The sequence below is a fragment of the Apium graveolens genome, chromosome 4 (genome assembly GCF_009905375.1).
Source record: "Apium graveolens cultivar Ventura chromosome 4, ASM990537v1, whole genome shotgun sequence".
Taxonomy (NCBI): domain Eukaryota; kingdom Viridiplantae; phylum Streptophyta; class Magnoliopsida; order Apiales; family Apiaceae; genus Apium; species Apium graveolens.
In genome coordinates this window covers 228,289,079-228,361,167 of record NC_133650.1, presented here as the reverse complement: position 1 = coordinate 228,361,167, position 72,089 = coordinate 228,289,079, and positions in this window count along the sequence as shown.

Below are 72,089 nucleotides of genomic sequence, written 5' to 3'. Positions count from 1 at the left end.
GACTAAAAAAACAAAAAACTGCATGAATGCAATCTACATGAAATGCAGCGATCCCCCTCACAATGACTAAACCAACTCATCAAATGCAATTAGGCAAATAAAGATCAATCAAATCATGCAAACTAACATACAACCAAAAACGTGGTGTGTGCGGATGCTTAACAAATATTCTTCAAAACTAGATCAATTATCATAACTCGACTATCCTCAAGGCAATCACATGATTATACAAAGAATAAATTCTAGGCACAAAATGACTTATAACACTTCAAGATTACTGGAGCTTATTATAGAATCATGCTTTTTATTCAACACAACAAATGCTTATTTGACCGTGCAATGAGTGAGGTCCACAAAAGACTTATGCAATGACATCCATTTAGCGAGCGTTAGGTTAGCGGATCCCAGACTATAAAAGCCTTAGGTCACTAGGCACAAAGTCCCCTAAGAACTTAATAACTCGAATACCAAAGAGCCCACTCATGATCAATTATTCATTAACTCTTTATTTTTTTTTCTTTTCTTTTCTTTCTCTAGTTTTTTCTATTTTTTTCTTTTTTTTTTTCAAATTTCTGTGCAAGTTCGTTTCGCTCCATCTTACTCAACCCTAGACTACTCGCATAAAAATACGAGCTGGCTACTAGCTAATTGAAGCCTAGCCATAATTAGCAATGAATTCCAATTTTTACTCCAATTTTTTCCTTTTCATGCCTTTTATCATTAAAAACCTATTATAAATTCTAAGCATAATTAATAGATTAACCTCAAAAACCATCAAACCATGACAACAACCTAGCCCTTCAGCATACTCTAAGACTTAGTGAAATTACAAGTGTTTCTAGCATGCATGTCAACCTACAAGACCCAACATCACTCTAACGCTATCACTACACTCACATCAATGTCACAAATCAATCGGTAAAGCAACGCAAAAGGGATCATGGTAAATGCATGAGCTAAATGACATGATAAATAAAGCTATAAAATAAAATAAAAAAACTATATGGCAAAAATATGCAATTATATGAACTAAACCATCATGAATATGCAACTACATGACACACACACAAACATATTCTTTAACTACCACCCCCAAACTTAAAATCTTCATTGTCCCCAGTGAAGGTAGTAGAAAGGAACACTTGGTATACCTACTCGGAGAAATCATCATCATCACCCTCAGAGGGTGGAGTATCAGGAGGCGGATAAGCAGAGTCCTCACCAAAAACGGGCCACTGGATGTCAGCTCCAAGGCCTCTGAAATCAGTCCCAAGTGCAAGGGTGAGCTCATGAGCAAACCTACTCTACGACTCACACATCGCATCCATCCTCCTCGACAGCCTCCTATACTGGGCATCAGCCATCCCAGCACCCTCCTGAGCTCTAGAAGAGCCTGCCTTATCATGACCCGGCCTAGCCATGGTAGCACCAGCTACTGGACGTCCTCCTAGAAGATGATAACCCAACCCATGCTCCTCGGGCTCTCCACCCGTCCACTCTTGCATCATATTCAGAGTCGCTGAATCAATAGAAGCGGCGGGCATCTGCAACTACTCGTGAGAAGGCCAATAAACTCCCACTGCTCGGCATAGCTTCGTGACTGTAGATGCATAAGGGATGTTTCTCATTCCAATTCTCCTCCGTGGGCTTCCGCGGTCGCTGTTAAATCACACGACGAATCGTCGCGGCCTGATAATCAACTGTAAGCCCATGAACAACCGTAAACCCATTCTTTTCAGCCTTTGCGTTTACATAAAACTCGCGAACCACGCTCATCGGAACCGCCTCCGGCGACTCACAAAAAGAAATCCACCACTTTTCAGCAATCATCGGCAACAACTCACCATCCCTCCACGATGCTAAGAATCACCTCTCCTTCAAAATCGGCTTAGCCAAAAGCCTAGTATACTCCTCCTCAGCAGCCCTATCAAACAAACGAGGTCTCGCAGCAGTTCCCCTCGAAGAATCAACAGTAGGAACGGTGTTGCTGCTATCAATAGTTCGAGATCTCATGGGTGCCATTGAAAATGAGAAAAAGTATTTAAGAGTTGTGTTTTTGAATATGGGAGAGAGTTTTAAGGTTGAAAGTATATGGGAGAGTATATGGAGGAGTTTTATGTATATATAGGGTAGGAATTAGGGTTAAAAATTGATTAGGAGTGGATTATGTGGGAGATAAAATATGGGTTATAGGAAAAGAAATCGTGGGATTGTGGGTTGTATTTATTATTTAATTTTTCTGATTCTTTTGGATTTTTCGGAAGGCAAAAAAAAATTTCAGACAGTCGGGGGCTGAGCGGTCGCTCAGCAAAGTTGAGCGGGCGCCGAGCAAAGCTGCGCGGGCGCCCAAGGGCTCTCTGGAAAAAAAATTTATTGCCCAAATTTTTCTGATTTTTTTTATGGTTTTGGATAGGTTACTAACTTCTAAGGGTTCCTATAGTCACAATTCTTGGGTTGCCTCCCAAGAAGCGCTTCTTTTATGTCATTAGCTCGACGTAGAGTACCTTGCTCAAGTTGACAATAAAACGGCACTAACCACTTCCCGGTTTGCCGTGTCCCCATAGTAATGCTTCAAACGCTGACCATTAACCTTGAATGCTTGGCCCGGATTATTCTCAAAAATCTCCATCTCTCCATGTGGAAACACAGTTTTGACAATAAAAGGTCCGGACCACCTTGATTTCAACTTTCCAAGAAAAAGTCGGAGACGAGAGTTGAATAAAAGAACTTGTTGCCCTAGCACGAATGACTTAGGAGATAACTTCCTGTCGTGCCACCTTTTCACTTTTTCCTTGTACATTTTGTTGTTCTCGTACGCTTGGAGTCAAAATTTATCAAGTTCATTTAACTAAAGCATTCGCTTCTTCCTAGCTGCATCTAGATCAAGGTTCAACTTCTTCAACGCCAAATAAGCCTTATGCTCAAGCTCCGCAGGTAAATGACATCCCTTACCATAAACAAGTTAAAACGAGGACATCCCAAGTGGAGTCTTGTATGCTGTTCTATAAGCCTAAACAGCTTCATCGAGCTTTAAAGACCAATCCTTCCTTGAAGGACAAATAACTTTCTCTAGAATGCGCTTGATCTCTCTATTAGACACTTCAGCTTGACCATTCGTTTGTGGATTATAGGCAGTAGCAACACGATGATTCACATTGTACCGCTGCATCATAGAAGTGAACTTACGGTTGCAGAAATGCGACCCCTCATCACTTATGATTACTCGTGGCATTCCAAACCTTGTTAAAATCTGCTTATGAAGAAAATTCAACACTACCTTTGCATCATTCGTCGGTAGAGCCTTGACTTCTACCCATTTTGAGACATAATCGACTACCGGCAAGATGTACTGATTATTGCAGGACGAGACAAATGGTCCCATGAAATAAATTCCCCAAACATCAAAGACCTCGACTTCAAGCATCACATTTAACGGCATCTCATCCTTCCTCGTAAGATTCCCCACTATTTGGCAACGATTACACCTTAAAATGAACTGATGTGCATCCTTAAACAAAGTAGGCCAGAAAAAACCTGCTTGCAGAATACGAGATGCTGTCTTTTCACCACCATAATGTCCACCATAAACTGTGGAATGGCAGTCTCGTAATATCCCCTCCGTCTCATAGAATGGGATACATCTCCTGATGATCTGGTCAGCTCCTTGTCTAAAAAAATACGGTTCATCCCATATATACCACTTTACCTCATGTAGAAACTTCTTCTTTTGAGCTGTATTCATATTAGGAGGCATTAAATTGCTGACAAGATAGTTCATAATATCTGCGAACCATGGCTCTTCCTCCTGAACTGCGAACAACTGCTCATCCGGAAAAGATTCGTTGATCAATGTCTTATCATGTGAAGTAGAATCGGGATTCTCCAATCTAGAGAGATGGTCAGCTACTTGATTCTCAGTACCTTTTCGATCCTTGATCTCTAACTCAAATTCCTGTAGCAAGAGCACCCAACGAATAAGTCTAGGCTTCGAATCCTTCTTTGAAACCAAATAGCGAATGACAGCATGATCAGTGAATACTGTCACCTTTGTCCCAAGCAGATAAGATCGAAATTTTTTGAAACCAAAGACTATAGCCAAGAGCTCCTTCTCAGTAGTGGTGTAGTTCATTTGAGCTCCATTTAGAGTCTTACTAGCATAGTAGACCACATGAAAAAGATTATTCTTGCGCTGCCCAAGAACTGCTCCCACCGCATAATCACTCGCATCACACATCATCTCAAAAGGCTCTGTCCAATAAGGTACCGTAATAACTGGTGTAGTTATCAAACTCTTCTTGAGAGTCTCGAATGCTGCCAAGCATTCATCATCAAATTTGAAAAGCACATCCTTCTCGAGCAAGTTGCACAACGACTTAGATATCTTCGAGAAGTCCTTAATGAAACGCCGATAAAAACCCGCATGACCAAGAAAACTACGGATTCCTTTCACAGAAATAGGTGGTGGGAGATTTTCAATGACCCCCACCTTGGCTTTGTCCACCTCAAGACCCTTGCTAGAGACTTTATGCCCAAGAATAATGCCTTCACGCACCATAAAGTGACATTTTTCCCAATTGAGCACCAAATTAGTTTCCACACACCTTTTGAGCACCGCACGAAGATTATTCAAACATTCATCATACGAATGTCCAAAGGCGGAGAAGTCGTCCATGAACACTTCGACATTATTTCCAATTATATCAGAGAATATAGTCATCATACATCTCTGAAAAGTGGCAGGTGCGCCACATAAGCCAAACGAAACTCTGCGGAAAGTAAGCATGCCAAATGGACAAGTGAAGGGAGTCTTTTCTTGATCCTCTGGTGCAATGCAAATCTGATTATACCCCGAATAGCCATCCAGAAGACAATAATACTCATGACCAGCCAACCTGTCAAGCATCTGTTCAATAAATGGAAGAGGGAAGTGATCCTTTCTCATGGCCTTGTTTAACTTTCTGTAATCCATGCATACCCTCCATCCTGTGACTGTTCGAGTAGGGATGAGCTCATTCTTCTCATTTGCTACCACAGTTATACCTTCTTTCTTCGGTACACATTGCACGGGGCTCACCCAAGAACTGTCGGAAATAGGATATATGATTCCTGCATCTAGCCACTTCAGAATTTCTTTCTTCACGACTTCTTTCATGATAGGATTAAGTCGTCGCTGTTGCTCAACAGTCGGCTTACTACCTTCCTCTAGCAGAATTTTATGCATGCAGTACGAAGGGCTGATCCCTTTGATATCTGCTATAGTCCATCCGATAGCCGATTTGAATTCTCTCAAGATCCTCAAGAGCTTGTCCTCCTCACTACCTAAAAGGTCAGATGCAATAATAACAGGTAAAGTAGATGCATCACCTAAAAAGGCATACCTCAAGTGTTCAGGCAATGGTTAAAGCTCCAAAGTAGGTGCTTCCTCAATAGATGGTTTGAGCTTTCCTTCAGCATTCTTGAGATCAGAAGTACCAAGAGATTCAAATGGCATGTCTAGCTTTCGCCTCCAAGGAGAAGCATTTAGATATTGTAGTTGCTCATTGCCATCCTCATCATCACTGTCAAACTCCCCCACTAAGGCTTTCTCTAATGCATCAGACATTAGCATATGATCAAGTTTTGAAGTTATCGCAGTATCAATCAAATCCACTTTTAAGCACTCATCGTCTTTCGAAGGAAATTTCATCGCCTTGAATACATTGAATGTCACATCCTGATCCTGCACCCTCATAGTAAGTTCACCTTTCTATACATCTATCAAGGTATGGCCTGTAGCCAAGAAAGGTCTTCCAAGATTATGGGGATCTTCTTATCTTCCTCAAAATCCAAAATAACAAAGTCTGCAGGGAAGAAGATCTTATCCACCTTTACTAACACGTCCTCCACTATGCCTCGTAGATACGTAATAGAATGACCAGCCAATTGTAGAGACATGTAGGTGGGCTTTGGATCAGGAAAGTTCAACTTTATGAAGATAGATAACGGCATCAGATTGATGCTTGCTCCCAAATCGCATAGGCATTTGTCAAAAGACAACTTGCCAATGTTGCAAGGAATGGTGAAGCTACCTGGATCTTTAAGCTTTGGAGGTAATTTTTGTTGCAGCACAGCACTGCACTCTTCCGTTAGAGCAATGATCTCAAGGTCATCCAGTTTCACCTTCCTTGAAAGAATACTCTTCATGAATTTCGCATAACTAGGCATTTGCTCCAGAGCCTCAGCGAAAGTTATGTTGATGTGAAGTTTCTTGAACACCTCCAGAAACTTACCGAACTGCTTATCCAGCTTTTGTTGCTGCAATCTCTTAGGGAAAGGTGGTGTAGGATAGAGCTGTTTCTCCCCTCTATTACCCTCAGGCAGAGTGTGTTCAACAGTAGTCTTCCTTGGTTCCGCCGCTTTCTCCTTTTGCTTCTCTTCTTCTTCAATAACTTCAGCTTCTCCATCTTTTGCTTTTTCAGCATCAACAACTTTTCCAGACCTTAAGGTAATAGCTTTGACTTGCTCTTTAGCTTCCTGCCTGGCACTTCAGTATCGCTGGGAAGTATGCCAGGTTGACGGTTGAGCACTGCATTGGCTATTTGACCGATTTGATTTTCCAAGGTCTTGATAAAAACAGCCTGACTTTTGCACAACAGCTTGAGTTCCTCGAAATCAGCACTAGAAGATGGAGCAGCACCTCCTTGTTGAGGATATGATTGCCTTTGAGCATAATGTTATGGTTACTGGAATCCAGGTGGACTAAACTGTCTACTCATGCCTTGCTGATATGGTTGTTGAATAGCATTCTGAGTATATATGAATCCTGACTGAGACATGATCTTGACTACTTGTGCCATTGCTAATGCAAGGAAATTTGCAGAGAGAAATATGGTTTTATTTCGAGGAAGAAGAGTGCTAGTTAATTACAATAGAGAAGGATAAAAGCTAAAATAAACTTGAAGTAAGGCTTTTATGTATTCTCAGATAAAATGGGGTAAAAATTAAAGAAAAAATTAAAGACGCAATTAAAATTGCCCAAAATAGTCGTTTAAAAGTAAAATAAACTGTCAAAATTCTATCAATTATCAATCGTGATATACTTACAAACTGTACGTATATCTGATGGATAATGTTCAGAACTTTAACAGCTAAGATGTCGATAATTAGACGAATGAGAATAAAGCAATTATCCGTCAGGTTTAAAATAATCCTGAAAAGTAATTGATTTTTACCAAGCTATTCTATTTCGACGGATGATCAGTTAATTCACCCTTGGAAGTTTTACATTCAATTTTCAATTTTTCAAACTCAATGAATTGAGACTCTAGCACATTATTCCTCTCACTTAAAAATAAATTGTTTTCTTTAATTTTAGCATTTTCCTTAGTGAGAGATTTAAGAGTTACACGCAAGTGACACAGTGTTAGGCGGAAAACACGCGCTAATAATTCACGCAAGTACACGCATTCGCAAGTAATGTAGAATAATTTCTAGTTTGTTCCCACAGAGACTCAGACTAATTATGTTCAATTAACACCTACTCACCAATGTATGATTACTTCTCAATGTCAAGACAATAACACGTAGACTTGATTAACTAATTATTAACTATAATTAACTACGAGAATTAAACACTTAATTGATACTTGAATTAACAATATTAAACACACATGAGATCATAACTTCATTACTACTTCCTTCAATAGTTATTGTTATTACCCTTAGCATGTAACGGTTATGATATTAATCGAACAACACGAAACTGATAAAAGCCAACTTTCGTTGTACTAATACCATTCTACCAAACATCCACAATTAAGATAGAAGTTGAATAGGCATCGATTATGTTGAGACCCTATATGTCTACAGAATTTGACAACATAACGATTTAAGCACAAGTTATTCCTTATGATTACACGGGGTAAGTAAAACGGTTAGAGTTACCTACTAATCATGCATACACATACATGAACCTATGCTAGCATGGCAAGTTCTAAACCTCAAGATCCACTGTCGCTTCACAAGAGATTAACACCCTATCTTATATGTTCGCGATAGACATAAGACGAATAAGCACAACCAATACTAGATATCATACAAGCATCACACACTAAGGTATTAAACAACTAACTAAAGAATTCCATAGTAAATCCGTTATAACCCCATGATCACGATTAGCCCATGATTGAACTCATCGTCACCATGGGTTCATATGAAAACATGATAATAACACACAAGAATAACTAATAAAAATACTTATTAAAACCAGAGTACGTCACAAGAGTAATAAGTTTCAAAGTAAAGAAAACTAGCATACACTGATGAAGGAATTTACGGATGAGCGGAAGCGTGATATAACATTTATTCCGTAAAAACCATATACCGCACATATAGAAAAATGTATAAAAAGGAAAAACTGAGGAATCGTAACGATACCTTGTGAATCGAAGCTTTATAAAATGGAGTGCTAGCAGTTGCTTCTCAGTCTGTGAAGCACTCTACCGGTATCCACCAAGAACGATCCTCTTCGATAAACCTTTTATAAAACCGAGCTTTTATAAAATGGAGTTTTTGGGAGAGAGAGAGAGAGGAAGAAGATGGAGGCTAGGGTTTTCACAAAACCAAAATTGTGTAAATAGAATGAGCCATCTCATTCTATTTATAGGGCTCTCCTAGGGTTATAAAATATTTCTTTATATATATATATATATTAACCCCCACATTTTATCTTTATAAAATGCTTTAATAATAATTAAAACTATTTTAATCATTATTTCTTTTTCTAAACTATTTAGAAAATAATTATCTCTCTCATTATTTCATCAAAGAAAATATTCTTTTATGGTGTGACCCTGTAGGTTCAATATTATTCCGGTAGTAGAAATAAATAATAATAAACTTTTATTAATTATTTATATGAATACTAAAATTCACTAAATATAATTAACTGATTAATTATATTTATTCTACATTGTGAGTGATGTTTCTCAACGTATCACTACTATCCGGATAATATGAATTCACTGCTTAGAATACCAAGAACCTGTCAGTGACTAGTTACCGTACAATAAATTCCTTCTACCCTTGTAATATCCCGATTAAATACAAGGCATGGATCTTGTGTCAGGCCTATCAAATTTAATCATAAGATTTCTTATTCATAATACAAAGTTAATATTAATGCAAATTAGAAACTCCTTTCTAATTTCATACTCTGGCCAGAGATTCCAGAACTCGCATACTAAGAATAACATAGGATATTCTCTTCCTATACTGGAAGGGGTAGATCCTCTATTGACGTTAACTATCTCTGTACACAAATCCCTATGCCCAGAATAGACCTAATGGATGTCCTTGAGACAAAGGACTAAACCAAAGCACAGTTCATTATATACAAGATAACTTTAACGATCTCAAGTCTAAGGACACTTGTACAACTATCACTCAGTGAACCACTATTGACACGTGAGTAATCTCCATTAGTTGTTCAACTTATCGAGTCATGTTCAGTGAACTTATTCCCTAATAAGCACCTACATACTAGCTATAGTGTCACCACACAAATGCCTATGAGAACAGACATCCTCCTGAAAGGAGCAAGCATAGTATTTACCAATCTTTGCGGATCCACTAACATCCGATTAGTTATCCTATGATCAGGATCTGTTTAAGTCTAGAGTTGTCGTCTTCTAGATCTCACTATTATAATCTCATTATAATTCTAGAAGCTTTACTCTAAACTAAGGAACATTTTATTTAATACACTTTAAATAGTTAAAGCCCATAATAAAACAAAATAAGTCTTTTATTAATATCAATGAAATCAAATAGGAATACAAGAAAGTTCTTCCTAACTAATCATACATGATTGGATTTAGGACAAACACTTCCGATCTCCCACTTGAACTAAAGCCAATCACCTTGTTATCTAATACCCATCTTCTCTTTATGACGATCAAAGTGAATCTGAGACAATGACTTTGTGAGTGGGTCTGCTACGTTGTTATGTGTGTCAACTCTCTCAATCTTGACATCTCCTCTTTCAATGATTTCCCTAATCAAATAAAAGCGTCGCAAAACATGTTTGGAATTTTTATGAGACCTAGGTTCCTTGGCTTGTGCTATTGCTGCGTTGTTATCACGATACAACACAATAGGCTCCTCAATGCTAGGAACAACTCCCAACTCAAAAACAAATTTCCTCATCCAAACGGCTTCTTTTGCAGCCTCACTTGCATCTATATATTTTGCTTCCGCTGTGGAGTCAGCCGTTGTAGACTGTTTTGAACTCTTCCAACTAATCGCACCACCATTCAGAGTAAACACGTACCCTGACATGGATTTTCTATCATCACTTTCTGATTGAAAACTAGAGTCAGTATAACCCTCTATTTTCAACTCAGATCCACCACCAAAAACAAGAAAAATATCCTTAGTCCTTCGCAAGTACTTAAGGATGTTCTTCACTGCTTTCCAGTGGTCTTCACCTGGATTGGACTGATATCTGCTCGTCACATTGATTGAATAAGCAACATCAGGCCTAGTACATAACATCGCGTACATGATAGATCATATTGCTGAAGCATAAGGAATCTTACTCATACGTTTTCTTTCCTCAGGTGTCTTAGGAGACATCTTTTCGAAAAGGGACACTCCATGGTTCATCGGTATGAGACCTCTTTTGGAGTTTTCCATGCTAAACCTTTTAAGCACTTTCTGGATGTATGTACCCTGGGTAAGACCTATCATTCTTCTAGATCTATCTCTATAGATCTTCAAACCGAGAATGAAGGATTCTTCTCCCAAGTCCTTCTTAGTGAAGTTCTTCGATTGCCACACTTTAACTGATTGCAGCATCGGTATATCATTTCCTATAAGAAGTATGTCATCCACATACAATACAAGAAATGTTACCGTGCTCCCACTAACCTTCTTGTAGACACATGGTTCATCTATGTTTTGATAAAACCAAACTCTTTGATTGTCTCATCAAAATGGATATTCCATCTACGAGAAGCTTGCTTTAAACCATATATGGTTTACAGCAGCTTACACACTAGGTGTTCATTTCCCTTGGAAAGAAAACCCTCTGGCTGTGTCATATACACTTCCTCTTCAAGTTTCCCATTGAGGAAGGCCGTTTTCACGTCCATTTGCCAGATCTCATAGTCGTAGTAAGCAGCAATCGCAAGTAAAATCCGAATTGATTTTAACATCGCTACAGGCGAAAAAGTTTCATCAAAGTCAATCCCTTGCCTTTGTCTGAATCATTTTGCCACAAGCCTGGCCTTATAGGTCTCCACCTGTCCATCTGCTCCAATCTTTCTCTTGTATACCCATTTGCACTCAATAGGCTTCACACCCTCAGGTGCTTCAACCAAAGTCCATACTTGGTTGGTATACATAGATTCCATTTCGGATTTTATGGCACTTTGCCATTTCTCTGAGTCAACACTACTCATAGCCTCATTATAGGTCATAGGGTCGTCATCATCAATGACTGACAACTCATTGTCATTCTCAATGACAAGGCCATAATACCTCTAAGGTTGGTGAGACACTCTCCCTGACCTACGAATGGGCTGTTCTATATAAGGTTGTTCAGTCTGAACAGGTGTTTCCACTTGAACCGTAGTAGTTTGTGCTTCTTGAACTTCATCAAGTTCAATTTTGCTCCCACTGTTTCCTTCAAGGATAAACTGCTTTTCCAAGAAGGTAGCATGCCTGGAGACAAACACCCTATGATCGGTGTAAAAGTAATACCCTAAAGTCTCTTTAGGATATCCCATAAAACTACATTTTACGGATCGAGATTCCGGCTTATCTGGGTCAACTTTCTTGACATAAGCTGGACATCCCCAAATCTTAACGTGTTTAAGAGTCGGTTTCCTTTCTTTCCATATCTCATATGGAGTTTGAGGAACAGATATGGAAGGCACCTTATTCAGTAAATATGCTGAGGTTTCCGATGCATAACCCCACAGGAATACTAGAAGATTCGCATAGCTCATCATTGACCGAACCATGTCTAACAAAGTTCGATTTCTCCTTCAGATACCCCATTCAACTGTGGAGTATATGGAGGAGTCCACTGGGAGACTATACCATTTTCTTTGAGATAATCTAGAAACTCTCCACTCAAGTATTCACCACCTCGATCTGATCGAAGAGTTATAATACTATGTTTGGTTTGTTTCTCCACTTCATGCTTATATTCTTTGAACTTTTCAAAGGCTTCAGACTTATGATTCATCAAATACATATATCTGAATCTAGATCGATCATCTATGAAAGTAATGAAGTATGAAAATCCACCCATGGCTTGCGTAGACATTGGTCCACATACATCTGTGTGTACCAATCCCAGCAAATCTGTAGCCCTCTCTCCATGTCCACTAAATGGAGATTTGGTCATTTTACCCAATAGACAAGACTCGCATGTAGGATATGATTCAAAATCAAGGGGTCGAGTAACCCTTCCTTATGCAATGTCCGCAGTCTAATTTCACTAATATGACCAAGTCTGCAGTGCCACAAAAAGGTGAGATTTTCATCATCCCTTTTTCTTTTATTAGTATGTTCAATTTATAGTAAATTATGCTCTACGTCAAATACATACAGACCATTATTTAAAATACCACTTCCATAAAGAATGTTATCTCTAAGAATTGAACATTTATTATTCTGAATAACAAACGAAAATCCAGCCAAGTCTAACATGGGAATAGAAATAATATTCCTCACAATCAAGGGAACAAAATAACAATTATTTAAAATAATAGTCTTGCCCGTAGGCATATGTAAATGAAATGATCCTACAGCTTCAGCAGCAACTCTTGCTTCATTTCCCATCCGTAGAATCACCTCCTCTTCTTCAAGAGTCCTACTTCTCCTTAGTCCCTGCAACGAATTGCAAATGTGAGAACCACGGGCGGTATCTAATACCCAAGTAGAAATTTGATTTAATGACATATTCAATTCAATCATGAACATACCTGAAACAGAAGCGGTAGTCTCACTACCCTTCTTCTTCTTCAATTATGCAAGGTAAACCTTTTAGTTCCTCTTCCAGTGCCCCACCTTGTTACAGTGAAAGCAAACAGCTTTGCTCTTGGGGTCCTCAGCTTTTGGTGGAACCGGCTTTTTCTCACCTACTTTCTTCTTCTTGGAAGGGTTCTTCTTCCTTTTCTTAGGATTGGAACCTTCACCAATTAGAAGATCAGAGCTCTTCTTAGGGGGAAAATTTGATTCCGCAGTCTTCAACATGTTGTGGAGTTCAGCCAGGCTGACATCCAGCTTATTCATGTGAAAGTTCATAACATACTGCGAAAACGAACCCGGAAGTGATTGCAAGACCAAGTTTTGGCTCAGCTCCCCATCCATGGAAAAACCAAGTTGTCCAAGACGTTCAATCAAATTGATCATCTTAAGTGCATGGTCATTCACAGATGATCCCTCAGACATCCTACAACCGAACAGCTCCTTCGATATCTCATATCGAGCTGTCCTCCCTGCCACATCATACAACTCTTGTAGATGCATAAGGATAGTGTGACATCCATATGCTCATGCTGCTTCTGTAGCTCAATGTTCATGGAAGCTAGCATGATGCATTGAGCAACATTTGCATCATCTATCCACTTATGATACACAACATGTTCATCATTATGTGCATCGTTAGCAGGTTCAGTAGGCTTAAGTGAGTCAAACACATATTCCAGCTTCTCCACCCTGAGAACAATTCTCAAGTTTCGAAGCCAGTCAGCACAATTAGGACCAGTCAACTTGTGAGCATCTAGTATACTCCGGAGTGATAGTGCAGAAGACATAATGTATATAGTAAATCTGTAAATGATGAACACATAACAACACTTAGCAAATATTTAATTTCATTTCAAAACACTATATGAATCAAGTTTGTATTCTTAAGTGGCTCCCACTAGTTAATCTAATTTATACAACCCCCTAAGTGAAAAATTAAGCTTTCATAATGCTAGTGGGAATAGGGATCCTACATTCCATCACACAACCTCGGCTGTAGCACGAAACGTCATGTGATGTTCAATAGGCAGACAACTCTTGTCATTTACATCTTATGTTATTCCCTAATAAAACTTTAGCCTCTTGAATAATTGAGTCACGGCTGTAGCACGACAGACTCAATATTCTAAGTCAAGTCTAACCCAACATTTCGTACAATTGAATCAGTCTCCAACGGCCCACGGCTGAAGCACGAAATGACCTTTAGATTCTAATTCAATGTACACATCTCTATATAATAGACAAGGATTTCTTATTTCGAAATCAAAGCCCTCGGCTGTAGCACGAAACGATAATGATTTAAAAATAAGAACTACTTTCTACCATGTTGGAAGGCTATGACCGACACAAGCTCGTTGTGTCATTGGCCAATTACTACTTGATATTATTTAATTTTAGAGGGATTATATTATGTTACAATCATAATCATATTATAAATAAATTCTTCCTTTTAAATTAAATTATTCAAATCAATAATCGATAATCAGATGATTCCCAGATCGGGGGGAGCATTGTCAAGAGGCGTCACTTAATACCCCTTTCTTGCAGATCGAGATCTGCTTTTGACAGAATCATCCTTTCTCTCAAAATTGAAAATTCATATTTAATTACGTGTTTCATAAACACAAGAATCTCATGATTGTATTCATAATATTATTGTTAAGGCAAGAAACGATTCTTATTCTAGATTTTCTAGAGCACGCCTTATTTTGTTTTAAGTTCACCTAAATCTATCATCGCATGGTAAACATAGGCATATATCTCATATATAAAAATAAATAAATAAGTAAGCATGCAAGTAATATCATGTCACACATTGATATAATGATGTATGGATTTATTATAGCATTTAAAAGCAATTAAAACAATTAAAACATGGTTTAAAACACTTTCGGGAATATAAAAAGTTCAAAACTTTTATATAAAAAATATTTGACCACTCCATTAGATCCGTCTCGGAAAAATAAATCAAACGATATATTGCACGCCCAAAACGGAGTTACGAAACTCCCAAAAATCAAATTTAAAAAAGACAGATGGGCTGTAACGCATTACAGGAATGCGTTACAAGCCCTGTAACGCATTCCGGTAATGTGTTACAACCCTTTTAATCCATTAAAGGGTGTAACGCATTCCGTGAATGCGCAACTGGGTGTAACGATTCCCGGAATGCGCGACACCCCCCTCCGCGCATGCGCTTCACGCGCCTGCGCCTGGCCGACCGTTGCTTTGCAATTTTTTTTTCTTTCTATCTACCTGCACCTGCCGTTTGTCTGTGTCTGCTTACAGCCGTTTCAAAAAAACGGTAACCCCTTTTCTTTACTCCCTCATTTAATAACCTTTATTAATATTGTCTCATTTTAATTTTATTACTAATAAATTATTAACATTTAATTAATAAATTAATAAAAATCAAAATAATATGATTTCTTAAATCAGGCAGTAGCAGAAAATTATCAGATCAGCCATGGGTCCTTGTGCAAATTTTAATCATAATTATTCACATGCATAATTATTTCATGAATTTTTAATTAAAATAATTTTAAAAAATTCATAACAAATAATCTACACATCACAAAATTATGAAAAAAATACCTAGATGATTTACAACACTTGTAGACTCCAGATCAGTAGTCAAGATATTATGCAAAAATTATTTCGAATTAATTCATAATTAAATCTAAATAAACTAGCAAAAATCATAACAAATCCATACATGCATTAAAAAATCTGAATTTTTTTATATGAATCTTTATATGCAAAACCTAGCTCTGATACCATTGAAGGAATTTACGGATAAGCGGAAGTGTGATATAACTTTTATTCCGTAAAAACCATATACCGCACATATAGAAAAACGTATAAAAAGGAAAAACTGAGGAATCGTAATCATACCTTGTGAATCGAAGCTTTATAAAAATGGAGTGCTAGCAGTTGCTCCTCAGTGTGTGAAACACTCTACCGGTGTCCACCAAGAACGATCCTCTTTGATGAACCTTTTATAAAACCGAGCTTTTATAAAATAGAGTTTTTGGGAGAGAGAGAGAGGAAGAAGATGGAGGCTAGGGTTTTCACAAAACCAAAATTGTGTAAATAGAATGAGTCATCTCATTCTATGTATAGGGCTCTCCTAGGGTTATAAAATATATCTTTATATATATATATTAACCCCCGCATTTTATCTTTATAAAATGCTTTAATAATAATTAAAACTATTTTAATCATTATTTCTTTTTCTAAACTATTTAGAAAATAATTATCTCTCTCATTATTTCATCAAAGAAAATATTCTTTTATGGTGTGACCCTGTAGGTTCAATATTATTTCGGTAGTAGAAATAAATAATAATAAATTTTTATTAATTATTTGTATGAATACTAAAATTCACTAAATATAATTAACTGATTAATTATATTTATTCTACATCGTGAGTGATGCTTCTCAACATATCGCGACTATCCTAATAATATGAATTCACTGCTTAGAGTACCAAGAACCTGTCAGTGACTAGTTACCGTATAATGAATTCCTTCTACCCTTATAATATCCCGATTAAATACAAGGCATGGATCTTGTGTCAGGCCTATCAAATTTAATCATAAGATTTCTTATTCATAATGCAAAGTTCATATTAATGCAAATTAGAAACTCCTTTCTAATTTCATACACTCTGGCCAGAGATTCCAGAACTCGCATACTAAGAATAACATAGGATATTATCTTCCTATACTGGAAGGGGTAGATCCTCTATTGACATTAACTATCTCTATACACAAATCCTTATGCCCAGAATAGACCTAATGGATGTCCTTGAGACAAAGGACTAAACCAAAGCACAGTTCATTATATACAAGATAACTTTAACAATCTCAAGTCTAAAGACACTTGTACAACTATCACTCAGTGAACCACTATTGACACGTGAGTCATCTCCATTAGTTGTTCAACTTATCGAGTCATGTTCAGTGAACTTATTCCCTAATAAGCACCTACATACTAGCTATAGTGTCACCACACAAATGCCTATGAGAACAGACATCCTCCTGAAGGGAGCAAGCATAGTATGTAGCAATCTTTGCGGATCCACTAACATCCGATTAGTTATCCTATGATCAGGAACTGTTTAAGTCTAGAGTTGTCGTCTTTTAGATCTCACTATTATAATCTCATTGTAATTCTAGAATCTTTACTCTAAACTAAGGAACATCTTATTCAATGCACTTTAAATAGATAAAGCCCATAATAAAACAAAATAAGTCTTTTATTAATTTCAATGAAATCAAATAGGAATACAAGAAAGTTCTTCCTAACTCATCATACATGATTGGATTTAGGATAAACACTTTCAACTGATACAATGAATAAAAGAATCACAAGAAACTATATTTCCTCTTCTTCGTTGCGATGTGCTAAAACAGTCTTCTTCCTTCTCTTCTTGCTCCTTGATTGATACCACGATTCTTCACACGTGAAACGTCTCTAAAAACTACTTATATAGAAGCCCCACGAGTCCCAGCTATCTCAGAAGTCGGAAGTCCAACAGAAATAGAACTCTAAAATCAGGATTTTATTTCACGACCCTGAGCGGCCGCCCAGCAATCCTGAGCAGGCGCCCAGCTTCCTGAGCGGCCGCCCAGCCAGGCTGAGCGGGCGCCCAGCACCTCACTGGAAAAATAATTAGTTTGCTCCTATTTTCTGCTGTGTTCTGCTCCTAACTTCCCACTTGCAATGCCAAGCACATACCTAGGCTTATTCCTGACGAAATCTCTCCACAAATACAAGTAATATCCTGAAATACACAAACACTAGAAAAACACATCAAATACACAAAGTACTTGATTTCAAGGCATCAATTCAAGCCATTATAAGACGTTCTAAGTGGTATAAAATGCCACTTATCACACATCTTAGTAGACATATCATTGATGGCATCATTGCACTCAGATTTAGTTAAATGTGCTAGGTTAGTGGTGATTACCTGATTACTGGATGAACTAACTTCTGCTTCATCTGATTTGGCCATTAGAGCTAGGTTGACATAGTTTATTTCTTTATCTTCATCCAATCCATCTGTAACACAGTCATTTTCTTGTGTAATGAAATCCCTTTCCTTTTACTTGAGCAACCCAAATTATTTTTGCTTGTAATCAACAGGCTCAAACTTTTTTTTACCAGAATCAGGATTTTTGCACTCACTAGCAAAATGACTAGCCAAACCACACTTGAATCACTTAAATTTAGTCTTATCAACCATGTTTTCTTTTGACTTAGATGCTCCAAAATTCTTCTTGAATTTGAGCTTGGCAAATCTCCTGGATAGAAAAGCAAGATGCTCATCAATGTCATCCATTTCATCTTGGCTCAACTGTTCTTTATTTTCAGCTATCATCCCTTTACCCTTGCTTTCACAAACTCTTGAGTTTGATACAGATTCCACAGCTTCAACCTTTATCTCTTTTTCCTTTTCTTGCTCAACAACTAGTGCAATGGATTATCCTTTCTTCTCTCCTTTCTCCATCTTTTCATTTTGCTCTATTTCAAGCTCATAGGTTTTTAGAATTCCATACAGTCTTTCCAAGGTGAATTCCTTATAATATTGAGAGTTTCTTAAAGAGACTGCCATGGGCTTCCATTCCTTTGGTAGAGATCTAAGGAATTTAAGGTTTGATTTTTTTTTTGATAGACCCTTCCATGCAACTTGAGAGCTTTCAGTAGCTTTTGAAATTTACTAAATATATCAGTGACTCACTCTTTTCACAGTGAAAATGCTCATATTGCTGAATCAAGAGCTACATTTTGATCTCTCTTACTTGCTCAGTTCCATCACAAATAATTTGAATTGTATCCCAGACTTCTATTGTTGTTTTGCAGTTTATGATGTTGTCAAACATATTACCATCAACACCATTAAATAGAGTGTTTATGGCCTTTTTATCTTTCCTGACTTTTTCAATGTCTGGATCAGACCATTCATGCCTGGGCTTTGGAACTGATGGTCCATTTCCTGTAGCATCTCTCATAGGAACATGATGACCTTTCTCAATATAGTCCACATAAGCTTCATCTTGAGAAAAAAGATGTAGGTGCATCTTTACCTTCCAGTGGTGATAGTTCTCTTTCTCCAGAAATGGAATTTTCACTTCAACATCATTTCTAATCATCTTGCTGATTTTGGTGATCTTTACACTCTTTGTATTTCAAGAGCTTGTTCTGATACCAATTGTTATTCCCAAACAATGCAACAAGAATTACAGAAGGGGGGTTGAATGTAATTTTGGCTTTTTTCTAATTTTAAGAATGTTCTTACTTGATATATAACTATGTTTAATTTTACAAGAAGTGCGGAATGAAAGTAAAAAAGAAATCAGAACATAAAGCAATAAAACACAAGGCGTTAAAACTTTTTGGTGGATTTGAACTTATCCACCAGATATATATATATATAAAGATGAGAACTCTGTGATGCTTGAATAACACACAGCTGCTTACAAGTTGAACAACAAGAACAACTGAGAAATTCTTTACATATTTTGCTTTCTCTATTTCTCTAGTTTTTCTTTCGAACTTGGATACTTTTCAACTTGCTACACTTGGTTTATATATTATCAAGTTACATGATAGCGAGACAAGACAATAAGACAAACTGAATCTAGTATAACTTCATGCTGCTACATTACTCTATCCAATATCTTTGAATATCTTCATAATTGCATGGAAATGGTAATGTTTCTTTGTTCTCTAAGTCCTACAATTAGGCTGCCGCATTCCATTTGCAAACACCCAACGCATGTGACTGTGTTATCACTGTCAAATGCTCTTATAAATTTATGATCATCCATCGGGACTATGTTGGTCATCCGTCGGGAGCCTTGTTGATTATCTGTCGGGAGCCTTTGTAGATCATCCGTCGGGAGTCTTTCTGCCACTTGACTCTATTTCACTTATACAAAATTACAAGACATCTTATATTTACAATTAGCCAACCTATTCTGCATATCAATCTAGTAGTCAACATGACTCAAAGAATCCTACATCATCTACTCAACTAAAACATTGTTGTTTGCAGAAATGTGCTACAATACTTTTTGTTACATAAGCTACACTATCGATGAATGTTCAGAAGTCATACGTCGGGACTATAAAGATCATTCATCAGGACTATTATAGAAAATCCTTCGAGAGCTATAAAAACACTAAGTTAAATCTACTAAGGTGTTTTGTTCAACTTATCATCAAGTTCACAACATATTCCTAACATTACTTCATCTGTAGGTTCCAAAACAGACTTAGTGAACAATGGAGATACAACATCCTTAATAACATATGGTACCTTTTATAAGATAAATATGTTTATCTCAGATGCACCACTATGCTTCTTACTGTTCAGCTTTGAATAGTCAAGTTCTATTGAAGTCTTAGATTTAAATCTTTGATTATCTATTATCTCCTTTTGAGTCAAAGCTGCATTCTTAAACGCCTGTAACTTCTTTTCTAGGTCAGCAATTTGGGTTCTAAGAATGGCTTATATGCCTACGTTGCACTTAACCTTATTCTCTAGATATTCATTCTTTTGTTTAAGGTCTTCTAAGCCAACTACAAGAAATTCTAGTTCTTCATTTCTAGAGGTTAAACTCTCAGTTTTAAGAAATAACTTATCATTTTAAAGTTTATATGCAAGCATGCTTGTATGAACATTATACACTTCTAAAGTAAGTTCATGCTCATTAGATTTGTATTCAGACACAGACATATCTAAAGTGGTAAGTTCAGGAATCTTAGATGATTGTGGTGATTCCTCTGTAGAGTCTGCCATAAGAGCCAGATTTACATACTCTTCCTCTCCATCCGAATCAGTATCATCCCAGCTTTTTCCTTAAGCAATGTACGCCCTTCCCTTTTCCTTAACCACATAAGCATTCAGCTTCTATTTCAGCTTCTCATTCTTCCTCTTTAGATCTTTATAAATTCCCTTCTTTTTATATGAATCATTTCTTTTTGCTACTTTTGGCTTTCTGCACTCAGATGCAAAGTGCCCCAACTCATTGTATTTGTAACATCTTGTTTTGCTCTTGTCTACCCAACTTGACTTGTAGCCTCCTCTAGAGCTTGACCCTGATGAGTAGCTTCATTTCTGAAATCTCCCTGATGAACCCCTTGGTTTATAGTTGGGTTTCCTTCTGAATCTAACATGACTAAATTTTGCAGCCATATATGCCATAGATTTATCCTCCAACTGTTCAAGTTCTTCCTGAGTATAAAATTCACTTTCATCCTCTAGCTCACTATGAGCAATTTCAACTATGATAATTTACTTGATTGTTGAGAGGGTGCAACCTTGACTTCTTGGGTTCCAGGTTCACGAACTACAAGTGCAGTGGTTTTTGCAAGTGTCGTACTCTTACTGTCAATAGAAAAAGGTCCATAAATAATAGCTCTCTGCTCTTGCTCCAGTTCATGGGTTCTTAGTTTTCCATAGATTACATCCAGGGACATGGTAATAAAATCAGCTATTTCCCTGATTGATGTATTCTTTTGTTCCAGGTGAACTGGGAGCGTCAGCATAAACTTTTTGTTAGACTCTCGTATAGGATAAACTTTCCCTTGCAGCTTTAATTCACTTGACAGTCTTGTATATCTCTCAAAGAGTGAAGATAATGTTTCTCTGGGTTGAAGTTTGAATGCCTCATACTGAGTCTTCAGAATATCCATCCTATTTTATTTGACTTCTTCTGTACCTTCCATTAAAAGCTCAATGGTATCCCACATATCCTTTGCACTATTACATCCTAGAAGTTGATGACTCATATCATTATCGGTCGATTCCACAATTATGAGTTGAAGGCTTGTGTCCAGATTTATCAACTCCTTGTCAGTCTCCATATATTTAAACGGATCCCTGGGAATAGATGAGGAAGGAATTCTTGCACCAGTTGCAGTTGTGGATTTAGAAACTACTTCCATCGGTACATAAGGGCCATTCAGAAATATCCCAACGTAAAGTGGATTCGAAGCTTTCATAAACAACATCATCTTTTTCTTCCATAGGTTTTAATTATCTCTATCGAATGGAGAAATCTTGATACTTCCAATTCTTCGGTTGTTCATCATCTTGGCGAAATTAAAATTATTTAAAATTCAAAAATTTCAAGAAATAAGAATTTTTGAAAATTAAAAAATTTCAAGAAATTTTCAAGAACTTGCTTCTTTCTTCGGATCTTGATTTGTATGTCAATCAATAAGCTCCGATACCAATTGTTAGTCCCAAAGTATCGTAGAAGGGGGGAGGTTGAATACAATACCTACAATCTTTTTCGATTCGTTTACAAGTTCTTCGTTATAAGTATGGAATCAAAATAGACACAAAACAATTTGAGAAATATATTATTTTATTAATATTAACTTTGAGGTTGCTACAATCTAATCAATGAATTTATTAGCTACAATAAATTCAGCAATACAACACTATGTTTACAAGCTTAATAAATGAGGTTCTTTAATAGAGCTCCCGTAAACACTTTCTGTTGAACTGAAAAAGATAACCAAATGAATACTGACTCATTTTGCTGCTTTGAAGTCTTCAAATTCATTTGGACAGGTGGCTTAATTTGAACCACTTGTTTCATTTGAATTTGCTGCATTTTAATTCTGAAAACCTCCAAGTACTAACTGGCGACTAAGAATTTGATAACATGCGACTGAGGAATCAACCTGCGACTGAGAACTTAAATTGGCTACGTTCTCAATCTGCGACTAACTCTAACCTGCGACTAACATGGCAACATGCGACTTAACATGCCAACCTGCGACTTAATATGTCAACCTGCGACCAATATGTTAACCTGCGACTAATATGTCAACCTGCGGCTAACATTTGCCTAAGTAAATTTCGTTGTCTCCAATAGTTGTATCAACTCTATTTTTCATGTGTTGCTGAATTAAATCTGTTCTAAATTGTTGATGTTTAGTGCACTGGTCTGGTTCAGAAACACCTAACAAGAGTTGATATAATTCAATTCCTTTTGCACTGCAAAGCTGATACATCTTGGAAGGTTGTTTCTAGCTTCAATCACAGAACCCCTGATCTTCAATAATTCAAATCAAACCATGTAACTGATACTGGAAGTCCTTTGATGTCTTATTCTTCATGGAGGCTTGAACATGTTAATGAACTTCTTCATATGAGCTGAGTGTGGACTTAGAGAGTTATTTGCATCTTCTGATTCTTTGTATGTATCATGTCTTCATCTAGGGTTCCTGTGCTTCACATTTTAATGTTGTTTATCTGTTTCTATTTCATGTTGAGTTATAATTCCTCGATTACATGTTACATTACATTATGCTTTACAACTTCACCTTGATGACCATCCAAGGATTGTTATACTCTTCCCTTAATAGTATGAGTGCCTCCTCCATATCTATAGAAAATATTCTGGAGAGCCAGGCATCCACATTGCTATCTCTATCAGCATCATCCACAATCTTTTCTTGTTTTTTTCCACCTCCTCCATATAGGTGAGAAGAATTACTTAGTAGTATTGATTTGACATGTCTTAGGTAAGCACTTACTAAGCAATATTTGCAAAACCTTCAATTGATCTACCAACATCTCATCCACTGTTTGGGTTGGTGTTTGAGTATCTTGGAGCCATTGTGAAATCGGGTGTGGTGATTGTGTAGAAGTTGAGGGTTGGTTGGGGTTGGTTGAGGTTGATGGTATAGAGGGTGAAACTGTACATGTGACATGAGTCATAGTTGAACTCACAGTGGGAGCTGTGGTTATGACAGTGTGTTGTTCACTAGATGAGTGAACCTTCATTTGAATTTGAGGGGATTTGACCAGGTTACTGTCATGTACCATGGCCTCAAACCCTTTTTCCTCTTGGAGGGAACTAGCACTTGAATGTGCTTGTGTACTTTCTTCCCCAGTAGCTGGATCATTGGTAATTGAACTCCTAGCTTCAATTGTCAAATCAAATTTAGATAGAATTTTGAGGGGAGTTGTTGCTTCATGAGAAACCTCCAATTGAATTGGAGAGGTTTTGAGTAGCCTCCCCTTAAGAGTACAACCCTCAAACCTATTAGCCTGTGAAGACTGTTGTGCATATGAAGGTGCATTGGAAACTTACACGGGGTCTTTAGTAAAAACTGATGAAACCCCTGTATTTTTTAAGGTGTCATCAAGGTCTACCTCAACATGTAGCCTCTCACCATCTAAAGGTTGTGCCTGAGTGGTGATCACAGTTTCATGAATTATGTCACTTGATTTTGGCAGGGCTTGAGAAGATGATTCAAGCCCTTCATTAAACTTTGAAATTTTTTTAGAAATGTGATTTTTGAGTTCAGGCATGAGTGTTGGAAACTCCCCCTGAATAGATGAGGGAGTTTCAATAGATGTGCCCTCTAAGTGTGTGCAAGTGACTATGCAGTTGGGGCAGTTCTTGGGCAGAGGAAGAACGACATATTTCATGTGGTCTACTATGCTAGTAAGAACCTAAATGGTGCTCAACTGAACTATACTACTACTGAGAAGGAACTCTTAGCCATTGTCTCGGTTTTGAGAAGTTTCGATCTTATTTGCTTGGGACGAAGGTGATAGTTTTCACTGATCACGCTATGATTCGCTATCTTGTCTCAAAGAAGGACTTGAAGCCTAGATTGATTCGATGGTTTCTTTTGTTTCAGGAGTTTGAGTTGGAGATCAAGGATAGAAAAGGTACTGAGAATCAAGTCGCTGATCATCTCTCTCGTTTAGAAGATCCAAGTACGACTCCACAGGATAAGACATTGATTAATGAGTCTTTTCCCAATGAGCAGTTGTTTGGGGTGCAAGAGGAAGAACCATGGTTCGCAGAAATTGTGAACTACCTTGTGAGAAATATTATGCCTCCAGACTTGTCTTCTGCTCAAAGGAAGAAGTTCCTTCACGAGGTGAAGTGGTACATGTGGGATGAGCCATTTTTGTTTAGGCAAAGAGCTGACCAAATCATCAGAATATGTATTCCGTAGAGATGTGACTTATCGACAAGTAATGAAGAATGAAAGGTTGATATTTTCTTGTAGAGAAGTCACGTGACCTATAGAGAACTCATGTCGAGATGTCACTTTTCTGACTCTTATCGAGAACTAGATAGTGGCTTATCGAGATGTTGCACAAATACCTAGTTTTCTCTTTTGGACTAAATTATTCCAATTTATATTGAAGAACTCAACATAAAATTAGAATTGGTTTTGTATCAACAGTATTTTATTGAAATAATTTATTGAAATAAATTGTTTCAGTTCTGAGTTATACAGAAGTCTAAAATTTGAGTTGTAGAGAACTCCATATTGATAAGTATGTCGAGATCTCTACAATACTTGTCGAGTAATCATAAAAAGACTTATCGAGAAGTCATTGAAAAGACTTATTGAGAACTCTACCGAGAAGTCATAAAATGACTTGTCGACAAGTCATTTAGATTTATCGAGAACTCAGTTATCTACATACTTTTGATCTTTCTTAATTTTGTCATTAATTAATTTCACATATTAATGATGTGAACTAACATTTAGACAGTTTTTCTTAGAATCAGAAAAATTCTAAGTTGGAGTTTATTTTGAAAAATAAATATACAGAGAATCTGAATAGATCATATTTCAGTTAATTTCTAATTAAATCAAATTAATTTTAATTTATTAGGAATTAATCTACTGCAACTAGTTAGCTGAGTTCTTTTCTTTAGAATGAAGAATTTAACATACCAATTTCACTTACAAGTCTAGTGAACGTTGTTTCATCCAAAGGTTTAGTAAAACTGACAGCTAATTAATTTTCTGTTGGAACGAAAATGAGCTCACCAGTACCATTTGCAGCATGTTCTCTAATAAAATGGTACCTTACATCAATGTACTTAGTTCTACAATGATTAACTGGATTAGCAACAATGGATATAACACTAGTATTATCACACATGATTGGAATCTTGTGCAACACTAGGCCATAGTCCATTAGTTGATTTCTAATTCAAAGCACTTGTGGACAACAACTTCCAGCAGCTATGTATTCAGCCTCAGCAGTGGAAGTTGATACAGATTATTGTTTCTTACTATACTATGATACTTTTATTTCTTGGTGCAGGAACCAATTCCCAAACTTTATTTCTTTCGAATTGATTTAGCTCTTCTTGCATAACAGTTATCCAATCAGGATTTGATACAGCTTCTTCAGTTTTCTTAAGCTCAATTTGAGACAAAAAGCATGCACGCAAGCATTTATTAGTGATAAATTTGGTGACTAGAATTTCCCTCATTTCCCCCTGAGTTTGTGCCACCAAATTCAGGTGTGCTTCTTTCTTGAGATGAATTCTTATTGTCAGAATTCACTAGTTCACTTGATTCTTCCTCCATTCTATTGTTTGGGTTGATCTCAGCTTCATCTTCAGAATCACTAGCAATATTGAGATTTTCAAAATTCAAAGCTTCAGCTTCACTTTCATCAAGGCATTCCAAGCCTAGATACTTGTTATCATCAAATGTCACATATGTGCTTTCCATAATTTTCTTCTGCTCTTGCACATAGACTTTGTAGGCAGTCCTTTCCAATGAATATCCCAGAAAAATAGCTTCAAATACTTTAGAGTTGTATTTTAGCAAAAGGAACTTGCTTCCAAACACATGAAGATGTTTAATAATAGGCTTTCTTTTTAAAAAAATTGAGTATGATGACTTCCAATATTTTTGTTAAGTAGATATCTATTATGAGTGTAACATGCTATATTGTTAGGTCACACAACACTATAGAAGGGGGTTGAATACAGTGTTTATACAATCAAATCGATTTAACATAAGTATGTAACAAAGATCAAGTATACTGAATAAACTCTGTTACAATAAGAACTGTTGTTCTCTCTCACTGATGAACAAATATCACTAAGAGCTGCTAGGTTACAATGTATAATCTTCTCGATAATGATAACACATATAGTGTAAACCCTAAGTCTATGTTTATATAGTACACAGTTACAAGATAACTTCTAATTGATATGGAATACAATTATGTCTCCTAAAATATATCAATCAGATATCTTCTACAAGTCTTCCAGTCTTCTAACTCTTTCCATGCATATCTTCTTTTGTCTTAGTCTCGATCTTCTACTGTAAATCAGCTTTCTTCCTTATATGAAAGTCTTCCCGCACTTAAGTTCTGATGTGACCTTAAGTTCTGATATTAAGTTCTGACTTCCAGTAAGTCCTGATTTCAGTAAGTCCTAATATGTCCTATTTGTTAAGATCTGAAATCTAAACATGAATCATATTAGACATGACATCTCAAATATATCTAACAATCTCCCCCAACTTGTAAATTATGAAAAATATACAAGTTAATAGATTTGATGATGTCAAAAACATTTAAGTACAAATGCAATAAAAGTTTAACTAGATAACTAACTATAACTTACAGTCCTTGAAGCTTTTACCAATCTCACTGAGTCAATCTGAATCCATAATGATTCTTGATAAAGCTTGATATCAGCCTTTCTTCTTTACTCCTCAGGACTTGAGACATTGTAGCTTTAACTTGCTTCATCTCTTCATCTTGAATCCCAATCTGATAGATTACAGTCCTTAAAGCAGAGATATGGTTTCTTTCTAAACCATCATTCAGTCTTATTACCCTAGGATGAGAAGAATCTTCCTTGTAGCACAGACATTTCTCATTCAGTAACACTTCAAGCTTAGCAGAATTCTTCTTCATTGGAGTTTTACTTCCATCATTTTCAACAATACTAGGAATGAATTATGTAACTCTTGAACCATAAATTCTTGCTTTATCTCTGATGGTCTTTAATATGAAGTTTGACCATCTCCTGGTAATATCAGACTTTACCTCTAAAAGGTAATGAAAAAATTGAAGTTTTTTCAGTGATTTGTTTAGCATATCTGATTCTGACATTTGATATGTCCTTCCATCTTCAAGAAATAGAATTAGATTTTCCTTGACATTGTGCTTGTCATGAGCATCCAGTACCACTTGAACAAAGATAACCTTATCAAGGTGTTTCCGTTTAACATCTTCAAGAGGTCTGTCAGTCAAAAGAAATGGATCTCTAGTAGCAACTTCAACTCCTGTCTTGATCTTTGCTTCATCAGAACCTAATCCAGCCCTGTCTCTTGGTTCTCTAGCATTTAACCCAATAGTCATGAAAGTAGACAGCAATCGACTTTTCTTTGGAATCGATGGTTTGACATTTTTCCACAGAAGTTTCTTTTTATCAGCTACTTCCATCTTGTCTAAATCAACTTGAGCACTGTCAGATGTTGATGTATTGATGATTTTATCAGAACTTGTTATTTCTGTTATAGCTTGCAGTTCTTCACTCTGAACAACTTTAGCCTTGTCAGAGATTGTCTTGAATTCTTCAGTAATTTTCTTTCTTTGCAGAGTTTGAACATCTTTATCTTCAGCAAGAGTATCATCAGTAACTTGAACCATTTTGCACACTGGTTTTATCAGAATTTGAGTAATTTTCATCTCCAGTGGCTTGATTGGTTCATCAACTTTTCCCTTCCCTTTGTCTTTGGGATCAATCTCAGATTGTGATCTTGTTTTGGGCTTTGATGCCTCAGTATGTGACTTCTCCTTGATCACAATGCCTTTTACCTTAGGCCTTGGAGGTTTCTTTGCAACAGAAGCTTTTGGCTTTATATTTGTCTTTTCACCTTTAAATCTAGCTTCTTCCTCCTTGAGATTTTCTAAATCCATTCCTGGATTATGTTTTAGAAACAATCTTCTAGAAATTTCCTCATCAAGTGTCTGAATCTTGGGATCTTTGTAGTAGACAGTAGTTTGCTTTCCCTTGAGCTTCAGAGTTTGCATAAACCTTTGAGAATCTTGACTTCCACCTTGTATCAGAACATCAGGCTTTGTCATCAGACTTTGCTCATCAGAACTTGATATCAGATTTTGAGTTTCAGTACTTGCTATCAAATTTTGAGTTTGAGCAGCTTCAGAACTTGTCTTCTTTTGAATAGAAGATTTGCTTGCATCAGTAATTAGTTTCCTTGAAGAAACATTGCTGCTCTGCCCTTTACTTTGAACTTGACCTCTACCCTTGCTAGGGTTTCCCTGGTCATCAGCTTCATCATCTTTCTTCTTCAGTATTTGATCATTAGAGCATTTGGACTTAACTATGTTCTCTCCCTTTTTGGCATCATCAGGTAGTAGGATAGAGAGAAGAAGTTCAACTGAAGATTGTATCTCATCCAGTTGAGCCTGTTGAGAAGCTTGATTAGCCAGGACCTCAGAGATTTGGGTTGTTGCTTCTCCTGAGCTTTCTCAATTGCTTCTACTTTCTCAAGTGTAGGTCTAATAATCCTTGTCTTGTCAAGCTTGATTTGCATATATAGCTTATTAAATGGTAGTGTATCAGCCTTTACTTGAGTTTGAGAGTGGAGACCGTGAAGGTTCTTGGTAGATAAAGTAGTGATCTTGAGCTGTGTCTTGATATCAGAATTCATCATCAGCTTTAGCAATGTGCTCTGTCAGAACTTTAGAGCTAGGAATGAAATCAGAATCATTCCACTTCTTGGTCCACTCTATTCCTCTATGAGTTTCATCCCAAGGTACAGGAGCATCATGTTCAACAAATTTCTTGACCAATGCTTCCTTTCCAAGTACAGGAGCTGGAGTATGTACAGAAACACTGTCTCCAGAGCTTGAAGAAGACTCATTATCCTCTGATAACACAACAGTGTGTGAGGCTATAGGAGTTTCTGATTCAACTTCATCTAAATTCTGATCTTTAGGTTCTTGATCTAGAATTGGTGTAGATGGAATCTCAGCATCAGCATTTAAGATTGGAGAATGAGTTGGAGATGTTTGAGCTATTTTAGGAGGAGCTTCCAGATAAAGAACATTTGGTATATTCAGATTGTGAATATCTATTTCAGAATTTACAGCTTGTTCATTAGCATTATCTGTAGCTTTAATTGGAGACACAGGAGGTGTTAGCACAGTATCTTGAGCTTGAGTAGGGGATGCAGAGCTTCAATTACCACAGGTTCTGATGAGATCAGAGATTCCTGATCCCCTTCCTCAGCTTCAGTAGTATCCTCAGATGGAGGCTTAGCCATGTGCCTTTTTTCCCTCATTTTCTTCAATCTCCTTGATAGAGAAGGAGTTGTTTTATCATCAGTACTTACTGTTCTTTTCCTCTTCAAAGTATCAGAACTTTGAGCTTCAGCATTTACCTGATGGGTTGACCCTTCAGCTTCTGTTACTTTCTGAAAAAACCACAGTTTCAGCTTCAACTGTCACAGGTTCTGATGCATGAACCTGTGCTTCCTCCTCACTATTAGTTTTATCCCTGAGAATCATCTTCCTTCTCTTTTGTGGAGGTTGAGGTACAGACTTTGCCCTTTTTGGCCTAGAGGATGAATGCCTGATGGTATGTGTTGATGGTTGTTGTTGTTGTTGTTGTTGTTGGGATTGAGTTGATGGTTGGAAGTAAGTTCTGATGGTAGGTTGAGGTTGAGAGGTGGTTGCTTGTGTAGTTGTTGTAGGTGCTGATGAAGGTTGAGTTGGTTGGACATCAGGAAATTTAGTAGTGTATGTGGCGGGTCAGAGTTTACCAGAAACTGTTTGATAGATGTAGGAATTTGGAAGGGTCTCAAAACAGTTTTCTTATTATCAGCAAATAATAAGTCAGTAAATGCTCTCTTAGCAAGTTTAAATGGTGAAATCAGCTCACTTACTAATTGGGGTGTATCAGGGTTACAAAAACTGTAAATAAGTTGACAGAATCTAGCAAAATATACAGTATTTCTATTATCTGTCATCCTATCCCCTATGAATCCTAGTACAGCAGTAGCAAAATCAAAATGAGATTGAGTAATCAGAGCATACCCAATTTGCTGACTGAGGATAGGAATTGAATCAAAGTTTAAACACTTTTTTGCAAAGGTTCTTGTGATGCAATCAAAGAAGAAACTCCACTCCCTCCTGATGTGGGGTCTCTTTAGTTGTCCAAGCTTTGCCAAAGTTTGCTCATAGCCCAGATTGGCCATTAGCTGTTGAAGAGCTGGCTCCTCAACTGTGGAAAAAATGCAGTTGTCTGGCAGATGAAGTGCTTGTCGAACTGTGGCCAAAGTCACCACATGCTCATCATCCCCTGTAGTAAAGATAATACTTGGGGACCCATTGGCACCACCATCATCATACACTCTGACATCCAGAACTCCAGAACTTGAGTTCCTGAGAATGTGCATGGTTGGGTCAGTGCATAGCCTATTTCACTTTGAGACAAAAAGTCTTGGATGAAGTGAAGTTCTGATGGAGCTTCATCCTTAGAGATAATAACTGAGTAGTTTTTAGGAACAAACTTAGCTCCTTTGAAAACTATGTCTTTTGGTGCCATTTCTGTTAAAAATTAAGTGAGAAAAAGAGTGTTTGCAAGGTGTTTGATAAAATGCTTGTATGAAAAAGAGCTTCAGAGAATATTAGTGGGTGATAGAAAATAAGAGAGATAAGAGAATGAGAGAAGTAGGTAAAAGATTGTAAAATCTTTTAACTTTCTTATTTATACAACCCACGTGAAGTATGGCAGACAGTTTACACCTGGAAATATGTGAACAGTCAATAGTTAAAGCAGGAGTTAGTGGGCACAGGAAATAAGTAATAATTACTGTGCACATGCAGTTTTTCAAGACAAACATGTTTACCACTAACCCAAATGATTATGACTGTTTTTATCTCACCTAATTATATTATGATTAAATATGATTGTTTCAGTATTTACCACAAATAAGTCAAGTAATAAATAATGCCACATAAGCATCAGAGTTTCCATCAGGATTTACATCAGAACTTGACTAACATCAGAATTTAACGGTCATCAGAACATGGCTTCTTAACTCAAAAAGTGAATGTTTGTATATGTGATTCTTCATACAAATACTGACTTGTTTCTTCAGAGTTTAATCATCAACTTCCATCAGAACTTGTCATCAGAATTTATGCAAATGACACTTAACTGTTTGTCAAAAACAACTTAATCACCTCAGTAATTTTCATCATTCATATGGAGTGAGAGTGTGTGCATTTAGCAGAATACCAGATAAAGATTAAAGTCTGATAAACTTCAGTACATCTTAGAAATAAGGCATAACTAAGAAAAATGCATAAAATCTGTCATTAATTTTGAAGTCTACTATAGGATAAATTTGTGCATGAGTCCAACTCAACTGTTTGTTCTCATTTTATGCATTTTTTAGAATTCTTTTTCACAGTGGCTCCTCGGTGTAAATGAGTCACAACTGCTTATCAGAATTTGTGCTATTATCAGAGTATTTCTCCGGTAATCAGAGAATGTGAAAAGTCACCAAGAAAACTATATTTGCTTTTCTAATGCATATAACTTAATACTAGCTATGCACTTGGGTCTTCCCTTCCACATATTTACTCTAGATCTCAAAGGAGTACTTGACTTTAATTTTCTTTTCTTTTCTTCAGATTAGTGAGGCTTATCAGCATTTAGTTCATCCTTAAGATTTACTGACATCAGAATTTAACAGATAAGAAGCAAGAATCTAGTTTGTGACTCAGTAATAAGATACACAAAGTAAATTTGACTAAGCTCAAAATCAGAATTTGCATATGTTAAAGAATTTCCACATAAACAACTAATTCAAACATGGGATTTCTAGTATGTTAAAGACTACTAGGTCAGCATCTAGCACAGTCATCCTCATTGGATTGAATAGTCACAGAGCATTCAAAACACTATCAGAGTATATAGATCCACATCAAATAACAATCAGCATTTAATGTATTACAATTTAAGCACATGTTACATGAAGATAAGACAATCTGTACACATTGATCATAAAGTCTGATGCATGAGAACAAAAACTAAGCAGATTTAGAGAAAGAACCTGAAACCATTCTAAGTTCATTTACCAGTCTTATAAAAGTAGCTTCACATAGTGGTTTTGTGAAGATATCTGCTAGTTGTTGATCTATTGGAACAAAATACAATTCCACTGTACCTTCCATCACATGTTCCCTTATGAAATGGTACCTAATGCTGATGTACTTTATCATTGAGTGTTGAACTGGATTAACTGTCATAGCAATAGCACTTTGATTATCATAGTAAATAGGTATTTTAGAAAATTCTAACTCATAATCCAGTAACTGATTCTTCATCCAAAGAATCTGTGCACAACAGCTTCCTGCAGCAATATATTATACTTCTGCAGTTGATGTGGAAATTGATTTCTGTTTCTTGCTAAACCAAGAAACTAATCTGCCTCCAAGAAATTGGAAGCCTCCACTAGTGCTTTTCCTGTCTATTTTGCATCCTGCAAAATCTGCATCTGAGTAACCTATTAGCTTAAAATCTGATTCTCTAGGATACCACAATCCTAGATCAGCTGTACCCTTGAGGTACTTGAAAAATTCTTTTCACAGCTATTAGATGAGGTTCTCTTGGATCAGCCTGAAATCTTACAAAAAGACAGGTAGCATACATGATATCAGGTCTACTTGCAGTTAAATAGAGTAAAGAGTCAATCATACCTCTGTAGTTAGTAATATCTACTGATGAACCAGTATCTTTATCTAACTTGGTTGCAGTGGCCATGGGAGTGGATGCAGTTGAACAGTCTTGCATTCCAAATTTCTTCAGTAAATTTCTGGTGTACTTGGATTGATTGATAAAAGTACCTTCTTCATTTTGCTTGACTTGAAGTCCCTGAAAATAGCTAAGTTCTCCCATCATACTAATTTGATATCTTGACTGCATTAGCTTTGCAAATCTTTCACAGAGCTTGGCAATTATAGAACCAAATATGATATCATCAACATATATCTGTACCAAAAGTAAGTCCTTTCCATGGTTGAGGTAGAACAGAGTTTTATCAATTGTACCTCTGTGAACTCCACTTTCCAGAAGGAATTGAGCTAAAGTCTCATACCATGCTCTTGGAGCTTGCTTAAGGCCATAAAGTGTTTTGTCAAGCCTGTAGACATGATTTGGAAATTTTGAATCTACAAAGCCTGGAGGTTGTTCAACATAAACCTCTTCTTCCAATTCTCCATTGAGAAAAGCACTTTTCATATCCATGTGAAAGATTTTAAACCTTTTGTGAGCAGCATAAGCCAAAAAGATTCTTATGGCTTCTAATCTAGCAACTGGTGCAAATGTTTCATCATAATCAATACCTTCCTGTTGAGAGTAGCCTTTAGCAACCAGCCTTGCTTTGTTCCTTGTAATTATGCCATCACTGTGAGTTTTATTTCTGAACACCCATTTTGTGCCAACTATGGATCTATTCTTTGGTCTTGGCACTAGGGTCCAGACTTTATTTCTTTCAAATTCATTTAACTCTTCCTGCATTGCTTGCACCCAATCAGCATCTTGAAGAGCTTCTTCCACTTCCTTTGGTTCAGTCTGAGATAGAAAAGAATGATAGAGACATTCATTTGATGTTGCAGTTCTAGTTCTGACACCTGCTTCATGATCTCCAATTATCAAGTCAGATGTATGTGATTTAGTCCACTTCCTTGCAGATAGAAGTTGTTCTCTAGAACTGGATCCTCCCCCACGATCCATGTTGTCTCTATAAGCATTTTCTGATGCTCCCCCTGTAGTTATGCTCTCTGAAACTTCAGAATTTGAGTTAGATCCTTCAGGATTAGAAGTATCAGAGTTTCCAGAATTATCAGAACTTGGCTCATCAGAACTTGATGAATCAGAACTTGAAGAGCCAGTGACAAGTTCTGATGCTTCTTGAGAGTCTTAAGTTGTGGTTGTGTAACACCCCCAAATCCGGGGTCGGGGATCCGGGTTGTCACGAGTTCCATTTCCCTTAACAACACCCAATCTTAATAAATAATCAATTACTCTGTACTGTGACCCCACAATAAACACACACACCACAAGTTATAGTCTCAGAGATGAATATCCAAAAATAATCACAAGTCGTTTTATTCCACAATTATATGCCAATACACCTTAAACAGGTTTCTGAATAAATTTACATTTCTTTGCCATTATTACAATTCATTTATATACATAATCTGATACATCAAAATTTGAAAGCCTAGCCTATTGGTAGTTCCTACCTCAGCTATGGCGGCATCAGTGCTTCTAGAAAACTGCGGAACGTCTCCTAACCTCTTGCGAATCGGGAGCTTGGTCCGGTTCATCTTGTATATCTGATGTTGTGTGATGAAAGAAGAAAGCAAGGGTGAGCAGCAAGCCCACCAAAATAATATGTATAATGATTAACAATATATGAGCCTTCTCATAGTACTCATGAAAGTCTTGGTCAAAAGAAATGAACCAAGTTGATATCTTAATGCGATGAAGTCGCAAAATATTCAGTATATATATATATATACATATATACTTTTCAAAATATTGGAAGTCTTCTTCCATGCACAATATACACAAAGTCCCTGTGTATAACTGTATAAAAAAAATATCGTTGCAAGGTGATCTCATATATCTAACCTTGTCTCAACGTTTTTCTGAAAATCTTTATCATTCATAAGACAATTATTAATTAGATATAAGTTTAAAAGATGAAGTTACAAGATACCCCAATATACTTATATCTTTCCCAAATACTACTTGAACTACCACCGTTCAAGTTATAATTAGCTTCAAAAGTTCATCACATAGATGAGACTATAAGGCAAGATTTGAATAGATTAAATCTTTAAAATATTATCAAAATAAAATGAAGTTACGAGATACTTCATTTGATGTAAACATCATTTTGAAAACTTGACCCTGCCAACACTCAACAATCGCCCAACCGTAGCCTTTCTATCGAAGTGCTCTGGGTAGTGTTGCAGAAATTATCCAATTGGATGATGAACTCATTACGGGAGTTTGCCGCGCCAGGAAGACCACTTACGATGATCAGTCGTAGTAGTACAACCCCACCATTTTCTACATGTAGAGGAGAACCTGTCGGATTTACTTGTCAACCGAACACTGAACTCCTAAGGAATGGACCGCCTTAGCGGAACTTCCAGGCCATTTGGGCCAATATAATAAGGCTGGGCCGGCGCTACTCGGCCACTTACGCCACTCCTAGTTCAGATGAAATCCATGACTCTGAAACGTAAAGCTTGTCCCCACTTTCCCCAAGTAGAAACTTGTTGATACGGCTCCACCAAGAAGTCGTATCTATTTGGAAAGGAGAACTCACCGATATTTCCCAGGCGATGCCTGTTAATGGATTAACTTGTTCCAAGAATTTTACTTCCCGAGTGTTGGGTAAGTAATCAATTCATTTATCAAAACAGCAACCTTGTTGCGAATATAAAACACACCACAGAGCCGGATCCCTCAGGTTTTGAGCGAGTATTTAAATCCCCTTCGAAAGGAGGATCTTAAAAAAAATGAGTTTTGGGATCCGCTCTAACTTTTAAAAAAATCATTTTGAAGACTCGCAAAACATTTTTAAGAATGTTTGGAGTGAAGCTGATTTAATGAAGTAAATCAGTCCCCAGAATATTTAGAAAATGTCTGAATATTATTATTTAAATAATATTCCCATAAAGAATAATCTTTATAAAATAATTGAAGTAGAAGTTTTAAAACTTATACTTGAAATGAATATTAAATAACCAAAGATATACCTATACGAAAGTACTATCTTTATTTGAATAATCAAAAGTGAGTTTCATTATCGACACCTTATTCTTTAATAAAATAAAGAATATATCTCAGCAAATAATCGGAGTCATAGATCCTCAAATGAATATTCAAATAATATTCAATAAATAAAATAAGCTGAGTCATAAGCCCTCGAATGAATATTCAAAATAATATTCAATAAATAAATAAGCTGAGTCATAAGCCCTCGAATGAATATTATAAATAATATTCATTAAATAAAATAAAGGAGTCATACATCCTCAAATGAATATCCAAGTAATATTCAATAAATAATATAAAGGAGTCATAAGTCCTCGAATGAATATTCAAGATAATATTCATTAATAAAATCAAGTTATCGAATAAACCTTATTCGATTAATAGTTTTGAAAACTATAAACATATATATATATATAAAATCTACTCGGGATCCTCGACTCCCGGTTTTAGAAAATGTTTTCACCTTTGGGTCCCTATACTAAGGGTATATGCAAATTACTGTTATTCTCTAGCATAGGTATTATCAACTGAAGCAACAGATATATTTGGCAAGAATACGAAACAGGCATGCATATATATACCATATCAGCATGCTTCAATATATCGCAACATTTGCTAATTAACCAACATGCATCTATCGCAAGATAATGCATATACATATATACATCACAACAACAGTATAACGGATAGAAAACTTGCCTGAGCGACTGGGGGTTACGAATGGCTCGGGACGAGTCTGGTAACCTATAAACAACAAGTAAGTTGGAATTAAATCAAAGTCACTTGTAAATCTATACTCTAACCAACTCAGACTCTAACGCTCGTTTTGCGCTTACTGATTCTCTTAAGTCACTCGAGTACCCTCGGCTCCACCATTTTTAATAATTTAACCTTTACGAGTTTTAAGACGATTCCTTCGCGAGTGTCTTACCAACTGCCTAACACACTTACCATAAATGTTTCATGTATTAATTAACCCTTTTTGGTCTTTAACCTATGTTTCAAAGTAAGGCGAGGGGAAAAGTTTCGTTCGCGAAACGCCGTTACTTGAAACGGTCGTTTCTCCTAAACCGTGCATCGGAATCGAACGAACTACATATCAAAACGAAGCTCGTAACATGAGCTATCTAAACATGGCAGTGGTCATAATCTAGCAGGGGGTTCTCGGGTCCTAATATTATGCACAAAAACAGTCCAAAGAAAATCGGACGTTACGACGACTATGTTTACGCGATTACCAATGTTTAAACTACTCCAATTAACCACCAACCAACTCATAACCATCAATACAACAAAACTTCACCTAAACCATACCACATCAGTCCATAATCTCCAAGGTTTTCAACTCAAACAACCACAATCACGACCTATGAACTATAATCAAGCTTCAATTACCAAAAACACTTCCAAATCAAACCAAACTACTAATAATCACAATCCATGCTTCTCATTTCACAACACCAACCATTAAACTTACTAACAAATAAAGTAAAGGCTAGGGTTTGAAGTTTATACCTTCCTTGGGAGGTGTTAAGTTGCTAGGAAGCCTTAGGGAGCCTCCTACAAGCTTGATCTTTCCAAAGAAATCAAGAACACAAAGTTAGGCTTTGAAGTTTCTAAAAGTCCGATTTAAAGAACTGTAAAAATGAGGGTCTTACCATGATTATTTGGACGCGACTTGTGAACAAGAGTTGTAGGCCATCTCAATACCTTTCCAATGAGCTATAGAACACAATATTTGAGTGAGAAATGAAGGAGATACAGCAGTTTTAGTGTTCTGGTTCTGTTTTGGCCGAGAGCATGAAGAACAATGCCTTGGTTTCTTTTTGATTTTGATGAAAAATGATTTGCTTGGCTTGGTTGGTTTGATTTTTGTGTTTGTTTTAGTAAATTACCTAGTTGCCCTTGATTTTGTGTGGTTAAAAAGCCACCACATCTCCTTCCTTCCCATGTCATGCTTGTGTCATCCTCATGATGTCATCCTCCCCTCCTTGTCCTCTTCTCATTGGTTGGGTGACATCATCCTCTCTAATCCCTTTGATTAACTTCCTAATTGTTTGCCTAATGACCGCTGATCTGTTATACGGTTCGCTTAACTTTCGTTTTCGTTTATCGTTTGAAGGATCATACCCGGGATCTTATTACTTAGGTTCCCTTAACCTTTCTCAATATATTATATTCCTTTTATGATCCTCTCCTATAATCCTTTAATTTAAATCCTTTTTATCCTGTTACCTTTTTCTCAAATCTTTCCGTATCTAGTGTATTTCCGGGAAAAATTAAAGTGTTCGGATTTGGATTCTGACGATCTTTATGTACACTTATATCCCATATAAAGTACTAATAAAATCTCAGAATATCCATATCAGAACCCCTACATAGTGTGGCATGAAAAGTTTTCTCATTCAGCAAAAACACTATTCATAAGGGTTTCAAAAATTTCCCAAAAATTGGGGTTATTACAGTCTCCCCTCCTTAAAAGGATTCCGTCCCGGAATCAGATAGAAAATGAATAGGGATACTCTCTTAGCATTGCACTTTCTAACTCTCGAGTAAATTTTCCCACATTGTGGTTCTACCATCAAACTCTTACTAGTTTGATAACCCTTCTCCTAAGCACTCGTTCCTTTTTACTCTATACCCTTCCTGGTTGCTCCATATAGGTTACGTCTGGTTGCATGTCTATGCGCTCATATGCCCCTATTTGTCTGGCATCCGAATTACACTTCCTTAACATTGATACGTGGAACACGTTATGAATTTGCTACAGGTTCGGGGGTAGGGCTAGCTCATATGCTAACTTCCCAAACGTCTTAATATATCCAAGGGTCCAACAAATTGTAGACTTAGCTTTCCTTTCTTTCCGAACCTCATCAATCCTTTTTCAAGGGTTTCCAAGGGGATACCTATAACATTACTAGGCCCCCCTATTTCATACTCTTTGTCCTTTTTGAGTCAAATCAGCATACCTCTTATGTCCATCTTGGGTTACTACCAGCCGTCCTCTGATTAGATCTATTATATCCCTGGTCCTTTGGACTACTGCGGGTCCGAGCATCTTGCGCTCTACAACTTCATCCTAACATAAGGGAGATCGACATTATCTTCCCTCAAGGATCTCATAAGGTGACACCTCAATAATGACATATGATCTATTATCGTGATATAACTAAATCCGCGTTAAGTGATCATTCCAAATTTTTTCAAGTCTATTGCACAGACTCTCATTATAGCGTTTAGCATTAGAGCTTTTGCTTCTCAATACCCATTCTTTTCGAGTTCGTAATCGCTACTACCTTCCATTCCTAATATTATACTGGTTATACTTTTGCTCGTTAGCGTTCTATAACCTTTTAATAACCACGTCAACCTTAGTATTACGAATGTGTTCCCATTCTGAATACCACCATAACTTTACTACTCCTTTTTCAGCTGTTTCTATTTTTGAAAGCTTAATCCTTCATATAGAAGTAAAAGAATTTATTGAGAGATCACTATGATCATGAACACTTGTTATCTCGCATAGTTAGTACAGAAGGTGGCCAGCCTTTAGTACTTGACAAGCAATTAAACAATAGTTGGTATCCTACTAGGCTTCTATCACACAGATAGACAGTCATTCGGCAATACCTCCCCTTCTGGAAGGGTTGTTCTTCTCAACTTACATGAAATGAAAAGAAGAGAAAAGAACGAACTGAAGAGAATTGTATATATAAAAAAAATATACTGCCACAAAATATCTGGCTTGGAACCTACCTCTGAACTATAGAGGTTTGTCATAGGAGAACAAAACATATACGTATTTATATCAGCATCAAGTATTATAGCATCGTATTTCCCATGCCTAAATATTTCTATTCCGTCCATCATTCTATGGACCCATGCTCTTCCTCGAGCTTATACACAATCACCTTTGAAACTCCCTCGATTTCGAAAATTGAACCTGGGATCTCATTTTAGACATCACCGTTACTAGAGTTCTATGCTTGCACCGCAACCTTCCTCATATAGTAATACGACTCTCTTTTCATAAGAGGGAATAAATATTCAATAGGTAGATACTCTACTTAATTAGTCTATCAATGATAACTTATACACTACCATGATCCGTTTAGTGGTACTCAATCTCAACATCCATTCCAATACAACTCTCACGGTTGTAATCAGCTCGTTACTCGCAGAATCATTGATGCCTTACTATGGTCCACCACTGACCCACTGTCATCATTCACTTTCCATGAAATCTTAATAGCTAACCATACGGAGTCCATACATGTCGTATCAAATCCTTCTAAGGAGGTAACATAATCACCATTTCTGATTCATGAAGAACACTCCTGATCTCAAAGGTTCGTTTAGTCCTTTTGAAACATGGTCCAGGCTCATTCTCAAGATAGTACCTTCTAAGATAGATAGCCCGCTCATGGCGATTACACGAATTAAACCTTTACCAACTACTATTACGGCTGGGTATTGCACAGTCATCAGAAGGAATGTCAATCTTCCAAACCATAATACAACCTTCACAGTTTTAACCATCATCACTGTATTCTTTTGGCACAAGCGCCTATAATTATCCTCTTACCTTTAAAGTGTCGGCCACCTCTTTGGCCTTTCCTGATAGTAAAATTTCCTTACAGTCAATGTCACTTTAACCATCTCCAAATAATTTTCTACCTTATTTCAATCACAGCTTATGTGAAAATGCTTTCCTTAAAATCTGATGAGTAAAAAAAAATCACCATTTTTCCATAAGTTATTGCCTCAGTCTTTAGAGGTTAATCACTGTCATGACTGACTCTCAATCATAATTAGAACATCTTTTATCTTAAGTCCTAATTGCCCTGAATAATTTCGACCATTACTGGTTCGATCCATACTTTCTCGTGGTTTAACACGTGCCCCACTTGGCAACATTATAATTACGTCATATTTCCTTTATCAACATTTTTATTCTTGAAAATTTTGAATATTACCTTTCTCCTTGTAAAACCTCTAAGGTTATCCTTCAATCGTTCCTCCTGTATTCCCTAGATACAGGGCATATTAAAATACCATTTACTATTACTAGAACCATTGTCTATATACTTCTGAAAAATTTCTCCACTGATTCTTAAAGGTTGTTGCTACATTAACCCTTTCCAAATCATACTGTCAAAACTCATACTGTCCCTATTAAGGGTGAAATTCCAACCTTTATGCATTCCCCTAGGATTCATTTTAAGTTACCGATGTTCTATCCTTAATTCCACCTTTAAAAGGTACCTGCATCCTTCCATGGATAAATCAAGTCATATATCCCTGATAAGGGTGTCTTATTCAATCATTCCCACCTCGATAGTCTATACCTAACTTCATAATAGCATCCTTATTCAAATTGAGGTCAATCCATATGGCCTCCAAAAGATAAAAATGGTCATCCACTTTTCTTTCTTGATTTGGTAATGATAACATGGATGTTCTGGAAGATATTGGTCATGTTCAACGTGAACTTCTTCTTAATAATTCCTTATTTACTTTTGTTGTTTATCTCAACAGTCATCTCAATGTTGGGATATCTTTCATATCTGGCGTCTCCCTTTCTGGGTATCATGCCACCGGTCTTACACTTTACCTTCTTGAAGGTCACTTCCTTCACCCAATTTTCTTAATTTCTTACTTTCTTGTCTCCTCAGTCTATCTGCGTCTCATTATTTATCCTTCGAATTATCTCAAGGTTTCCTCGAATCTTCCCAACTTACAGGGGATAAAATATATGTATCTCTTATACCTTCAACCATCAATTTAACTCATGGTGAATCACTCTCATCCGGACGATTACCTACTTTTCTATTTCTATTTCTACGAGTCTTTAGGGTTTCCTCATACCCAACTCCCTTATCATTCCTCAAACTCTCTTGCCTTTATATTCCTTTCTCTTATCGTTATTTCATGAACCAACACAACATAAGCATTGATTTCAAACATCCCGTCATTCTGGATTCGTTTCTTCAGAACGAATCTTGATAACTTTTACAACTTAGATTCATAATTCATCATACTCGTCTGCCTTTGTTCTGGCTCTTAAGCTTTTACACTATCTCCATAACCTTGGGAAGTACTTTCCTGAAAACAATTGACTGAACTTAAATCAGTTTATTATAATCTCTTGCTCCGTGCCTTCCTTGGCCTTTCACCAGCGGGTGGTCTCTCTCTTAGGAGGGTAAGTGACAAAACAGTCTTTTGTGGTTCGTCAATCATTTAGAATCTCAAATGATTCATCTATTTCCTTTAGCCAGGCTCTTGCCTCGACTGGGTCAGCATGTTCCTTGGAACTCTGAGAGCTTAGCGACTTAAAGGTCATGAAAGAATTTCCCACCGCACTGTCTCCTCAGGGTGGTGGTTGGGGATAATAGTCTAAGTTCTCTTTAGACAGGTCCATGAATTGCCGTATAGGGGTACCATCTCGGGTCTCCTGTCCTTACTCGACTTTTGTTTCCTCAGTCTAAATATTTCTTCCTACTCCCCATAATTGGGGTCATCTTACATAATTTAAATCCTCATTTTCCACTTCATCATGTTATGGGTTCCTTTTGTCTTGGTGGCAACCTCCCTGACTATCACGTTCAGGGTTTGCTCTAACTCTTATTCCTCAAACTAGCTTTCATCTAAGATTTCATCTTTAAGCTCTTAAACCTTTGGAACCCAAATTCTATAGGAATACCTCATTATTCCCTTATCATCACTCTCGGTATTAATCTCATACCTATTTGTTGGCTCTCTGCCTTCATTCATCACTTTTACTGGCACAATATGTTCTTTTCCAATACTTCGGGCTGTATTGCTATCTCAAACAGCTTTTCGGTACCGGCTCCGGTTACCTTCACTACTATTTCCATTTTCTCAAAATCTCTTATAAACTCTCCAAAAGACATTATCATCTTGAGTCTCTCCTTTTTACTAAGGGCATCAGCCACCATATTGGCTTTCCCCGAATGATAAAGAATCTCCCAATCATAATTCTTGATTAGCTCTAACCGCCTCCTCTGGCGTATGTTGAGCTCTTTCTACGTAAGAATGTACTAGAGCTCCTATGGTTTGTGAATCTCACACTTCTCTCCATACAAGTAGTGCCTCAAATCTTTAGGGCAAAACTATTGCCACGAGCCCAAGCTCATGGGTGGGGATATCGAATTTTAAATTCCCTTAATTGTCTTGACGCAGACGCGATTATCTTGCTGTGCTATATAAGAAGCACCCTAATTCCTTATGCGAAGCGTCACTTATAAATCACAAAATCTCATTTTCCATCCGGCAACGCCAACATAGGGAACGTCACCAACCTTTGCTTCGGTTCTTAAAAGTTGTTCTCGCATTTCTCTGTCCATTCGAACTTCTCAGTCTTACGAGTAAGCCGCGTTAAAGGGGCTACTATCTTTACAAACTTGAACGAACCTCTGGTAGTGACCGGCCAATCCTACCTCTGGTAGTCGACCCAACCAGGGTCATCAATTCATCAGTGGTCCTTTATCCAATCTCGTCAGGATCCTCCATGGGATCCTCCTCAGCAACTATCCCTTCTAGGACAACATCCTCAACCGCTACATCCTCAATATCAACATCATCCGGTCCTGCGTTAGGACGCTCTATTGGATCCACAATCTGATCTCCAATTAGTAATAAAACATCATCGCGTTGATGTTCCTCAACTTCAGGGTTCAGAGTCCCGCTACCATATACGATAACGAACTACGCTTCTATCGCTACATTTATAAGGGTTCCCATAAGGGTTTTAACTGTCAGTACTACGTTAGGTAGTCCGACTATGAACATGGCAAGAGTTCTTATTATCTTAGTGAACTTATTATCTTAACGTCCCATCATCTCTGAGATTTATAACGCTTGGCTCTGATACCATTTCTGTAACACCCCCAAATCCGGGGTCGGGGATCCGGGTTGTCACGAGTTCCATTTCCCTTAACAACACCCAATCTTAATAAATAATCAATTACTCTGTACTGTGACCCCACAATAAACACACACACCACAAGTTATAGTCTCAGAGATGAATATCCAAAAATAATCACAAGTCGTTTTATTCCACAATTATATGCCAATACACCTTAAACAGGTTTCTGAATAAATTTACATTTCTTTGCCATTATTACAATTCATTAATATACATAATCTGATACATCAAAATTTGAAAGCCTAGCCTATTGGTAGTTCCTACCTCAGCTATGGCGGCATCAGTGCTTCTAGAAAACTGCGGAACGTCTCCTAACCTCTTGCGAATCGGGAGCTTGGTCCGGTTCATCTTGTCTATCTGATGTTGTGTGATGAAAGAAGAAAGCAAGGGTGAGCAGCAAGCCCACCAAAATAATATGTATAATGATTAACAATATATGAGCCTTCTCATAGTACTCATGAAAGTCTTGGTCAAAAGAAATGAACCAAGTTGATATCTTAATGCGATGAAGTCGCAAAATATTAGTATATATATATACATATATACTTTTCAAAATATTGGAAGTCTTCTTCCATGCACAATATACACAAAGTCCCTTGTGTATAACTGTATAAAAAAAATATCGTTGCAAGGTGATCTCATATATCTAACCTTGTCTCAACGTTTTTCTGAAAATCTTTATCATTCATAAGACAATTATTAATTAGATATAAGTTTAAAAGATGAAGTTACAAGATACCCCAATATACTTATATCTTTCCCAAATACTACTTGAACTACCACCGTTCAAGTTATAATTAGCTTCAAAAGTTCATCACATAGATGAGACTATAAGGCAAGATTTGAATAGATTAAATCTTTAAAATATTATCAAAATAAAATGAAGTTACGAGATACTTCATTTGATGTAAACATCATTTTAAAAACTTGACCCTGCCAACACTCAACAATCGCCCAACCGTAGCCTTTCTATCGAAGTGCTCTGGGTAGTGTTGCAGAAATTATCCAATTGGATGATGAACTCATTACGGGAGTTTGCCGCGCCAGGAAGACCACTTACGATGATCAGTCGTAGTAGTACAACCCCACCATTTTCTACATGTAGAGGAGAACCTGTCGGATTTACTTGTCAACCGAACACTGAACTCCTAAGGAATGGACCGCCTTAGCGGAACTTCCAGGCCATTTGGGCCAATATAATAAGGCTGGGCCGGCGCTACTCGGCCACTTACGCCACTCCTAGTTCAGATGAAATCCATGACTCTGAAACGTAAAGCTTGTCCCCACTTTCCCCAAGTAGAAACTTGTTGATACGGCTCCACCAAGAAGTCGTATCTATTTGGAAAGGAGAACTCACCGATATTTCCCAGGCGATGCCTGTTAATGGATTAACTTGTTCCAAGAATTTTACTTCCCGAGTGTTGGGTAAGTAATCAATTCATTTATCAAAACAGCAACCTTGTTGCGAATATAAAACACACCACAGAGCCGGATCCCTCAGGTTTTGAGCGAGTATTTAAATCCCCTTCGAAATGAGGATCTTAAAAAAAATGAGTTTTGGGATCCGCTCTAACTTTTAAAAAAATCATTTTGAAGACTCGCAAAACATTTTTAAGAATGTTTGGAGTGAAGCTGATTTAATGAAGTAAATCAGTCCCCAGAATATTTAGAAAATGTCTGAATATTATTATTTAAATAATATTCCCATAAAGAATAATCTTTATAAAATAATTGAAGTAGAAGTTTTAAAACTTATACTTGAAATGAATATTAAATAACCAAAGATATACCTATACGAAATTACTATCTTTATTTGAATAATCAAAAGTGAGTTTCATTATCGACACCTTATTCTTTAATAAAATAAAGAATATATCTCAGCAAATAATCGGAGTCATAGATCCTCAAATGAATATTCAAATAATATTCAATAAATAAAATAAGCTGAGTCATAAGCCCTCGAATGAATATTCAAAATAATATTCAATAAATAAATAAGCTGAGTCATAAGCCCTCGAATGAATATTATAAATAATATTCATTAAATAAAATAAAGGAGTCATACATCCTCAAATGAATATCCAAGTAATATTCAATAAATAATATAAAGGAGTCATAAGTCCTCGAATGAATATTCAAGATAATATTCATTAATAAAATCAAGTTATCGAATAAACCTTATTCGATTAATAGTTTTGAAAACTATAAACATATATATATATATATATAAAATCTACTCGGGATCCTCGACTCCCGGTTTTAGAAAATGTTTTCACCTTTGGGTCCCTATACTAAGGGTATATGCAAATTACTGTTATTCTCTAGCATAGGTATTATCAACTGAAGCAACAGATATATTTGGCAAGAATACGAAACAGGCATGCATATATATACCATATCAGCATGCTTCAATATATCGCAACATTTGCTAATTAACCAACATGCATCTATCGCAAGATAATGCATATACATATATACATCACAACAACAGTATAACGGATAGAAAACTTGCCTGAGCGACTGGGGGTTACGAATGGCTCGGGACGAGTCTGGTAACCTATAAACAACAAGTAAGTTGGAATTAAATCAAAGTCACTTGTAAATCTATACTCTAACCAACTCAGACTCTAACGCTCGTTTTGCGCTTACTGATTCTCTTAAGTCACTCGAGTACCCTCGGCTCCACCATTTTTAATAATTTAACCTTTACGAGTTTTAAGGCGATTCCTTCGCGAGTGTCTTACCAACTGCCTAACACACTTACCATAAATGTTTCATGTATTAATTAACCCTTTTTGGTCTTTAACCTATGTTTCAAAGTAAGGCGAGGGGAAAAGTTTCGTTCGCGAAACGCCGTTACTTGAAACGGTCGTTTCTCCTAAACCGTGCATCGGAATCGAACGAACTACATATCAAAACGAAGCTCGTAACATGAGCTATCTAAACATGGCAGTGGTCATAATCTAGCAGGGGGTTCTGGGGTCCTAATATTATGCACAAAAACAGTCCAAAGAAAATCGGACGTTACGACGGCTATGTTTACGCGATTACCAATGTTTAAACTACTCCAATTAACCACCAACCAACTCATAACCATCAATACAACAAAACTTCACCTAAACCATACCACATCAGTCCATAATCTCCAAGGTTTTCAACTCAAACAACCGCAATCACGACCTATGAACTATAATCAAGCTTCAATTACCAAAAACACTTCCAAATCAAACCAAACTACTAATAATCACAATCCATGCTTCTCATTTCACAACACCAACCATTAAACTTACTAACAAATAAAGTAAAGGCTAGGGTTTGAAGTTTATACCTTCCTTGGGAGGTGTTAAGTTGCTAGGAAGCCTTAGGGAGCCTCCTACAAGCTTGATCTTTCCAAAGAAATCAAGAACACAAAGTTAGGCTTTGAAGTTTCTAAAAGTCCGATTTAAAGAACTGTAAAAATGAGGGTCTTACCATGATTATTTGGACGCGACTTGTGAACAAGAGTTGTAGGCCATCTCAATACCTTTCCAATGAGCTATAGAACACAATATTTGAGTGAGAAATGAAGGAGATACAGCAGTTTTAGTGTTCTGGTTCTGTTTTGGCCGAGAGCATGAAGAACAATGCCTTGGTTTCTTTTTGATTTTGATGAAAAATGATTTGCTTGGCTTGGTTGGTTTGATTTTTGTGTTTGTTTTAGTAAATTACCTAGTTGCCCTTGATTTTGTGTGGTTAAAAAGCCACCACATCTCCTTCCTTCCCATGTCATGCTTGTGTCATCCTCATGATGTCATCCTCCCCTCCTTGTCCTCTTCTCATTGGTTGGGTGACATCATCCTCTCTAATCCCTTTGATTAACTTCCTAATTGTTTGCCTAATGACCGCTGATCTGTTATACGGTTCGCTTAACTTTCGTTTTCGTTTATCGTTTGAAGGATCATACCCGGGATCTTATTACTTAGGTTCCCTTAACCTTTCTCAATATATTATATTCCTTTTATGATCATCTCCTATAATCCTTTAATTTAAATCCTTTTTATCCTGTTACCTTTTTCTCAAATCTTTCCGTATCTAGTGTATTTCCGGGAAAAATTAAAGTGTTCGGATTTGGATTCTGACGATCTTTACATACACTTATATCCCATATAAAGTACTAATAAAATCTCAGAATATCCATATCAGAACCCCTACATAGTGTGGCATGAAAAGTTTTCTCATTCAGCAAAAACACTATTCATAAGGGTTTCAAAAATTCCCCAAAAATTGGGGTTATTACAGGTTGGATCTTTAGCTTGCTCCCCCTGGACAGGTGCATTTTCCCTTGGAGTAGTTACCACAGTTTCAATGACATCAGAATTTAACCCGTCAGAACTTACAAGATTAGAGTTTAAGTCATCAGAATTTACAGAATCAGAATTTATGTCTTCATTTTCAAATCTCAGCTGATCGTGATCATTGAAATCTTCAAGTCCAGTAATCTTCTTATCATCAAAAGATACATTGATAGATTCCATGACAACTCTAGTTCTTAAATTGTAGACTTTGAAGGCTTTTGTGGAAAGTGGATAACCAACAAAGATTCCTTCATCAGCATTTAGATCAAATTTTGACAGCTGCTCAGGATGAGTCTTAAGAACAAAACACTTGCAAACAAATACATGAAAGTATTTCATATTTGGCTTCTTTTTCTTCACCATCTCATATGGTGTTTTTCCTTGCTTGTTTATGAGTGTTGCATTTTGTGTAAAACAAGCAGTCTGCGCAGCTTCAGCCCAAAAGTAGGTTGGCAGCTTTGCTTCATCAAGCATAGTTCGTGCAGCTTCAATGAGAGTCATGTTCTTTCTTTTTACAACTCTATTTTGTTGTGGAGTTCCAGGTACAGAAAATTCCTATTTGATTCCATGCTCTTTGCAGAACTCTTCCATGATTGAATTCTTGAACTCAGTGCCATTATCACTTCTTATAATTTTAACAGAATCGTTGACTAACTTATCCAGCTGTCTGACATGATCAGTTAGAGAAGGTGCAGTTTCATTCTTCTTGTGCAAGAAATGCACCCAAGTGTACCTTGTGAACTCATCCACTATAACCATATCATATTTCTTCTTTGCAATAGACATGACATTGACTGGACCAAATAGATCAACATGCAGTAGGTGATAAGGCTCAAGAATTGAAGATTCAGTTTTGTTCTTGAAAGAAGATTTTCTTTATTTTGCCTTTTGACATGAATTACAAAGGCCATCAGGAGAAAATACTGATTTTGGCAGTACTCTCACAAGATCTTTCTTTACAAGCTCATTTATGTTGTTGAAATTCAACTGAGAGAGACTTTTGTGCCAATTACAGCTTTCTTCAATTGATGCTCTACTCAATAGACAGATTGCAGAACCATCGGAACTTGTTGAAAGTCTAGCTTCATAAATGTTACCATGCCTGTAACCTTTCAGAACCACTTTTCCTGTATAATTGTTTACAACTTCACAGTGTTCTTCAAAGAAATACAAATGATAACCTCTGTCACAGATTTGACTCACACTTAGCAGATTGTGTTTAAGTCCTGAGACAAGAGCTACTGTTTCAATGATGACATTCCCAAGATTTATATTGCCATATCCCAGAGTTTTTCCCATGTTGCCATCTCCATAAGAAACTCCTGGGCCAGGTTTCTCCACAAAGTCTGTTAGAAGGGCTTTATTTCCAGTCATATGTCCTGAACATCCACTATCCAGCACTAGAATGTTTTTCCTATTGCCCTGCAATCACAAAGACCACTAATGGTTAGTTTTAAGGACCCAGACTTGCTTGGATCCTTTGGCCTTTTTAATTTGTTAGCATTTGCAGTGGATTTAATTTCAGAGTTTATACTAACATTCGGTCTATCAGAGTTTATATCAGACTTTACACTAGAAGGAATTAAAGTAACTTTCTTCAAAGAAGGTTTTATTTGATAATAATCATAGTACAGACTATGATATTCCTTACAAGTATTAATGGAATGTCATAAACTACCACAATAAAAACAAGGATTTTGTGGTTTAAACCTAACAGACTGACTCTTAACTCCTGATTTAGGAGATAAAGAGTTTATATCTTTATTTTTCCTGCAAAAAGAAGCAAGATGGTTAGAGTTTCCACAGTTATAGCATTTCTTTCTAGGAGCATTAGGAACAGGCATATAATTATTGCTTTTATTCACACCTTCCTTTCCATTCCTATTTTCCCTAGCTTCCTTTACCTTGTTGACATTCCTAATCTCTTTCAGCTTATGCTTAAGCTGTTTCTTTGTCATTAAGCCTATGTTTACTGTTAGGTCACACTATCACTGTAGAGGGGGTGAATACAGTGTTTATTACAATCAAATCGAACTTCAAGAACTTAAGTAACAGAAAACAAACTTTATTGAAACAATAAACTCTGTTACAATCTAGAACCGTTATCTCTCAGTGATGAACAAAATATCACGAGAGCTGCTAGGGTTAAGTAAATAATATTCTCGATAATGATAACACTTATAGTGTAAACCCTATGTCTGTGTTTATATATTACACAGTTACAAGATAATCGCTAATTGATATGGAATATAATTCTGCTTCCTAATATATATCAATCAGATATCTTTTATTCCAAGTATTCCATTCTTTATGGAATTCCTTCTTCATGCATATCTCTTCTTATGTTTATCTTGATCTTCTTAACTTTAATCAGCTGCTGTCCTTATCTGATCGTCCTTCAGCACTTAAGTTCTGATATCTATCTCCTGATGCTTATCTCCTGATAACATAAGTACTGATATCTCTTAAGTCCTGATGTCCAGTATAAGTACTGATCAGTTAAGTACTGATTTGTCCTGTTCAAATAAGATCTGAAATCTAAACATAAAACATATTAGCCATGACATTATCAAATATATCTAACAATCTCCCCCAACTTGTAAATTAGCAAAATATACAAGTTTAACAGATATTTGATGATGTCAAAAACATTAAGTACAAATGCATGAGAATTAGACAAGATAACTACAACTTACAGTCCTTAAAGCTTTTACCAATTTCAACTTCTGATAACAACTTCAGTCTGTATAAATATCAGAATTTAAGCAATTGTAGATCTTCGACTTGGCTTCATCATTTTCTGATCTCTCTGATGTCAGGAGTTGTTCTGAGATAATTCTTCAACAAACATTTCTCAGCATATCTGAGTTCATCAATCATTCTCCGTTTGACATCTTTAAGCTCTGCAGTATCTTCACCAGTTTGAAATATTGCAGCTCTGAGATCATTAATCTTTGCTTTTCTCAACTCCTGATCTAGTCTTATGACATAGGCTTTGTCAGACTCTAGATTAAACTCAAGCCCCTTAATACCAAGATATGTTCTGATCTGTGCAGTATTAGGCTTCATATCAACAATATCACCATTGTGATTTCTGTACTTTGGAACATATATGCTGTCAGACTTAACAGAATAAAGTCTTTTCTGTCTCTGAATCTGTTCTTTCAAATAGTTTGCAGCAGTCCCTGTCAATCTGTCATCCACTTGAAGTAAGAATAATACATGCTCCAATTCTTCAAAATACTTCAATGGAATGGCATTTTGTCTTATATGATATACCCTACCATCTGTCATGAAATACAACAAGATGTGTTCCTTCAAGTAGGTATGGTAAACCATTTGTACAGATTCCAGTTGATTCAATCTTTCAGGAGTTGCTCCAATACCTGGTTCACTCAAGGAAGTTGGATCATTGGTGGTGTTGTGTACTCTTCTTTCATCAGCACTTCCCAATCCAGTTTTATCTCTTGCTTCCTTTCCAGTAACTACTCTAGCTTCAAAACGACTTGCAGTAGTCTTCAAAGGTTGAGTTTGTTTTGCTTTAGTGAATCCTGGTAGGAGTGTTTTTGATCTTCCTTCTGATATCAAGTTAACTTGAGCTGTGTCAGAGGTTACTTGCTTCTTTTGAATATCAGAACTTTTAATTTCTTGACTCTGAACAACTTGAGCCATGTCAGAGGTTGTTTTAAGAACTTTTCTTGAAGTCAGAGCAAGATTATCTTTGTCATCAGTAATTTCTTCATCTTCAGGAGGTACATAAACTTTAACAGGTTCACCAACCTTTTCTTTACCCTTGGATCTTGGATCTATCTTTGGTTGTGATTTAGCAAATGTTGCTTCAGTTTGTGCCTTTTCTTTAATCACAATACCTTTAAGTTTTGGAAGTGACTTTTTACCAGAAGCTTCAGATTTAGATGTGGCTTTCTTTGATTTAAGTCTAGCTTCTTCTTCCTTTAAACTTTCCAAGTCCATTCCTGGATTTTCTTGAAGAAATAACTGTCTTGACATTTCTTCATCAAGATCTAGAAGTTCATCAGAATTTATTCTTTTACCAGTATCAGAACTTAATTTCTTCCCAGTATCAGAACTTATCCTGTGACTTGCAATTTCAGCATTTCTTGATGAGAATCTTTTACCTTGACTATGACCTCACCCATTCCAGAGTTTCCTTGGTCATCTTTTTCATCATCCTTTCCTTGCAGTGTCTTGTCATCCTTGCATTTGGACTTAATTACTTTCTCCCCCTTTTTGGCATCAGCAGGAAGTAGCAGAGAGATAAGCAATTCCACTGAAGATTGGATTTCAGTCAATTGTGATTGCTGAGAAGCTTGATTTTGCAGAATTTGATCAATCTGTGCTTGTTGACGATCTTGAGTCTTCTCAATATAAGCAATCCTGTCAATAGAAGGTTGAAAGAACTTTTTCTTATCAAGTGTCCAAACTTGTTCCTGCTTGATTAAGTTCTCCTGAATCTGGTGTATTTCTGCATGAGTGGTTGAATGAAGACCTTGTAGATGTTTAGTACTCAATGCAGTGACACGAAGCTGGGTTTTGAAATCATCAGAATTTAACATTTCATCAGCTTTAGTCAAGTGCTCAGTAAGATGTAACGCAGATGGAATACATGAAACTGAGTTCCATTCCTTAGTCCACTCCTGACCTGCAGGAGTTTCACTCCAAGGCACTGGTGGTTCCTCTGTAACAAACTTCTTTACTTGTTCAGACTTAGAAAGAGGAATATGTCCTGAAGGACCTGCTGCTTCAGTATCTGCAGTTGGAGCAGCATCACCAGTATCTCCAGCATGTGCAGCATCAGAACTTATAGAATCAGTATCATCTGATATAATAGCAGTGTGAGTAGCAATGGAGACTTCAGCATCCTCTAATTGTGGATCTGATGCTAAGTTCTGATCAACAGCCATATCCTGATGCTCACCTAAAGTCTGATCATCAGTGTCTAGATGCAGAGAAGGTGACTTAGATAATTCCGGAGTTTGAATAGTATCAGTAACAGGTGTTGGCAAAAGATTTGTTGCTGTTGGAGCTTCTAAGAAAATTACTCCAGGCACAACTAAGTGTTGATCAGCATTATCAGCACTTGTGCCTTGATTACCAAGAGACACAGATGGGAAATTAGCCTTGTCAGATACAGTTTCCTGAGATGGAGTAGATGGAGAAGAAGTAACTGGATCAAATTCTTTTTCTTGTGAGATCAGAGATTCCTGATCCCCTTCCTTAGCTGCTTCCTCCTCATCATCTGAAACTGGCCTTTGTGCCCTCTGCTTCTTGTATTTCTTGTTTGATTTGGATTCTTTTGGAGTTTCAGGAACAGTCATTCGTCTAAGCCTTTTGAGAAGCTTAGAACCCCTAATATCAGAATCCTTCTGAGAAGTTGCTTTCTCAGCTTCATTTACCACAGGTTCTGAAGAAAGAATCTGTTCCTCAGAATCTGATTCATCTCTCAAAGTAATCCTCCTCTTCTTCTGAGGTGTTTGAGAAACAATCTTTGTTTTCTTTGACTTAGAAGATGTAGACTTCACATAGGACTTGAGATATGTTCTGAGAGATGGTTGAGAGGTTTGAGGTGGCTGAGTAGAGGTGGTGGGTGCTGATGAACCAGGTTCTGATGTTTGAACATCAGGATAAAGTGCAGTGTACTTCACAGGATCATAGGTGATTAAGGCTTGTTTGACAGATAAAGGTATTAAGAGGGGTCTTAACACAGCCTTTTTATTATCAGAAGATAATAAATCAGTAAAAGCTCTCTTAGCTATTCTGAAAGATGAAATTATATCACCAAAATTTTGGGGCTGATTACAACAAAAACTATAAATAAGCTGACAAAATCTTGCAAAATATACAGTATTGCGATCTTCTGTCATCCTATCCCCAATAAAACCTAAGACTGCTCGTGCATAATCAAAATCAGTGTGATTTAGAAGTGCATACCCGATTTGTTGGCTGAATATGGGAATTGCATCAAAATTTGAACATTTGTTGGCGAAAGCTTTGGTAATGCAATCAAAGAAGAAACTCCATTCCCTCCTTATGAAAGATCTCTTCAACTGTCCAAGCTTGGTCAATGTTCCTTCATATCCCAGACTAACCATCATGTGTTGAAGAACTGAGTCATCAACAGTAGAATAAACACAGTCCTCAGGTAGTTGTAATGCCTGTCTAACTGTAGATAAAGTCACAACATACTCATCTTCCCCTGATGAAAATATTATACTTGGGGACCCTTGAGCACCACCATTGTCATATACTCCACTCCTCCAAAACTCCAGTACTTGAACTCCAGAAATGGATGTAGGCTCAGTTAGAGCAAACCCAATATCAGAACTAGTGAGAAAGTCCTGAATGAAATGAAGTTCAGAGGGTGCCTCTGTAGTGTTTAGTATCGCAGAGAAGTTATTAGGAACAAACTTTGCTCCATTAAAGAGAATGTCCTTGGTTGCCATTATGTTTGGAAAGAAATCGGTAACCTGTAATGTGTTTGAGAAAATCCCTCTTAAAAGAAAATCGTCAGTAGATGAGAGAGTTGAAAAGTAAAGAGAGAGATAAAATATAAAGTTAAATAAAAGATTTGACAATCTTTGCTCTCTTTTACTTATACACAAAAAGTAACCGTTGATGACACATGGCAGACATGCATTTAAAAGTAGTGGTAAATACCTTGACACATGTTATACATAGAGAAGGCAAAAAGTAATGGGCAAGGTAAATAAGGAATAATTACCACCCACTTGCAGTTTTTCAAGGAAAAACCGTTCCACTTACCTAGATTCCATTAATCAAGGTGAATCAGTTTAATTTAAAATTGAAACCGTTCCCACTAATTCAAATATTTTACTCTGCAATATCAATATTCTGAGAAAAAAACTGTGTGTGAGAATGAGTAATATCAATCAGTTAAGTAAGTACTGATAAAACATTATCAGAACTTAAAGTCAGACACAATTTAGACGATCATCAGAATATTTATCAGAATTTATCAATGCGTATCAAAATTTCTCAGAGACAAGATAATAAGACAAAAACAATTTCCATTAATATATCAAAATAATACATTGATGAAATTGAAATTACATCAGAACGTTTACAATCTTGTCCTAAGCTTCTAAATCTAACATCAACAGCCTTAGTCCTAGCTAAGAAGCCTGACTAAGCTGAGGATGAAGAAGAACAGGAAGAAGACGAGATTAAGTCATCTTCCTCTTCCTATCTTCGACAAACAAGATAGCGAGTCGAATGATTCGCTCTTGCTGACGGATAGCTTCCCGCCTTTCCTCCTCCAATCGATCAAGATGAAGCTGGTAGTCCATCTCGAAGAACAAAAGTCGGTTCAGCACCTCCTGTGGGACAGAGCCCCATATCTCTTCAGGAATGGCAGTTACATGCCACTCCTGCTGCCATTCGGCGCAGCTTAGCTCCATATGAAAATTTTGGTAATTCAAAAACATGTTGAATCGGACCATGATGTTTTTGAAAAAGAATATGAAGTTAAGATTGTGAGAAAAATTGATGAAAAAGCTAATGTGAAGTGGCTGTTTATATAGGCAAGAGAATGCCAAGAGACGCGAAGATATTTAATGCTGACAGATAGAGTTAAGTCTACCTCGTCTCCCTAGACTTGAAAAAGAATAACAGTCATTTGAAAAGGAATGTGCACATGTAACAAGAGTGAACTGTTCAAGGACGAGTGCCATTAGTCCTAACCATAGACTATTAATCTTCCACTTCATCATATTCTAAATTAATCTGAGACTGTTACCAAATTTTACTCACAGATAAGTCAAGTAAAGGGTTAGACTGAAAAATCAGAACTTAGACCTATACCAGAACTTAACAGTCATCAGAACATAATGTCTTAACTCGAACAAGGAATATCTATCTTAGTAAGTTTTCATACAAGTTCTGAGTTATAGTCTTCAGAACTTAATCATCAGAACATATAACTAGAACGTGTCCTCAGAATTTGTGCAAGGTGACACAGTGACTGTTTGTCTAAAAGAACATAGACCACCACAAAAATTTCATCATTCATATGGAGTGATTTGTGTGTGCATTAAGCTAAATAACTAATAAAGAGTAAAGTCTGATTTACTTCAGTACATCTTAAAAATAAGTCATAATTAAAATTTTGCTAAAGAGCTGTCATTATCCTGAAACCTACTGATAAATGAGTTCATGCATGAGTCCACCTCAACTGTTTTTGTGCTAATTTTATGCATCTTTTTAAATTCTATTTTACAGTGGCTTCTCAGTGTAAGTGAGTTACGACTGCTTATCAGAATTTATGCTATTATCAGAGTATTTCTCCAGTAATCATAGAGTGTGAAAAGTCACCAAGAAAATATTTTGCTTTTCTAATGCATATTTACTTAATACCAGCTATGCACTTGGGTCTTCCCATTCACATTTTTACTCTAGATCTCAAAGGAGTACCTGATATTATTCTTTGATTCTTTTTCTTTTCTTTTGATAAGTGAGGTTTATCAGCACTTAGTACATTCAGCAGTTTTACTAGAATCAGAACTTAAACAGATGAGTAGCATTATTCTAATTTGGGACTTAGTAATAAGATGAATAAAGTAAACTAAACAAAGCTCAAGTATCAGAATTTGCTTGTGTCATAAGATTTCCACAGAAATAATTACTTCTTTCATGGGATCATTTGTTTATTGAAGACTAGTAGGTCAGTATTTAGCACAATTATCCTCATAGGATTGAATGATTACTTAAACAGATATATCACTTATTAGAGTTAAGAGATATATATCAGACAACAGTCAGTACTTAAAAACATTTATCAATTAAGCACAGAATACACAAAGAGATTAATTCTGTAAATACTGATCATAAAGTCTGATAACATAGAACAAGTTTAAGCAGATTTAGAGAAAGAACCTGAAATCATTCCAAGTTCATTTACCAATCTTGTAAAGGTAGCTTCACACAGTGGTTTTGTGAAGATATCTGCTACTTGTTGATCTGTGGGAACAAAATACAATTCCACTGTACCTTCATCCACATGTTCCCTGATGAAATGGTACCTGATGCTGATGTGCTTTGTCATAGAGTGTTGAACTGGATTACCTGTCATAGCAATAGCACTTTGATTATCACAGTAAATAGGGATTTTGAAATATGTTAACCCATAATCCAGTAACTGATTCTTCATCCAAAGAATCTGTGCACAGCAGCTTCCTGCAGCAATATACTCTGCTTCTGCAGTTGATGTGGAAATTGACTTTTGTTTCTTGCTATACCAAGAAACCAATCTGCCTCCAAGAAATTGGCAGCTTCCACTTGTGCTTTTCCTGTCAATTTTGCAACCTGCAAAATCTGCATCTGAGTAACCTATTAATTTAAAATCTGATTCTCTAGGATACCATAATCCTAGATCAGCTGTTCCTTTAAGATACTTAAAGATTCTTTTTACAGCTGTTAAGTGAGGTTCTCTTGGATCTGCTTGAAATCTTGCACAAAGACAGGTAGCAAACATGATATCTGGTCTACTAGCAGTTAGATAGAGAAGTGAGCCAATCATACCTCTGTAATCAGTAATATCTACTGAATTACCAGTATCCTTATCCAGTTTTGTTGCAGTGGCCATGGGAGTGGATGCACTTGAACAGTCTTGCATTCCAAATTTCTTCAGCAAGTTTCTGGTGTACTTAGATTGACAAATAAAAGTGCCTTCTTCACTCTGCTTGACTTGAAGGCCCAGAAAATAACTAAGTTCTCCCATCATACTCATCTGATATCTTGACTGCATTAGTTTGGCAAACTTGTTGCAAAGTTTGTCATTTGGAGACCCAAAAATGATATCATCAACATAAATCTGGACCAAAAGTAAGTCCTTGCCATGGTTGAGATAGAACAGTGTTTTGTCAATAGTTCCTCTGTTGAATCCACTTTCCAGAAGAAACTGAGCTAAAGTCTCATACCATGCTCTAGGAGCTTGCTTAAGTCCATAAAGTGCTTTATCAAGCCTGTAGACATAATCTGAATGTTTGAAATCTACAAAGCCTGGAGGTTGTTCAACATATACTTCCTCCTCCAATTCTCCATTGAGAAAAGCACTTTTCACATCCATTTGAAAGACAGTAAACTTTTTGTGAGCAGCATAGGCCATGAATATCCTTATGGCTTCTAACCTAGCAACTGGTGCAAATGTTTCATCATAGTCAATTCCTTCCTGTTGAGAATATCCTTTTGCAACCAGCCTTGCCTTGTTCCTTGTAATTATGCCATCACTATCAGTTTTATTTCTGAATACCCATTTTGTACCAACAACAGATCTATTCTTAGGTCTTGGCACTAAGGTCCAGACTTTGTTTCTTTCAAATTCATTCAACTCTTCCTGCATTGCTTGCACCCAATCAGCATCTTGAAGAGCTTCTTCCACTTTCTTTGGCTCAGACTGAGAGAGAAAAGAATTGTAAAGACATTCATTAGAAGTACCTGTTCTAGTTCTGACACCTGCATCAGGATTTCCAATTATCAAATCAGGTGTATGTGATTTTGTCCACTTCCGTGCAGATGGAAGGTTTTCTCTAGAACTGGATGCTCCCCCATGATTCATGCTGTCTTCGTTTTCATTTTCTGATGCTCCCCCTGAAACTATGCTCTCTGAGTTGGATTCTTCAGCATTTAGATTTTCAGCACTATCAGTACTTGGCTTATCAGAACTTGACGAATCAGAACTTGAAGAGCCAGATGTGTGTTCTGATGCTTCTTAAGATGTGATAATATCTTGAGTATGCTCCCCCTGCATTGGTGCATCTTCCGTTGACGTAGTCATCACAGTTTCAATAACATCAGATTTTAATCCATCAGAGTTTACAGTATCAGGACTTAGACTGTCAGAACTTAAGGTATCAGAATATAAATCTTCATTTTCAAATCTCAGCTGATCATGATCAATGCAATCTTCAAGTCCAGTGATCTTCTTGTCATCAAAAGAGACATTGATAGATTCCATGACCACTTTTGTTCTCAAATTATAGACTCTGAAGGCTTTTGTGGAAAGTGGATATCCAACAAAGATTCCCTCATCAGCTTTTAGATCAAACTTGGATAGCTGTTCAGGATGAGTCTTGAGAATAAAACACTTACATCCAAATACATGAAAGTATTTCAGATTTGGCTTCTTGTTCTTCACCATCTCATATGGTGTTTTTCCATGCTTGTTAATGAGTGTTGCATTTTGAGTAAAACAAGCAGTCTGCACAGCTTCAGCCCAGAAATAGGTTGGAAGCTTTGCTTCCTCAAGCATTGTTCGTGCAGCTTCAATGAGAGTTCTATTCTTCCTTTCAACAACTCCATTTTGCTGTGGAGTTCCAGGAGCAGAAAATTCCTACTTTATTCCATAATTTTTTTGCAGAACTCTTCCATTATCAGATTCTTGAATTCAGTGCCATTATCACTCCTCAAAATTTTCACAGAATCTTTGATCAATTTATCCAGATGTTTGACATGATCAATCAGGATAGATGCAGTTTCATTTTTTGTGTGCAAGAAATACACCCATGTGTATCTGGTGAACTCATCTACTATGACCAACGCATATTTCTTCTTTGCAATAGACATGACATTCACTGGACCAAATAGATCAACATGAAGTAGATAATAAGGCTCAAGAATTGATGATTCAGTCTTGCTCTTGAATGAAGATTTTCTTTGTTTGGCCTTCTGACATGAGTCACAAAGACCATCAGGAGCAAACACTGATTTTGGCAGTCCTCTCACAAGATCTTTCTTGATCAGTTCATTTATCTTGTTGAAGTTTAAATGAGAGAGTTTCTTGTGCCAATTCCAGCTTTCTTCAATTGAGGCTCTACTCACTAAACAGATTGCAGAACCATCAGAACTTGTTGAAAGCTTAGCTTCATAAATGTTACCACGCCTGAATCCCTTTAGAACAACTTTTCCTTTAGATTTACTAACTATTTCACAATGTTCTGCAAAGAAATCAACATGATAACCTCTGTCACAGATTTGACTTATACTCAGTAAGTTGTGTTTAAGTCCTGAGACCAGAGCTACATCTTTAATGATGACATTCCCAAGATTGATATTGCCATATCCCAAAGTTTTTCCAATGTTGCCATCTCCATAAGAAACACTTGGGCCAGCTTTCTCCACAAAGTCTGATAGCAGGGCCTTATTTCCAGTCATATGTCCTGAACATCCACTGTCCAGAACTAAAATATTTTTCCTGTTGCCCTGCAATCAAAAAGACCACTAATTATTAGTTTTAAGGACCCAGACTTGCTTGGATCCTTTGGCCTTTTTAGGTTTGTTAACATTTGCAGCGGATTTAGCATCAGATTTTATGTTAACAGTTTTCTTATCAAAACTTATATTACCAGACTTTGAATCAGAACTTACACTAGAAGGAACAACAGAAACTTTCTTTAAAGAAGGTTTTATTTGATAATAATCATAGTACAAACTATGATATTCCTTACAAGTATAAATGGAATGCCATAAACTACCACAATGAAAACAAGGATTTTGTGGTTTGTATCTAACAGACTGACTCTTAACTCCTGATTTTGAAGATAAGGAGTTAATATTCTTATTCTTCCTGCAAAAAGAAGCCAGATGGTTAGAACTTCCACAGTTATGACATGCTTTCCTAGGAGCATCAGAAACAGATTTATAGTTATTGCTTTTATTCACACCTTCCTTTCCATTCCTGTTTTTCCTAGGTGATTTTACCTTGTTTGCATTCTTAACATCTTTCAGCTTATGCTTAAGCTGCTTCTTTGTCATTAAGCCTATGTTAACTTCGGCTGTCTTTTCCTGTTTTAGTTTGTCAGAAGCTAATTCCTTTTTAACTTCTGATTTCTCATTTTCAGATTTTTCAGTTACAAACTTAACAGGTTTTAACTTCGGCTTTTGCTTATCAACAGGCTTAATTTCTACAGTTCCTTTTTCATTTTTATTTTCTCCATAACCTAAGCCCTCTTTCCAGTTTCCACTGCTTAGCAAATTTTGAGTTGTTTTGCCAAAGTTAGTCCAAGTCCTAATAATCTCTCTCTCCTTTTCTAACTCAGTTTTTAGAGATTCATTCATTTTTAGCACTTCATCCCTAACATAAAAAGCATCATCTCTATCCTTCTGAGTTTGATGGAACATGACTAACTCTTTTTCTAAGAAATCATTTCTTTTCCTAAAAGCAAGATTTTCAGAAGTTAATCTTTCACATGTTAAAGTTTGATCTCTATAACTAACAAACATGGTTTTAAGATATCTTCTCAACTCATTAATATCATCAGTATGAAAAGCATAAGTAGACTGAGGTACCTTTGTTTCAGCAGCTTCAGAACTGCTCTCAGAACTTGATTTATCAGCATTTGCCATCAATGCATAGTTCTCCTCACTTTCGGAGTCTGAGGTGTCTGTCCAGCTTTTCTGCTTTGTGACAAGAGCTTTGCCTTTGTCACTCTTGGTCTTCTTGTAATCAGGAGATATGTGGCCTTTCTCACCACAATTATAACATTTAACATTGGTGTAATCTCCTCTGTCAGACTTTCCTCCTCTTCCTTCAGATCTTCTGAAATTCTTCTTATCAGAACTTATGCCTTTCCTGGAAAACTTCTTTCCCTTCCTGAACTTCCTGTATGCAATCTTTGTGATTCCTTTCACCATAAGAGCACACAGCTTCATCATCTCCTCATCAGCATCAGTTTCAGGCAAGCTTTCAGAATCTGAGTCATCATCACTCTCAGAACTTGATGACTCAGTATCAGACTTTATGAAAAGAGCTTTACCCTTGTCTTTCTTTGAGGAAGGTGCTTTGGGGGATTCCTCTTCAGCCTTGAGAGCAACTGTCCTTGACTTTCCTCCTTTCCTCTTGCTTATTTGTTCCATCTCAAGTTCATGAGTCTTGAGCATTCCATAGATTTCATCAAGAGTTGTTTCATCAAGATTGTAGTTGTCTCTTATTGTTGTTGCCTTCAAATCCCAGCATTCAGGAAGAGCTAACAGGAATTTTAGGTTGGTATCTTCAAGATCATACTCTTTATCAACCAATGACAAATCATTCAAAAGTTTGACAAATCTATCATATAAATCATTCAATAACTTATTAGATTTTGAGTCAAAATGTTCATACTCTTGAGTGAGTATTGTCTTCCTGTTCTTCTTAACTGTTTCAGTTCCTTGACACCTTGTCTCCAGTGCATCCCATATCTCCTTGGCAGTCTTGCAGTTGATTACCCTGTTTGACATTACATTATCAATGGCACTATGCAGTAAGTGTCGTACCTTGGCATCCTTAGCAATAGATGCTATATCTTCAGCAGTGTAATCACTCTTTTCCTTTGGTACAGTCATTGCTGCTTCACCTGCAACTACAACAGCGAGCTTGGTAGGTTTGTGAGGCCCTTCCTTGATTCTATCAAGATATTCTGGATCTGTTGCTTCCAGAAATATGGTCATCCTTACCTTCCATATGGGATATTCAGATGGTCTCAGTATGGGAACTCTGATGGTCTCATATCGACTCTGAATTAATGTCTTTGATGATTCCTCAGTTTTGGCAGGCTTAGTTGGAGTTTCTGTGTCAGACATGATTGTGTTTGGATCTTTAACTGTATGTGTGTTAACAGCAGGCTCTGATACCACTTGTTAGGTCACACTATCACTGTAGAGGGGGTGAATACAGTGTTTATTACAATCAAATCGAACTTCAAGAACTTAAGTAACAGAAAACAAACTTTGTTGAAACAATAAACTCTGTTACAATCTAGAACCGTTATCTCTCAGTGATGAACAAAATATCACGAGAGCTGCTAGGAGTTAAGTAAATAATATTCTCGATAATGATAACACTTATAGTGTAAACCCTATGTCTGTGTTTATATATTACACAGTTACAAGATAATCGCTAATTGATATGGAATATAATTCTGCTTCCTAATATATATCAATCAGATATCTTTTATTCCAAGTATTCCATTCTTTATGGAATTCTTTCTTCATGCATATCTCTTCTTATGTTTATCTTGATCTTCTTAACTTTAATCAGCTGTTGTCCTTATCTGATCGTCCTTCAGCACTTAAGTTCTGATATCTATCTCCTGATGCTTATCTCCTGATAACATAAGTACTGATATCTCTTAAGTCCTGATGTCCAGTATAAGTACTGATCAGTTAAGTACTGATTTGTCCTGTTCAAATAAGATCTGAAATCTAAACATAAAACATATTAGCCATGACATTATCAAATATATCTAACATTTACTTCAGCTGGTTTACCCTGTTCTAATTTGTCAGAAGTTGACTTTTCCTTAACTTCTGTCACAGACTCTTTTATCTTTTCAGAATCAGACTTTACAGTTTTTACTACAAACTTAACAGGATTTACCTTTGGCTTAGCAGTCCGTTTAACAACAATTGGCTCAATTTGTTCAGTTTCTTTTTCACTTTTATCATCTCCAAAACCTAAGCACTCTTTCCAGTTTCCACTACTTAGTAAATTTTGAGTTGTTCTGCCAGAGTTAGTCCAAGTTCTGATACTCTCTCTTTTCTTTTTTAAGTCAGCTTTTAGAGATGCATTCAACTTTAACACTTCATCTCTAACATACAAAGCCTCATCTCTTTCTTTCTTTGTTTGATGAAGAAAAACTAACTCCTTTTCTAAATAGTCATTCCTATTTTTAAAAGCAAGATTTTCAGATGTTAATCTTTCACATGTTAAAGTCTGATCTATATAACTAATAAACATGGTTTTAAAATATAATTTCAACTCAGTAATATCATCAGTATGAAAAGCATAAGTTGTTTGAGGTACCTTTAATTCAGCAGTTTCAGGACTGCTATCAGCATTTTCCATCAAGGCATAGTTCACCTCATGTTCAGAATCTGAAATGTATGTACAACTTTTCTTCTTTATGACAAGTGCCTTGCCTTTGTCACTTTTTCCTTTCTTACAGTCAGGAGATATGTGGCCTTTTTCACCACAATTGTAGCATTTGATATTTGAGTTATCTCCTCTATCAGACTTTCCTCCTTTGCCTTCAGACTTTCTGAAACCTATCTTATCAGAACTTCCACTTTTCATTGAAAACTTCTTGCCTTTTCTGAATTTCCTGTAGGCTATCTTTGTGATACCCTTTACCATAAGGGCACACAATTTCATCATCTCTTCATCAGGATCTATTTCAGGTAAGCTTTCAGTTTCTGAATCATCATCATCAGAATATGATGACTCTGAATCAGACTTTATAATGAGAGCCTTTCCTTCGCCCCTCTTTGAGGCAACAACTTTAGGAGATTCCTCCTTAGCTTTAAGAGCAACTGTCCTTGACTTCCTTCCATGCCTCTTGCTCCTTTGATCCATCTCAAGTTCATAAATCTTGAGCATACCATAAATTTCATCAAGAGTAGTTTCAGTAAGGTCATAGTTGTCTCTTATGGTAGTAGACTTCAAATCCCAATTTTCAGGAAGAGCTAAAAGGAATTTTAGATTTGAATCTTCAAGATCATATTCCTTGTCCACTGGTGACAGATCATTCAAGAGTTTGACAAACCTGTCATAAAAGTCAGTTAATGACTCATCAGCTTTTGAGTCAAAGTTCTCATACTCTTGAGTGAGTATTGTGTTAGGTCACACAATACTGTAGAAGGGGGTTGAATACAGTGTAGAATACAATCAAATTGATTTCGAACACAAGTAACAGTAAATAGATATATTCGATATAATAAACTCTGTTACAATGGAACTGTTCTCTCTAACTGATGAACAAATATCACGAGAGCTGCTAGGTTACAATGTATGATCTTCTCGGTAATGATAACACATATAGTGTAAACCTATATCTGTGTTTATATAGTACACAGTTACAAGATAACTTCTAATTGATATAAAATATAATTTTGTCTCCTAAAATATATCAATCATATATCTTATACAATTCTTTAAGTCCTCTAACTCTTTCCATACATATCTTCTTTTTGTATTAGTCTTGATCTTCTTTCCTGTAAATCAACTTCCTTCCTTAACTGTTAGTCCTCTCGTACTTAAGTTCTGATATCCATCTTCTGATATTTATCTTCTGATAATCTAAGTTCTGATATCCTTAAGTTCTGACTTCCAGTAAGTACTAATTCCTGTAAGTACTGATATTTCCTGTTTGTTAAGATCTGAAAACTAAACATGAAACATATTAGACATGACATCTCAAATATATCTAACAATCTCCCCCAACTTGTAAATTGTACAAAATATACAAGTTAATAGATTTGATGATGTCAAAAACATTTAAGCTCAAATGCAGTAAGAGTTTAATAAGACTATTAACTACAACTTACAGTCCTTATAGCTTTACCAACTTTACTGGATCAATCTGGATCCATAATGATTCTTAACAAAATCTCTTACCAGCTTGTCTTCAGCTTTCCTCAGAAATTCAACTAACTGTGCTTTGACCTGCATCAGTTCTTCATCTTTACTATCACCAATTTGATAAATGGCTGTTATGAGAGCTTGAATTGATGTTCTTTCAAGTCCATCATCAAGTCTGATAACTCTAGGATGTAAAGGGTTTTCATTATAACATAAGCATTTTCCTTTCAGAATAACTTCCACCTTAGCAGAATTCTTCAGCATAGGAATTTTTCTTCCAACATCTTCAGTAATCATTGGTATATACTGAGAAGTCTTTGTTCCAGAGATTCTGAATAGATCTCTTATAGCCTTCAAAATGTATTCTGACCATCTTCTTGTAACATTAGATTTTACTTCCAGAAGATAGTGAATATGTTGAAGTTCTCTGACAAACTTCTTTAGCACAGCAGTATCAGCTAGTCTGTAAGTTAATCCATCATAGAGAAATAAAATCAATTTCTCCTTTAGATTTTCCTTATCATGAGTATCTATCACAATTTGAGCAGACAGCACTTTGTCAAGGTGCTTTTGTTTGATTTGCTCATATGGTTTGTCTGTCAACGTGAAAGGATCTCTCAGAGTAACTTCTATTCTTTTTTGTATCTTCTCTTCATCAGAACCTAATACAGCTTTATCTCTAGGTTGCTTGGATCTCAATCCAAATGTTGCAAGTTGATTTATCAAGAGATTGGATTTTGGTTCAACTGGAGTAGCTTTCTTCTATAACAGCTTCTTCTTATCAGCAATTGTCATCTTTTCCAAATTAACTTGATCATAATTTGTTGTTTTTTCTGTAGCTTGTTGTTCTTCATTCTGAACAACTTGAGCAGTGTCAAATGTTGTTTTAGATTCTTCAATTATCTTTCTTCTCTTCAGAATTTGAACAGTTTCATATTCTATCAAATCATCATCATGCATTATAGTTTGATAGACTGGAATGGAAGAACTTATCTTTTTCTCAATCTTTAAAGGTTCACTAACCTTTTCTTTTCCTTTTGACTTAGGATCAATCTCAGTTTGTGATCTAGTCTTGGACTTTGAAGTCTCGGAATTTGACTTTTCCCTGATCACAATGCCTTTTTCCTTAGGCCTTGGAGGTTTCTTTGTATCAGAAGCTTTAGACTTAAGATTTGTCTTATCAGCTGCAAATCTAGCTTCTTCCTCCTTGAGAGTTTCCAAATCCATTCCTGGATTTTGTTTCAGAAATAATCTTCTAGCTATCTCCTCGTCAAGTGTCTGGATTTTAGGATTTTTATAATAAACAGTAGTCTGCTTCCCCTTTAGCTTCAGAGTTTATAAAAACTTCTGAGAGTCTTTAGATCCTGACTGAATCAGAATATCAGAACTTGACATCAGACTTTGTTTATCAGAACTTGACTTCAGACTTTTAGCATTCACAGCATCAGAACTTGACTTGTTCTGTGTAGAAGATTTTCCTTGAACGTTTCCTTGACCTTTACTCTTATCAGAGTTTCCCTGGTCATCACCTTTATCATCCTTTTTCTTCAATATTTGAGTAGGTGTACATTTGAACTTAACTACCTTCTCCCCCTTTTTGGCATCATCAGGAAGTAAGAGAGAAAGAAGAAGTTCAACTGAAGATTGGATTTTATCCAATTGAGCTTTCTGAGAAACTTGGTTAGCCAGGACCTCAGCAATTTGGGCATGTTGCTTCTCTTGAATCTTCTCAATGGCTTCAATTTTCTCAAGAGTATGTCTGATATATCTATTCTTGTCAAGCTTAAGCTGTAGATCTAGCTTATCATCATGTTACTTTAGTGTATCAACCTTCTCATGAGTAGAAGAATGTAGACCTTGAAGATGTTTGGTAGATAGAGCAGTGATCTTGAGTTGTGTCTTAAAATCAGCATTTGTGAGCAACTCATCAGTTTTAGCAATATGCTCTGTCAAAATGTTAGAACTTGGGATAAAATCAGTGTCATTCTACTTCTTGGTCCACTCCACACCTCTGTGAGTATCCTCCCAAGGAATAGGTGCTTCCTTTTCAACAAATTTCTTCACTAATTCTTCCTTTCCCAGAATGGAAACTGGAGTCTCAACAGAAACATTGTCTTCAGAACTTGAGGAAGACTCATTATGTTCAGATAGCACAATAGTATGTGAAACAACTAGAGATTCAGGAACAGCTTCATTTAAATTCTGAACATCAGAATTTATCTCCAGAGCTGGTGTGGTTGATGTAGATGGTATCTCAGCATTTAAAATTGGAAAATGAGTTGGAGATTGCTGAGCATCTGTAGATGGAGCTTCCAGATAAAGAACATTTGGTATATTCAAATTATGAATATCTATTTCAGAATTTTCAGTTTGTTCTTTAGCATTATCTGTAGCTTTAATAGGAGAGGCAGGAGGGGTTACAACTGTATCGGTGTATCTTTGGCTTGAGCTGGAAGGGCTTCAATGATAATCGGTTCTTGTGAGATCAGAGATTCCTTATCCCTTTCCTCAGCTTCTTCAGTATCTTCTGATGGAGCCTTAGCCAAATACCTTCTAGCCTTCATTTTCTTCAATCTTCTTGCCAATGAAGGAGTTGCTTTAGCAGCTTCAAAACTTACAGATTTCTTCTTCAAAGTGTCAGAACTTTGAGCTGCGGTTTCTTTCTGAGAAGTAACATTCTCAGCTCCAACTATCACAGGTTCTGATGCATGAACCCGTGCTTCAATTGTTTCCTCTTCACTATCAGATTCATCTCTGAGAATCATCTTCCTTCTTTTTTGTGGAGGTTGAGGAACAGACTTTGTCCTCTTTGGTCTGGAAGATGAAGATCATATGGTATGTGCTGATGATTCAGGTTGAGATGATTGAGTTGATGGTTTGAAAGATGTCCTGATGGTAGATTTTGGTTGTGGTTGAGAAGTTTGAGGTGTATGGGTAGTGGTGGTAGGTGCTGATGGTTGAGGTTCAGATGGTTGGACATCAGGATATAGTGCAGTGTATGTGACTGGATCATAGGTTATTAAGGCTTGTTTGACAGAAAAAGGAATTCGGAGGGGTCTTAACACAGCCTTCTTATTATCACTAGATAATAAGTCATTAAAAGCTCTTTAAGCTAGTCTAAATGGTGAAAGTGATTCACGAGCTAATTGGGGCTTATCAGAACAACAAACACTATAGATAAGCTGACAGAATCTAACAAAATAGAAAATATTCCTATATTTTGTCATCTGATCCCCAATAAAGCCTAAAACAAGACTTGCATAATCAAAATCAGTTTGATTATTGAGAGCATACCCGATTTGTTGACTAGTATGGGGATTGCATCGAAATTAGAACTTTGTTGGCGAAGGTCTTTGTAATGCAGTCAGAGAAGAAACTCCATTCCCTTCTTATGTTGGATCTCTTCAATTGACCTAGCTTTGCTAATGTCTTTTCATACCCCAAACTGGCCATCATATTTTGAAGAACTGGTTCCTCAACAGTTGAATAAACGCAGTTCTCAGGAAGCTGCAGTGCTTGACGAACTGTAGCCAACGTCACGACATGCTCATCCTCCCCTGTTGTAAAGATAATACTTGGGGACCCTTGAGCACCATCATCATCATAGATTCCACTTCTCCAAAACTCCATCACTTGGGTTCCAGATATTACTTCAGGTTGGGTCAAAGCATACCCAATATCAGAATTAGCAAGGAAATCCTGAATAAAGTAAAGTTCCGATGGAGCTTCAGCCTTGCTTAGAATAGACGAGTAGTTGTTGGGAAAAAACTTAGCTCCATTGAAAATCAAGTCTTTTGGTGCCATCTCTGTAAGAAATTAAGTGAGAAAATATGTTGCGCGAAAGGTGTTTGTGAGAATGCCTCTAAGAAAATACTTCAGAGAATATTAGAGAGAGAGAGAATAAAAGAGATTAAGAATAGAAAAGTAAGTAAAAGACTAGAAAATCTTTTAATTCCCATATATATACTCTCTCTCCGCTCAACAGTTATATTTTGAAGCATGAGATACACTTTACACCTGGCAACGTGTGAACAGTCGATAAACAGTTAAAGCATGAGTTAATTGGCACGTAAAATAAGTAATAATTACCGTGCACATACAGTTTTTCAGGACAAACACGTTTACCACTAACCCATAATGATTATGACTATTTTTATCTTACCCAAATATATTTTGATTTACATATGACTGTTTCAGTTTTTACCACAAATAAGTCAAGTAAAGAATAATGCCACGTAAGCATCAAGAATTCCATCAGGATTTAATATCAGAACTTAAACTTATATCAGATTTTAATAGTCATCAGAATATGGCTACTGTACTTAAAAAGTGAATATCTTTTTCTGTAATTCTTCATACAAATACTGTTATTCCCAGTGGACTAACAATGAGATTTACAGAAGGGGGGTTGAATGTAAATCTCAAAACTTTTTCAAGTTTTGAGCAGTATGTAAGACTAAGTATTTGAGTGATCAAATGTGTGTGAATTGCTTGGAGCTGATGCAGACAGATATATATATATTCAAACACAAATGTAATGAACACAAAGAACTTAAAAACTTTTCTGGTGGATTTGTTGTTCCACCAGAGATGTGTTATTTCAGAAAATCTGTGATTCAAAATTAAATCACAGCTGCTTCCTAGTACAAACCAGATGATTTTCTCTCTTGATATTTCTAAACAGCTCAGGGAAAATTCACATCTAATTACTAGCTACTACTTGGTTTATATATCACCAAGTTTACAAGTGAAGACAAAGATAAAGTACAATAAGAAAATAGTTCTCCACTTGTTTCTATTCCATTTTTATCCAGTGTAATATGGAATTATCTGTTGACTTTCCATTTTGAACCAGACTAAAAACGGCTGCTTTTTCTGCTGTTCCTGAAATAGGCTACCACATCTCTGTCAATCCATGTGCCTCTGTCAGTTTTGTTAACTGTCACTATCAACTGCTATGAGACTGAGCATCCGTTGAAGCTTTCATCCGTTGATGGCTTTATCCGTTGATGCTCTAGCAGTTGAAGCTTTATCCGTTAAAGCACTTATCCGTTGATGGATATTATCCGTTGAAGCTTTGTTTCTTATCCGTTGAAGGTCTTCAATATCCGTTGACACTTCTTCACTTATACAAAATTACAAGGCATGAAATATTTACAATTAGCCCTCCTATTTGTACATCCATTAGTAGTCAACATGACTGATTATTTCCTAACAACATCTAAGAATTACAGCTTGAAACCAGAGAGTGAAATGTGCTACAATACCAAACTTATTGCTAAGTAAGGTTACTCCTTCAACGGATAGCCAAGATGGTCTTATCCGTTGAGGCTACAAACACTAGATTTCTACTTAAGTGTTTTGCTTAACTTATCATCAAACTAATACACATATTCCTAACAATCTCCCCCTATTTATGTCTACTAGAACTGTAGGCATAAATTTGGGTTTAGTTGATGATAACAAAATACTTAACAAATATATAAACTGTAACAAAGTAGAAATTCAAAAGTGCTACAAAAGTGTATATGCTGAGATGAAATTGAAGAAATACATTGTTTCCAAGGGTGCTCCTTTAGCCTGAGCAAATTACTTTCTTTTCCTTTGATCCCTGGTTTTCTTTCCTAGCCTCCTGTCATTCTCCTCTATTTGAAGTTGAAGTTGTCTGTAGAATTCAGCTTCATCTTCTTCATTGATATCTAACTTAGACTGCATATCCTTGAGAATTTCATTACTGGCAATCTTTAGCTGATCTTCAATTCTGAAAA